General features: G+C 36.0%; 1 protein-coding gene and 1 long non-coding RNA gene across 2 annotated transcripts; both read left to right on the forward strand.

Annotated features, from left to right (window-relative positions):
* Window positions 1–12,217: 12,217 nt before the first annotated feature.
* Window positions 12,218–32,184, forward strand: LOC149787931 (uncharacterized). Its single transcript, XR_016424394.1, has 2 exons — window positions 12,218–12,287; window positions 30,054–32,184. It is a non-coding gene; the product is annotated as an uncharacterized LOC149787931 (long non-coding RNA).
* A 9,543-nt stretch (window positions 32,185–41,727) lies between these two features.
* On the forward strand, window positions 41,728–57,473 carry LOC149787932 (uncharacterized). Its single transcript, XM_089974192.1, has 4 exons — window positions 41,728–41,958; window positions 42,581–42,692; window positions 51,328–51,506; window positions 51,986–57,473. The coding sequence occupies exons 1-4, from the start codon at window positions 41,904–41,906 to the stop codon at window positions 52,102–52,104; spliced, it is 465 nt and encodes a 154-aa protein (XP_089830318.1). The 5' UTR covers window positions 41,728–41,903; the 3' UTR covers window positions 52,105–57,473.
* Window positions 57,474–72,089: the final 14,616 nt, after the last annotated feature.

A 72,089-nucleotide genomic window follows, 5' to 3' on the forward strand; every position in this document is an offset into this window, starting at 1 on the left:
TCACTCTCACAAGCATTCCCCTTTGCTTTGCAAGTACTGTCTCGCAGTAATGGATTTTCTGTTCTAACAGACTCAAAGCATGCTGGATTAGTGAAAAATTGTCCATGTCTGGTAAAGAACACAACACTTCTCTTCCATTTTGTAATCCCTGATAACACACGTACTAGGACCAACTTCAGTAATGCCCCAAGTCTGACTATCTTGTAGGGGTGAAACAATACACCTGTGCATATCAATATGATTCATGATACACAGCCTATAATATGATACATTATCGATACACATGTGACTTGATGGTCTTTCCATCTGCAGGTCTGTTAGTGATAGGTGATGCCCTTTTATGTGTGTAGACATACTGGTTGTATTTCCAGTATGTAGATTACAGATAGACAAATACTTTGCACATATTTATATGAAATTCACAATATAACAAAAGTACTTTCAAACAGACTGACTGTCTGTTAGTCATCAGTGATTTTTTATTCAATGTTGTAGGTGATTTAAAGCTGTTCCATTCAGTCAGTCTGGCAGGACTTGCTTTGGCCACCATGCCCTTTGTTTTGCATTATATGAATGCTTTAAAAACATCTTACTACCAATTTCACCTCTCACTTGAACTTGGAAGACATTATGATGTTATGTTCAAAGCAGAAGAAATAATGCAATTTCCTCATGCAATGAAAATCTCATCTAGAACAAGTCAGAATGTGGGAGTGAGGATGAATACCAACAAAACCTATCACATTGTACTTCCAGCAGATGTATAAACTGGCCTGACCACAGGCACTTGTTTATGTTCCTGAAGAAGGAAAACTATTGATAATGCCTCTTCCCATTCTATAAAAAATAAATATTGAAACATTTATACAATGTGGCAAAATCTGCCTCCTAGGCCCACTACTCTTTCTTGTTTTCATAATTGAAAATAGGCAACTGTATTTCATCTACAAACTTATATGAAGATGATACCATACAATCAAATTTTACACAGCTAAAATCAGAAAGTAAACACAGGCAAGGCTAAAGTATTAATGATTTATATCAAACAAAAGAAAGCAAAATTGGAAAATAACAATTGGAACTTTGTTGAATAAAATTTGCCTACAAATAGTTACGCACGACAAAATCTTTGGGGTGATAGTTGACAAAAATCTGCAATGGAATGAACTATTCAAGTCATATCATAAAGTCAATTCATGTATATGGTTAATTAGCAAAACAAGGCCATATCTATCAACCAAACATAGGTTAATATATTACAAATGCTATGTACAATCATTCCTAGACTACTGTAATGTTCTCTGTGTAAATACTACTGACAAGAATAATTTATAAATTATTCCACTTGCAAAAACAAAGCTTGCAGACTCATCTCAGAGAAAACTGAAAACATCCCAAATACAATAAATGATATTAAAATGTTAACAGAAACTGAATATTTTTGAGAAAGGCTAGATTTGTGCACAAAGTTTCAACAATATTGCCCCATTCTATCTTAATGAGCTATGTCAATGAAATTCATTTTTATTTGTTTCTTCAAAATTCGAGTATCAGTCATGTAGTTTGTGACAAGTGAGTTTAATGGGATCAGGTGAAGCTGAGTTAAATCTTTGCAGACAATACAGTTAAGAATCCTGTAAATTGATTGTCAGTGTTGAATGATAATTTTAATCAGAAGTGTAATTACATGTGTTTGTGCTTGGTGCTTTACCCAGCAATTGGATCCATCATATTAAAAGTTCTTAAATGATGTCTGGGATTTATTTTTTATGTTGGAAGACTATGATCTCAGGTCAATCCTCAAAAATCCTCCTAAAATCAACTTCTCTTGGGTGTCATGTACAGGTTTGTTCAGATTGGTATCTGAAGGCAAACTTTAATAATTTCTTTAATACCAAGTGCAAGCCTGCAGATGAGCAGGATTCTAGCTGACCAAAATTAGTAGATGAATATAGTTTTGACAAAGAAAACCGAGTGCCAAAGAGACTGAGATTTTTTCAAACTCTTTCATAAGTCTGAGTTATCTACTCCATGCCAGATTCATCAGTTTCAAATTTTAAAGACACTGGGGCTAGTTGATGGTAAAATTCTGTGCCTCTGTCCCAAAATGAATAGAGAGCAGGTACCAGATTCTGAATTGAAGGGCAATAAGGTAAAACATTTGAAGATATGCATTGATTTTCCCTGATTCTTCTGGTGAAATCACTTGGTACTGCTGCGCTGGTCTTGAAATACCTGATTTCAGATTAAATTTCAATTTTGCATTTATTATAGATTTAGCATTTTTGAATTCTTTGTCTTTGTCATTATCAATTTCTTCTCCAATGTCCTTCAAATATTTTTTGGCTGCATGAACATTTTCCCATGAATTCTTATGATATTCCTGCATCTGATCAGCTGGTATTTTTGTGACCCCTGGAGAATATGAATATTGGCAAGAATAATAATTTCAGTTGGGGACAATAAGAATTTTTGTTGCGAAGGATAAGAATTTCATCAGGACCTAAACACAGAAACTTCTTAAGTGGCCATTCAGCTCATCTGGTGTGACTGTTTTGATGTACAGCTCAAGTCCAATTCATTCAATCCACCAAGCTTTAAGAAAATAGGAAAATATTCATAGCCATGCAGTTCTTACACATAAAAAGACACATATCCTATTTCTGTACAAAATTCTAATATTTATTTTGAGTTTTATGGTAACATTAAGTGTAGTATCCTTCAGCATTTCAGGATTTTTTAATTTAGACAGAAGATTTATTTCTTGAAAAAAAAGTTGCAATCAATAAAGTAATGTTATTTCTTATTCTTTAAATGAATTTTGACTACATGTCTGAATAATAATTTCACTGTATATACACATTATAAGCAAGGAGTTGCTGGCACTTCAACTTTTTTGAAAGGAGGCACTCCTGGGCTACAACCTTTTTTGAAAGGACGCACTCCTGGGCTACAACTTTAAAAATCCCTGTGGAGAACATTGTTCATGTTTCAACCTTTACAAGATTTACATTTTTTAGCAGTTGCACATATGAATATACTAAATTTTGTTTTGATCCCTAATATCCCTATAAAGCCAGCCTGTATATAAAGGACAAATTGACTTATGCCCTTCCTGTCCGTTATATACAGTTTTCATTGGGCATGAATGTACTGCAGCTGCTTGCTTGATAAAGCATTAGTTTCATAATCCAAGGGTTGCAGGCTCAATACTTACCTAGGCCAGCCAGGATTGGCTGTCAATGTGTCTATTTGGGAAAGTCATTTAGCATGTATTTCCTGGGCAAAGTAAAGGCAGTAAAGTTTCTGATAGACTAAAATCAATTAAAACCACAAACTTTATTTAAAAAGATTATGAATCCTGCAACTACGCATCCTAGAAATAGCCCTGAAATGGATATGGGGGATGTAAAAAAAATATTCATGTTTTACATTTATTAGCCAGGCTCCTATACTTACGTATTGAGAAATACTGTACTTAATTAGCTGTAGTCTATATTTCATAATTCTACATACCAAGTCTTTAAGATGCTCATACTTTCACTTAATATTTCCAGGTATATCCTGCACCTTCCAAAACTTTTCATTATTGTAATGGTATTTATCTAAGGAAATGTGGCAAATCTTTTTCCAATTGCAGGCCTGCTTCAGAAAATTAACAAGCTAGCCCTCCCCCATCATTTTGTGAGAATTATTTATTTAAGTATAAACAATTTTTAAGAAAATGCAAATTTTGTCAGAAACTGTCTTCATCTTCCCTGCTTTCCTTTATCCAGGTCAACATGTCCATAGCAGTCATTCAAACCTGTCAAAATATATATAGGAAGCATACTAAAAACGGATATTAATGTTTCTTTAATGACATCAGTGGAAATTGCTTTAAAATTGCTTGGTAAAGTTCTTCCCATGATGATTGCCTCTAGTAATTTGTTGGGCATGGGTTGGGCTTCTGCTCCTCTACCCCAACAAGATTATTAAAAAAATCTTGTCACAACACAACACGTACAGAGGATGAATTATTGGACAAGAAATAATTATCTGCTTGTTTTGCATCCTTGTTTATCATCTAAGAGTTTTCTGAAACCTTACGATGGTTAATACCACAGCCAAAGACCTCCAAGCCTCATCTGCTATTTCATGCCTTGCAAGAGTTCCAATTTTAAAAGTCTCAAATTTAGCAGGATATTTTATATTTGAAAATAATGGAAATAATTTTGTGAAGTGAAATAAAATAACCACATGCATGCAAAAATTATATTTTATTTTTAGGTATTGATTTCCATAATTAGTGAGGTGTGCAAGTTACATCAATTTACTTTATTCAAACAAACATGTTTTGAAAAAGATATGCCTAAATCAAAAGTTTTATAACACCCATGAAAGAAATCATTGTTAAAAAATGTCTGCATCAGAAATATATATATGGTGCAAAATGTTATTTATGTAAGGAAATGTGGCAACATGACCATGAAAAGAATGAGAAGTGCAAAAGCTTGAGGGACTAATGTCAATCTTTGTTACTTGCCTGTGTGTGTTTGGGGATTTTTATTGCAGCTTTAACAAGTTTAGTCATATCACAATGATGTCTGCAGTGTGACAGTTTAGAGGGGTGGGGCCTCATGCCACAATTATTTAGCATCATGTCTCATTATCCAGACACATGCTGACTTGTTCTTACACTAACCTCTTAATGCTGATTGACAAGCGAGGCAGCTGCTAGAACCATTTTTGTTAAGTCTCTGGTATGACTCAGCAGGGGGTTTGAACCCACAACCTTCAGCATCAGAGGCAGACACTCTAACCACTTAGGCCACCTGAGTGGACTTTTTTTGTTGCTCATACAGCAGAACAAAGATCATTCATTTACTAACACTGCTTACAATTTTAAGGGGGTAACAGATTGTACTATACCTACCTAAATAATCTGTTCAGAAATTACTTTCATATTTTTCATACATGTTCAGAACTGAAAAAATGTTGCATAGGCCAGAGGAAAATGTTGTATGGACTATAAGTGGACAGTAGAATCATGTGACTTTTTCTTCTTCCTTACCAGAATGCATAGTCATAATCAGAGAAAATTACAATGTTTATGTTTGGAGACAGCTTGATGTTGAATGTCTACTCAAATTCACCTGTCCTACTCCAGAGATCAAGTGTGATGATCTAGGCCTGCATCACATGTACTTTGACAATTGTTCATGATAATAACAATACTGAGAAATCCATAGATACATCTGATAGCCAGTTTTGGCCTGCTGTTGCCAGGCATTTGCTAAAAAAATATTCCATTTTTCAAGCTGACTGTGCTCTTGTACATCATACCCAGATCACTTATAATTAAACGTCAGAACCAAATTCATAAATAAACATCACATGCACAATCCACAAATGTAGGTTTCATTAAATACTGCTAGTGATGTGAGTCAAACTGGAGTTTATTTAGCAACATGGTTGACTCATTTGCCTGGGTGAAGTTTCAAACAACATGATGGATGTAGTTCACCATCTTTGATAATCTCAAAATTCCATAATTTCTGGAGTTAAATCTCTTTGGACACATATATATAGCAATTCTTCCTGTTTATTTCTTGAATTTGGTTTAGAAATGTTAAAACTAGACACTGCAAAAATTAGATGCAGACAACACAGTGTTTACTGAAATGGACTGTTGTACAAAACAGACAAGGGCATTGAGCAGTCTGTGCTTGATAATGTCCCCCCAAAAAAAGATCAAGTTGGCAATTATTAATTGATGAATAAAATGATAAGCTTTTTGCATTTTTTAATATCCTTGGAATATGATGGAAACCAGGAATACCAAAATCAGATTAAGCTGAAGTATGTTTCTTTAATGAAATGAACACAAATATCTTAATTTGGGAGAAAGTGTTTAGAGATAGCTTTATTTAGTTTAAGATACTTATCTTCCCTTAAACCAATTTTGGAATTTCCTTCCAGGCAACTGAAATGTAGGTCAACAGAACTTGAAAACGTGTCCATTTGCTTGTGTCAGAATTTGAACCATTTAGGAAATATATATCAGAGTAAGTAAAGTCTGACTAAAAACAACTTTAATTTGTGGAAAAGTGTCAATACATAAGTGTGAAAGTTATTCTTGACAATTTTACTTCTCATTTCCATCTGGGGAACACACTACACAATGCCATTATTTGGGCAGTATGACAATGACCCAAAAACATTAATATCAGGGTAGACCTCTTGCATCCTAGGACTAGATTACCCTTGGCTAACCAAAGTGCTCTTAACCAGGCTTATGCATCTTGCTCAAGGACACAAGCCAGAAAATTGATTTTTAAGGACACAATAAGCTCCAAATAAGTGGATAAAACCAGATCACAGTCTGCAAGTTGCACATTGCTGCTGTTAACAGGGCTAGCCAAGGTTCCAATATATTAACCCTTTAATCTACTACCTTGGCAGATCTGGCAGATATTTTAGTGCTTTGTCCTAATGACATCTGTTGGATTTCATAAGTTGCCTCCCTTAGTATGTAATGCCCACTAAGCAGTAGCATGTAACAGGGGTGCAATTTGTACATTGGCTGAAAATGGCAAAGGCAATTGACTTCAAAAGGACACTTTTGTAAGTTAACATTGAACGTATGACAATGTATTCAGGAGTTGCCATGACATGTGTATTTGAGTGAAAGGTATTTGTACAAACATGGACCAGTAGCAGAAAATTGCATATTTATGAGTCCATTCAAGTTGTGTACTCCCTTTGTCTCAATCATGTTGGAACAGTATTCAAATTTGAACTTAATTTTGATTGGATGTGGTGGCCTGTGGCTGCATACAAAGAAATTCACTTGAAGCACAGATACATATGCTAATGATGATGGGGTGAATCTGAACTGCTACCCATTTAAAAAGAATGCAGAACAATAGGAATGTTTGCTATATTGATGCAGGTTTTCTTTCCATTTACATGTGTAAACTGTACAGGCATGGGCTACAACCATGGGCTACAACCATAGGCTGCATCCATGGATTCATCCCCCAGTTTACCTTGCCTACTTGCTTACATTTCACATCCCCACCATGATATTTCTGGATCAGCAATAGTCCAATAAATCAACCCCCCCAAATCTGTGTTTATACTGATGGATGATATGTGGGTCTGATGTCATCTGTTCATTAAAATGTGCAATTTGCAGCATGCTGATCTTACTGGAACACACCTGTCTACACTTTAGATACTTACCGATATTTGGTATCAGCAATATCTAGCACAAAATTCAAAATCGCCACATGATAGAGGGTTGTTCTATTCCATGTAGATTTACAAGTCACCAAACACATGATTTTCTCTGGAAATATAATGTACCAACATGTCAGACAATTCTGCTCATCAGGTAATTCTGCACAACAATACATCATTTCTGTAAACAGTGAAAATTTTGATTGAATATCCAGTTTGTGTCAAGAAAGAATGATTGTCCTTTTATTAAGGAAGTGATATTCATAAAGTATACAAAAATATCCCACATTTCTACCCTAATTGCATATGATAATGTGATTTGTAAATATCAACATGAAGACCCTGGACATAAAAAAGTTGTCGTTAAATTAAATGCTATGCAAATTTTGTTAATACGCAAATTAATTTCTGCAGTAGGAAAGCCTTATATACTGCCTACCATCCCAGTAAATGGCCCAACCCTCGAGGCAGTGTCTACCATCACAGTAAATGGCCCAACCCTTGAGGCAGTGTCTACCATCACAGTAAATGGCCCAACCCTTGAGGCAGTGTCTACCATCACAGTAAATAGCCCAACCCTTGAGGCAGTGGATAAGATCACAACATTGGCATCACATTGCAATGTACAATCCACATCAGTGATGAATGCAATGCCAGAATTGCTCAAGCAAGTGTGTCCTTTGGCAGACTACGTGCAAATGTGTGAGAGTGCAAAGGTCTCAGTCTACAAATAAAAGTTAAGGTCTACAAAGCCACTGTGTTGCTGACCTGCCGTATACTTGTATTTCCAATATTTATCAGTAGATATAAACAAACTTCAGACAATGTTTTAAACATTACTTTGATTTTTTAAACTCTTAATATGAAATGAATTCCTTGTTTTAAAGGTAAGACAAAGCACTGTTTCACCAGTTATACCATGAATCAGTGTTTCTCCAGTCACACAATGAATCAGTGTTTCTCCAGAATCATATAATGAATCAGTGTTTCTACAGTAATGCGTTGAATCAGTGTTTCATACAGTGAATCAGTGTTTCTGCAGAATTATACAGTAAATCAGTGTTTCTGCAAAGTTATACAATGAATCAGTGTTTCTCCCAAGTCATGCGATGAATCAGTGTTTCTCCAGTTATACAGTGAATCAGCATTTCTCCAGTCATACAATGAATCAGTATTTCTACAGTCATACAATGAATCAGTGTTTCTGCAGAGTTATACAATGAATCAGTGTTTCTCCAGTTATACAATGAATCTGCATTTCTCCAGTCATACAATGAATCAGTATTTCTACAGTCATACAATGAATCAGTGTTTCTGCAGAGTTATACAATGAATCAGTGTTTCTCCAGTTATACAATGAATCTTCATTTTTCCAGTCATACAGTGAATCAGTATTTCTACAGTCATACAATGAATCAGTATTTCTACAGTCATACAATGAATCAGTATTTCTACAGTCATACAATGAATCTGCATTTTTCCAGTCATACAATGAATCAGTGTTTCTACAGTCATACAATGAATCAGCATTTCTGCAGAGTTATACAATCAGTCAGTGTTTCTCCAGTCATACAAGGAAATGCAGATAGATATAAACCAATCTCTGATCAGTGTTTTAAACACTAACTAAAAAAATGCTTTACCCTTTATATGCATTGAATCCAGTGTTTTAATAGAAAGAGAAAGCAGCGTGTAACAGTAATATTCATGAATGATTTTAAATATGCTACTTATGTGCTAATTTGGTGTTTGGAATAAAAATGGGTTTAAATTGTGACATTTGAGTATAAAAAGGCAATACTAACTTGAGTTCTTCCTATTATTCTGTCATGTAATGAACTACACTAGTTAGGCACAAAGAATGCAGAGCATATTTCCAGTACCAGTGAAAACTGTATAGAATAAATTTTGGTAAATAGGCTTTGCTCCCCTGACCCCTTATAATGGCACTGCTCAGGACCCACAAACACAAAGGGGCCTGGGTGTCCCCCATTCACCCTGCCTATTTTCAGTCTTTTTCATCTTTGACCATTCTATTCCCTGATTTTTAAAGCTGAGTTAACTCCATTTAATTGGTTGTTGTTTCATTAAAGACAACCAGTTATGCTGGATACATATAAAAATCATGAAAACATATAAAAAAATTGTTAATCTGTGACATTTATTAATTATAAAATATGCATACCCATGTTTGTATTTATGATTCACCTCTAGTAAGTTTAAAAACTTTTGAGACTTGTCCTGTAACTTTCAAACTTTGTCAGTTTTATAGGTGTTCATGGTGCAGCAAACCAAACAAACTGACATCCTTTGTATTTAACAACTGACCATTGCAAATCATTCTTTATGCCATAGTCCACTTAGTTACAGAATACAACCTTTATAATGTGGCAGGAAGGATCTGAAAAAGGCTTTCCACTCCATGATTGTTGGGTTTCACTTCAAGTTTTCATAGTAAAACAATAACCATGTAAGCTATATAAATAAGTGCCTGAAGTTGTCAGGCATTAGTTTCATTGTACAGTCTTCAAAAAAGTTCAAAAGAAAGGTTTAAAACAATTACAAACTTTCTTGATCTTGTACATACAAGATTAGAATATTTCAATTCAACAGTGAAAACCTGGGTTCCTTAGCTTGGATTCTGGCCAAAGAAATAATCACACTTAAGGCGATATTCATAAACAATATATATGATGTTTTTGTTGAGAAAGCTGAAATGTCCTCTTGGCACACAGTTTAAAATAAATGTGGACTGGATGTGATGACATTTCTCTGAGCTAAATTCTAATTAAGGTTATACAGTGTAACCCTGCTATATCATGCTTCATTATAGTACTAATCTGGATATAACATAATTATGGTGTGGCTCTCAAAAATTTGTATATTTTTCCATTCATGAAAAAATAAATTTTCATCCTTCAAAGTATGCAAATTCATGTGTAAACAATTAATTAACATTTTGGGGGAAGAGATTCTGTATCAATTCAGATATAAAACAATTTAACAAAATAAAGAAGAGTTTGATTTAATAATTTTTCAAGAAGTAACGCATTCTTGATGAACAAAACAATTGTCTTATGATTCTATCTTCCTTGATAAGAAAAAATATTCAAAAGTTTCTATAATTTGTTAATATTCATTTCATTGGTAGTCAATCACTGCCCTTCTGTTACATCATATGCTCATCTATAAAGTATTACACATGTTCGCTACTAATCTTTGTATGAATTCTGTATGTGCATATTTTATTGTAGCAGTAGATTAATTGTCTAGTTTTTAATACCATTTGTTGTCTAAAGACATCTCTTCTTGTGAATGAGTGTGTGTGTGTGTGATTTGGATTTTTAACATAGCTTTAAAAAAATTTCAGTCACATTGCTACAATGTCTGCAGTGTGGCAGTTTATAGTGATGTTTAGCACTGGAGCATCATGCTGCAGACATGTAGCATGATGTCCAACCCATTCACATTATCCTGACACCAGGCTGACCATTCCTAACACTAACCTGTTAATGCTGAGCACCAAGCAAGGCAGCTGTTTGTACCATTTTTTTTATAAGTCTTTGGTATGACTTGGCCAGGGTTCTAACCCATGACCTCCTACTTCCGAGGTGGACACTCTAACCACTTAGGCCACCAGAGCAATCACTGTAAAAACTGTATACACAACTGTTGAAGGCCTCATGGAAGATAACAAACGTGTTCTTTAAATAAAGTCATCATTATCATTATTATTATTATTGTTATTATTATTATTATTATTATTATAATGAGGAAAGCTTGGGACTTTAACCCCATTCCATCAACAACAATAGGTAGTGTTGCTAAGGTTATGGGTGTTGTTTTGGGCCTGGTGACTTTCTAGACTGCATGCTAAAGTTAAAATTATGATATGGAATATTACAGGTATCATGGTATGTCCTATACACTCACCCACATCCGTATAGAATCATGTCTGGCTTACTGTTTGCATTGATGAAAAATTGAGGGGATTATTAACTGATGTCATGAACATGCATTAATGATCATGTTCAGTAAGAAGGAAACAAGAATGAAAGAGGTGTATTTTGTCAGACTAGGCCATGCTGGCATGACTGCTCTGTCATTCCTTCCTTCCTTCCTTCATTCCTTCATTTAGTCAGGCATTCACTCAAGTTAGTCAATCAGTTCATGTTATATTAGAATTTTCAAGCTTTATTTATTTTGTTTTTATTTTCTTTATTTATGTCTACATATTCTGAGAAATCTGTTTTGACCTCTCTGTATGTTTCATCAGGTGTATAGTACAAGTCACATGGGTCATGTATGCACATTTACTTATTTTAAATTAAATATAAATTGTTCTTTTAAAATTTAACACTATTTTTCTAAAACAAACATCTATTCAATCCTGATTATTGAATGCTCTGTACCCTAACTGCCACCATGTAACTTACAGATGAAAATTATTTATTGCTATGGACGTTTATAATGGTGGCCATGTACTAAATTTGAGTCAAAATAAGAGCATGTCGAGTGTAATTGTCACAATTGAGGGTAGTATGAACTTGTTTATCAATTTACATAGCTTTCATTGTGACATCACAGTGTGCGACATTCAATATGGATTGTACTGGATCACACCTTTTGGTTCATTACATCTAAAAATGTCTATGTATTTTAACATTGATTTTGCCATATGCACCTCTTGGGTATCTGAATAATGACCTTCCAAAGGAATATGGATGTATACAAATCCAAATGAAGTGAATACTTGCCACTTAACAGTATATATAATCAAATCCTAAAAAATGATACCCATCATTGAAATAGTTGGTGTTAAATGCCTTCCTGACCCATGTGACTTGTACTATATAACACAACTGCATATAACAATCGTTGAGTTACCTATGTATTTCCCCACTACAGTTTGTTTTCTGTATTGTGTGTTTTTCATGGTGTCTTTGAGCATTGTCATTCTGCACATGGACTAAAATAATCTTTTCTGTCTGCAGTGTCCCTTGGCTCCTACTGAACCTGAGCATAGTGATTGCCATTGGAGTCCAGAAATCCTAAGTTTGCAGGTATGACAGTACCATATGTTTTTCCATAGACATTAATGCTAATCTTTTGTGAAATAAGTACACTTTCTATTCTATCTCAGCATGCACATCACACACTGTCATAGAGAACAATGTTAGATTGTCAATTTTGCAATCACAGAACCAGGTACTCCACTGCATTCAAGAGAGATAACTCTTCTGGAAGTAAACAGGGGTAAGAGTTCATCACTCATAATCTTGCATGTTGCCAAGTGACTCATCTTTTTTTTAAAGCCTGACAGAAAACTACATAATTCACCAATCACAGCTAGTTTTGTGGTTTATTTCTAAATACAATGTTCCAACACATTAAGCTCCACCCACCTAGGGTTGTACAGTTGGTACCATTATACCTATAGCCAAACTCAATATTTTCAATAGTCTGTGATGTACCTTGGAAATGTTCAAGTAACAAGTACTTAATCTCGCTTGTCAAAAACAAATTTGTAGCACCAAGCTAAATCTGACAGTAATGTGTATGTAAATTTCATTGAACCACATTCAACTGCTGTTTCCATATTTGTACTTTACTTCCAAACTCCCTTTTAGGAAATTTTTTTATTGTTTGTTGGCTTTTTGTTCATATCAGCATTTATTGAACTTCACATTGGTGATATGGGATAAATCACATTATATCATATGATGTAATAACTAGGTCAAAGGTCAGTGTACTGATTAGTATGTACCTCTCCTACTCCAAAATGGAGAATTCATCTAAAATAAAGGCCTATAAATTGGTTTGGTAGACACAGAACATATCAGAGACATGTGGACATGACCCAATTTAATTATAAATTATAAGCTTTCATCACTTTACACTGACTGCAGATACATGACGTTACTAACCACCAGCCCAAAGTCACTCTATACATCCTCTTTGTAACAAAAATAGAAAATTTCCTCCTTTGTGTTAAGTGAATAAATATTTATTCAATAAGCCAATCAATCCCTAAAGACAGTGATCACAGTTTCTAAGTAGTTATGTTGGATTTGGAGTGAAATTCGGGGAATAAAATGCAGAAAAATGCCATAGAGAAACAACAAGCAAAGCTAGTCAAATGGAGTTAAACTCATTTAAAAAGCGTGCATTTAAAAGGGAGATGCAGCTTATGATCAGCAAAACAAAACAGACAAAAGCCACAATGAGAAAGTCTGATGACCTTGTCTTAGACAAAATATGTGAAGGTTATAGGTCAAAGGGCAGTCTGAAGGCAATTGTACTATAACATTCCTTAAAAGGACCAAAACTTCAGGTGGAATAGTGTGCATTCCCATCTGAAATAATATAGATGCATATATTCTGTATTTGTCCTGCACATGACATTAATAACAAAGATCTTAAATTAAAGTTAGGTTGAAAAATATGCAATCCACTGAAAAATCACAATATCAATTTTCAAACATTTTAAACTTTACCATAAAAAAAATTATTAAACCACCTGTTCTTATATTTGCATCATGACTGAGGGCTAATATAATATTTCCCACAAAATTTTGTCTTTATTGTCATAAACAAGCACTGAAAATGAAGTTTTGTTTTTGAAATGTCATATATGGTGTAAGGGAGATAACTAAATGATAGACATATGGTGTAATATTTTTATTTCTTCTAATATATTATCCATGAAATATAAATTATCCTAAAATGAAATTATTGATAAAGTGAGAACCTAAAATATAAGCTTCTGTATGAAGTGGAGACCTTAAGAGTATTTGAATTTTGTTCTGTGAGATGAGGATGCTGGAGCACAGCCTTCTATAAACATGCAACTAAAATCCCATGCTATTTTGGATTCTTACGATGGAATGCAAAGTTTGAAGAACAGTGTGTACTTGAATGGAAGGAATGGGCAATATGTGACTAATGTGGTTATCACTCAGAAATGTTTGACCATATATGGATATTCCAAAAGAACAGTTGGACAGAAATAAATAGAATTAATTGAAATTTAATAGAAGGAGTTATGAAAGTGTCAATAGGAAATGCTGTCCTAAAGAAACTGCTCTTGTCTAATGGTATTTCTGCTATTTCTACAACAGGGAAACATAAAAGAATGTACCTATTTAAATAAACTCCATGAAGACTTTCAATGTAATAACGTGCATAAAAAGGGACAATTATTGCAGGACAGTGAAAAGAATATTGGGAAGGAATACCATAAATTTAATAAATTACCGAAAATTGCTCATACCAGAATATCCTAACTGATACACAATGATCTAGAGCAACTGAACCACCTGCATTGATCAACCTTACAGTGTTTTCTATCTTGGTTATTGCATGCCTTATAAGAAAAAGATATCATCATCATCATCATCATCATCATCATCATCATCATCATCATCATCATCCCCTTAACCCAAGAGGTCATTGGGGCACCACAGATGGCTTTACACCAGTTCTCTCCATCTTTCCCTGTTCTATACTGTCCTTTGGGAATCTCCAAATCCCATGCCTGTCCACTCCTTTATGTTGTCTTCCCACCTTTTATTCTGTCTGCCTCTTCTTCTAAACCCTCGCACTCGCCTGGCAAGATTTGTTTTTGCCAGACACAATAAACTTAAGACATGACCGTATCACTTCCGTTTGTGCTTTTTTTACAGTGGTCAAGAGGTCTTTATAGGATCCATCGGCTCGTTGGATCATGTTGTTGACTTCTTTGTTGGTTATGTTGTATGAGATGCCCAAAATCTTGCGGTAGCATATCATTTTGAAGGTTTGAATCCTTCTTTGTACATCTGATGTGAGCGTCCATGTTTCACAAGCATACATAAAGATGGATATGAGAATCGAGCACATCAGCCTGATTTTAGAACCAAAAGCAATGTTGGTATCTTTCCATAATCATCTCAACCTTGTTATTGCTGCTGTTGTCTGGGCAATCATGTAAAGTGTTTTTTTCTGGTTAGGAGCCCTTGTCTGTGATAACTGATCCCCAAGTACTTGAAGCTTGTGACTCTGTCCAGCTTTTGTACACTAACCTTTATTTCTGCACTAATGCCATTGGTGTTGTTTGTCATCATTTTTATTATTTTGCACTAATCTCCATACTGTATGCTGTGGAGGTTATGTCGAGGCACTCAACCAAGTTAGCCAGTTCTTTTTCCTCTCCTGCTAAACCGTCAATATCATCTATGAAGCAAAGCCTGATGATTGTTCTTCCTCCGATGCTGACAGTGCCCTTGTGGTCATGCAAGGCATCCTTTATGATCCTCTCCAGGAAAATGTTGAAGAATGTAGGTGACAGTATACATTCCTGTCTGACTCCAACTGTTGTTCAAAACCAATCTCCTCTGCTGCCAATGATGAGGAAAACACTGATGACTTTGTTATAGAGGTGCTCAACACCCTGCACCAGGTTGTACTTCCTCATAGTTACCTATAAGACTGCATGCCATACCTTATCAAAGGACTTTTTGAAATCTATAAAAACATGGTATAGATTCTGCTGATGCTTAAAGTATTTCTTGCAAAGGAGTCTAAAATTGAAGATTTGTTCTGTGGTGCTCCTGCTCAGAAGCCTGCCTGCTCTTCAGCAATAATTTTCTCTGCTTGAGGCTTTAATCTGTTGAGAATTATCTTCAGCATGACTTTGCTAGGGTGACTGATCAGACTGATAGTTCTGCAGTTTTGATGTAGCTCTAGGTTTCATTTCTTGGTCAGCACAATGACCAAGGAATGAGTTCGTATGGTGGGCCATTCTCCAGTCTGCAATATCTTGTTGCAGATTGTTGTCAGGACTGTGACTATCTCTTCTCCTATTGATTGAATGAGCTTTGCTGGTATGTTGTCAACGCCAGCTGACTTTCATTTCTTTAGTGACCGAACTGCAATTTCTACTTCTTCATGAAAAATGGGGTTATCATCAATTTCTTCTGCCTGAGGTCAATTTAGTACTGCTAGATCTCCTTGGGTCTTATGAGTGTACAATTCTAAGCAGTATAAGCAGTATTCTTTCCATGGCTTGAGGATCTTTTGATCTTCTGTGGGGCATTTTCCTGATTTGTCTTGGATGATGGTCACAGTTTTCCCTTGCTTGTGGGTTGTGAGATCTTTCACCAGTTGATATGCCATTTTGCTATCATTTCTACTCAGACTGTCTTCGATTTTGCAGCATTGTCTTTTGCCCTTTTCATGCTTGTACTGATCATGTCATTTGTCTCTCTGTATTTTCTGGCGCCTTCATTATCTCTTTTTCCTTTTTCAGTTATCTTCTTTTGTCGCATAATTCAAGGACATCTGTTGCTACCCAAGGCTTCTTTGTTCGATGATATTTGCCAATGATCTTGCTAGCTGTGCGAGTCACATCTGTGTTTAATGTGGTTGTTAAGGATCAGTAGCATACTTGTCACCTCTGCCCTGGTGTGCAGCGGAAGGCGCGGTCATTGTTGACCGATCCGGTGTGGAAGAATTGTTAGTTGTCTTCATGTGGTGTGTCAACAGCATGTTACAGCCTGGTGAAGCCCATCCCTCTCCAGACTGGATGACCACGGTTGAAATCCACTGATATAGTGTGGCACGCCCTGGCCCTGAGCACAATGTCGTTGAGCTCATCTTGGAGCCATTCCGCCCTGGTCGTTGACTTCATCGAGGAAGACTTCCATCCAGTGATGATGTGCTATCATCACAATATTTAACCCATAGTTGGGACGCTCATGGGGGTGAGAGCGTCTTATTCAATCCCGTATGGATCCATGGGCCTCTACCACTGCCTATAAGAACAAGATAGTTACTTGTTAAACACAACTGAGCATCATTTGCAGGTAAATTAGTCAATATTAGACCAAATTCATCGATGATATGTATACATAAGATTTTGTTGTAAGCAACTTGTCTTCTAGGAAGCACCTGACTTCAATGACATGATCCAGTGCCTCTTTTAAACTTCCCACTCTCACATAGGGTGGATTAATCAATCTTCTTAATTTCATTACTTCCTCCTCTAGTATTCCTTCTATCAGGTCCTTGGCTACTTTGAGGCTCATCATATAGTTCAGGCTGCCTGGAAATCTCCCTTCCTTATTTAACGTTTCCACCAGGTATGTCCCATCCATTATCCAGAAATAGCTGTCTCTCAATTTATTGACTAAATCCGACACTGCTGTCATCTTCTTCTTTTTGTTATTCCGTAGAATGTCGCGAAAGACTTTATATCTGTCAAGCATGGACGTGAAGGAAAACATCCCTTACATTCACTACACATATTATCTACTATCCATACAGAGGTGAGGACTAAAAAACAAATAACCACAAATATACTATCCACACATGCGAAGAAGCAAAATCAAACCCAAAATCTACTCTCCACACACAGGAAGGAGCAACAAAAAAAAAACAAAACAAAATATACTATCCACACACGGGAAGGAGCAAATTAAAACACAAAATCTACTATCCACACACGCGGAGAAGCAAAATCAAACCCAAAATCTACTATCCACACACGGGAAGTAGCAATTTCAAATACAAATATACTATCCACACATGGGAAGAAGAAAAATCAAAACCTAATTATACTATCCACACAGAAGGAAAGTTAAACAACGACACACTCTACTATCCACACAAACATACGTGAGCGCTTACAAGCCCTAATAATCAACTATCCACACAAACGTACGCTGGCTCATACACAAATACACACACACACACACACACACACACACACACACACACACACACACACACACACACGCACACACACACAATCACATTAGTAAAGGAGTGAGTGTTTATATTCACACTACTCCACATTCACACAAATTGGCAACTTGAATAGTGTCTTTTTTCTAGAGCTTTGGTTATAACTCCAAATGCATCTGGATAATGGTTGCCTCTTCCGGGTCTGGCACCACAGACACATCTACGACTCCAATCCCCTTCCCAATTGATTCGCGTGGTTGGGAGCGCTGAGGAAGGATGAATGGCTTCACTATCCCAGTCTTCACTTTGAGGGATAGTGAAAACTTCCCTCTCTCTCCTTCTATGCCACACGCGTGGACGCTGTGGCCTCCTTATTTCTTCTTCCCAGTTTTCAGTGTGGCCAACCACTGGTCTTTGTATTGATGGAAGAGGCTGTGGCTGTGGTTGACGCTGTTGTGGTGCTTTTACTGTCTGCGGAGGTGCCCTCACCACACGTTTCACCTCACAACGTTGCCTCAGCATGAGATGTGGTAGGATTCCTCTTTTCGTTTCCTCTTCTTATTTCTTCTTCTTTTCCTTCTCCTCTTCCTCTTCTATCTTGGCTTTCTCTGATATTGCCTCCATAGCCAGCTCATCCAATAATCTCCTGGTATTCCAGACGCATCTGGAGTTCCATTAATTTAGTAATTCTGCGACTCATTTTTTCAATGTTGTTGAATCAATGATGGGTAGCCAGACTGACGAGCGTGTCCTTTAAATTGGACAATTTAAAATGTTTGACAAGCTACGGAACAAAGGGCTTATAGTCACATAATGTGATTATACACGCACTTCTACTATTTTTTCTAACTGACTAACATATAATTGACAATTGAATTATTATTTCTTTTCTAGAGTATTGGATAGCCCTGAAAAGAACTGTTTTTTTTTTTGTGGACGAGGAGCTATGGCAATCTTTTATGATGTAAGATCGCAGCCTCGTCTGGCGACAGGCTTTCCCACAGGATAGGGTCTGCTTCTTCGGAAAGAGAAGGAGAACTCTTTGGTGTCGACACGGCAGCCAACAAAACCTCTGTCAGGTTCCTGCTGCTGATGCTCTCTGTTCTCTCTGCTGTTTCTGAAGTCTGTACTTCTCCGTCCATTCTTCATTTTCCCTGTTAATTTCCTCTCTGAAGAGTTCTTCTATCAGGTCTTCAGTTACTTTCAACATTAGGGGCCCCGAGTGGCCGAGTGGTCTAAAGCGCTCTCCGTTACGGATCACTGCCATTTCACCTCTGTCTGCGTGGGTTCGAGTCTAGGATTCAGCCAATGTGGGTATGTGAGAAAGCTTGCCAGTAGCTTCTTGTGGGTCGGTGGTTCTTTCCGGTGTTTTCCCGGGTTCTTCCTCCACCATTAATACTGGATGCCATGCATAGCCTATCTTGTGCTGAGAAATGGCGTTAAACCCCACAACAACAACAACAACAACTTTCAACATTCTGACATTCTCTATCCCTTCAGGCTTCGCTATCAGGCTTTGCCTGACACGATGCAGATTGATGTAAGCTTCGTTCAACTTGGCAAATCTTAAGCACATCTTCAGAGAAGTATGAGTCAACAATGGATGATCAGACTGGAGACTATCCCGCTTATATGGTTCAAGCGCAGACGCGATCAAAAACATCCCTACACGGTTTAGAGTCGGAACACTCAAATAGTTTGATTTGAGGGATAGAGAGAAGTCAAAGATCATGGTTCATGATACAAATGGCAAACAAACGACAGATTGATTTTTTCAAAACACAACATTTTTTATCAAAATAACTAACAACCAACAATTAACAAATTATTAAATTAACAATTCAATCAATAACAAACATTCCCCCCAATAAACATCTATTTTAAACAAGGTTGACCACGTTGTGAACTGAAGTTAGACTTCCACTGTTGGAAGTCATTGGGCCATTGATGTACACAACGTTTGCTAGCTAAAGACGAAATATAACCATAATGGTCACAGACCCAGTTATCTACTTTCTCATCATTTCTAGAGGAGTGACGATCAAAATAAGTCACTAAATGTTCTAAAGAATATTCAAGACTGCATTGATGCAGAAATATACAAAATATTGTCCACACACCGTGGAATATATGCCTTGTAATTTCACATCATTGAATCGTGTTTTCTGAGCATTTCTTATCATAAAGCCAATTATATCGTCTTCCAAAGGGGCAATCCATAGGAATCGAAATACTCCACACATCTTTCTTTAGGAAAGTAGACGTCTACCCATTGGGTTCCTGGGACATGACCGTCGTCCGTGTTGATGACATAAGCTTGATGGTCTTGAGGTTTGCGATGAGGTAGTTCATCTTTAGTACATATGACAGGATTTCAAGAAGCAGTGCACGAACTGTGGTTCAAAAAGTTATAAAGTTCCCAGGTATCCATTTTTGTGTTGTTTTATCTTCAAAGGTAATGATAAGTGATCGATTCAAACCTTGACTTTTTCCCTGAAAATCTCTGACAAGTAAACGGCTATTAGCTCCGTCTTCGTACCCTGGGCCAAGAGAGTTTCCATGCGCCTGATCTCCAGAGTCGTTAACGGAGGACAGGAATGTTCACGCAGGCCTTTATACCACTGATGAAACACGGCTTTTCCGAGATGAGACTCCAAGCTTTGTCCAGATATTCGTCCAATTTTTCTTCTTGACTCAGCATCATACATTATCGTGTTGAATTTGATTGGGATGATAGTTTTGACACCCATAGTAATCTTTCTTGATCAATTCCGTAGTTGTTTCTGCCAAGTGTTTGGCAAAGCAGGTGACTAAATGCAGTTCTTGTTCTGGCCATCTGTACTTTATCACTATGTCCTTTTCGTCTTTGTCTTGGGGTTACTTCCACGGTCTCCTCACATTCCATGTCCAAAGATTCTACTCATTGTAAAGAGGGATATCAGTCTTCCATGGCTTCTAATAGTCTAGAAGGACTTCTCTCAAACTGTTGGTTTATATGATATTACCGAATTCTGCATACAGGATGACGTTCACCGTCTGGGGTAGAGCTTCTGTAAACTGAAGTTCCACACGCAGTTGACCAGATTGTATAGGGTGGAAATGTCCCTTGTCACTGCCTTGGTCTGGAGTGAAATCAAAAGCCCACAAAGTATAACTTCCTGTATAGTCATCGTACGAAATGCCGTGACTGGTGTTGGTCCCTAACTGTCCCGTGGCTTCATACAGGAACAAGTACGACCTCAAGTGTTTCTTCTGTGTAAAGTTAGGCTCGAAAGGTCTGGTACACAAGGTCTTGCCATATCGACTGACTTCAATTTTGGACACTCTGTAGTGCTTAAACTGGAATTGATTTTGATCGTCGGCTCCATTGAGTGCTGAATTGCTCACGATGCCAACGATTAAACGTTTGGGTAACTGTCCTTGGAACAGATGATCTTCGATCTTGGATCGGAGTCCAAAGGCAATGGTGAAAGTTTTCACTTCCACGCGTCGTATCGCATGCTTGGCGGTCGTTCTGCTCAAAGTGTGACTGATGTCGTTTCCCACTTTAGGAAAGACTTCCACAAGATGCACGTAGAGCATGGCTTCCTGGATGATGGTTTTGTATTCGTTAGCATGGGCCATCAAATGGAATGCGGTACTGCTACGATTCAGTCTCAGTCGGATATCCACAGCGTTCAGCAAATACTTCTCGTGAAACCACACGTCCAAATGCAAACGATCCTTCATTTCTAAACTTCGTCCTTGCAGGATTTTTTTATCTACGGTCGTTAAAGCCTACATTGTGACGATCGTCATCTGCTATCAGGGATGTGTCGTTAAACGTGTTCTCACCTGCTGTGTCAGCTTTCCATATCACGCAAGCATCCAGATGAGTGTTCTTGGTCTCTTTTCCGTACGTCAGAAGATTTTCCAGGTACGCTCGGTAAGGGTAAGTATTAATGCTGCTGCTGACCAGTTTGTTATTCAAGTACAAATCCACTTCACTGTACAAGGGATGCATGAAATTGGTGATGAGAGCTACCCAAGCATCGGTTCCTGGAGCAGTGTCGTCCGTTTTGATCACTTTGACTTTCAGGTACAAGTAACGGCTATTCAGATTGATGTAATCTTCGAGTTGCCCTTTGATTTCAAACTCGATGTGAGCTGAATCCGTCAAAGAGGAAGCAGGATGAAACTCGACCCATTGGGACTCTTGCATTGTCATCATGTTGGGTGGCATGTCAAACAGATCCAGTTCCGACTTGGAACAGGCACAAGACTATCGGTGCATCATTTTTTTTGTTTGTATGATTTAATAATCAAAAATGATAAGTCTCGAGCAGTTCTTTACTTTGTCTTTCTAGCTTTAGAAGTGTGAAGGTTTCAGAAGGGGTATTTTCTTCGTCGTCTCTTTCTGCCTTGTCCTTGCTGTGGCTTCAGGGAAGCGGGAATGCCTGACTCGGTAGCATTCAATGAGTTTATAGGAGTTTCTCGTCGGGCGTAAATGTCTTCGCCTGTTTGAAGCAAAAAAAATTTCCTGCTCTCAAGGAAGCTTGTTTAGGGTTTTGTTTGTTGATGATGACATTTTGGAGAAATTCTTTGCAGTGTGTCAATGCGGCATATTTCAAGGCATGCAATCCCGTGTCTCTATCGGTTGCAACACCTGAGTCACCGAACGAAAGGCCGACTTCAACATATCTCCTAAACCGTGTCCTCTCTGTCGAGCGACGCCTCTGTACACTGGATACACGACTTACAATTCGTTGGAGAATTGTTCTCGAAAATGGAGTTTCACCATGACTTTACCTTTGGAGAATGGAATATTTTGTCCCAGATCTCATTTTATAGTAATGTTAACAGTGTCGAAATACGACTTACTGACGGGTAAATAGTGAGGATGTACAAATTCACGGTGTACATGATACCTTCCTGGTCATTGGCTGTAATACTACCGACTTTGAAAATAATGACACGCAGTAACGGCACGGAGGTGTGTCCCACCACGTTATACTCTACCACATCGGAGTACACAACGATCCAATTGAGTCCTTCGTTCATTCTACCGGGTTTCCAAAAGCCCTGTAAAATCCATATTGATTGATCTTGGGACTAAATTTCTGTCTTACCATCTGTGGATGTCCACCCAAAATCTCAAACAAAAAACCATTAAACCTGAGGGACAATGTGTCGGTATCCTGAAATTTGATCATTAGGCGACAAGCCACTTTATGATACTCAATCGTAACACTTCTTTTGCCTCTGTTCGGGGCTTTTCCAAACGCTAAGACGAACCTGTCCGCAAGTGTGTCCACCAAATGTTCACCACTAAAATAATAAGCTGAAGGAATTTTCAACGTGTAGATACTGAAGGATGGACTACTTGATGACTTGATGTCCCATGAAAACCCGATTTTATTTATTTCTTCTTGCAATTAGGCATTCAGGATTTCGATCTGGAAAATATTTTGCCAACACTTCACTTTCCTTGGGGACAGCCACCGACGAGGACGTACCAAACAGGCGATCAGAAATGAGCACTTCGTTGTCAGAAACGAGCACTTCTTGGGGGGGGGGGGGAGGGTAAGGTGATGTGTAAAATATTTCCACATGCGTTCATTCAAAGTGCGTTGAAAATTTTCCACGATGCTGGCTTTGATTTCGGAATTCTCGGTGGTGAAAAAATGGATGTCACGTTTAATTAATTGTTTTTGGAAAGCTTTGTTTAGAAATTCGGTGCCTTTGTCAGTTTCCCATCGACGAGGGTGACGACCGCTTTGTTTCAACACCCGTTGGAGGGCTCGCACTAACTGCTCGATTTGGAAGTCAATGGCACGACCCAGGCAAATTTGGAAAAGACGTCGATGACACAAAATAAATATTTGTAACTACGATTGTAAGTGGCCAAATGAGACATCGGCTAAATCTGCTTGCCATTGATGATCGATGCCTTCCACTTGGGTGCGACTTCTGGAAAACTTTCGTCGAATGGGTTTGTGTAAAGTGTAGGTAGCTTGTTCTTGTAACAATCGTTGCACTTGAGGTAAACGGATCGTTGTAAATGTTCGCTAACACCTTCTCCATTTTTTGTTAATAAGTCACCCACTCTTTGCTGATACTACTTTGGACGGGGCGAACGGGTGGTTTGGAAACGGATTTACTTGTCTGATGGGCCACGGGAGTAGAAGTCGAAGCTAGTGGTGGAGATGATAATATAATGACTTTAGTCTTCTTTTCTTTTCTTCCATTCTAGTTTCCCTTCTTTCTTTTTCACTTCTGTCGAAGGATTAGTGGCCATCATCTTTTTAACCCAAGCTTTCATTTATTTTCGTTGGGGTGTGGGGGAAGGTGTCAACAAGGACGCTGCAATCTTACTAGGAATGGGAGCTGCTGACGTGTTTGAAAGACGCTGACTTTTTGTTTTAGTTTGAAAAATGCATCCACGTAGTTTGCGAAAATGCCTTTCTGAGTCTCGTCGCTTTTGTGGTATTTTTGTGTCTTGAGAAAGTGGTAAATGTCTGAGTACCGTGACCGTTTGACTTTCACTATTCTCTCTTAGACCTTGTTACTTCTCTGCTTCTTCTTCCTGCCGTTTCCTTCTTGCCTCTTTTTCCTGCTGTTGTTGTTGAAGGAGAAAAGCTTGTTCTGCTTCCTTCTGCTGCTGTACCCCAATACATCGTCTTCTTGGGTTCGATCATGACTGAAAACTGTGTCGCATGGATTGATTGTGCACAGACGCCAGCGCCACTGTATAAGGAATGTGACGTGAAAGACTGACTCCGTGTTGTGACTGAATTTTGTAACGCGTGTTTGGATTGGTGAATTAACTCGATCAGTTTCAATCCTCCCTTCCCCTATAAATGACCACAGTTCACCGCATTCCCTTCACCTGTTCTCGTCACAAGATGTGGACCAACGTAGAATCCTCTGCTCTCGTATCGTCAATGCTGTTCCGTACGGACTTACTCATGTATGTGAAATCATCATGGACAATTATCAGGATCACGGATACAAGCGTTTGGAAAAGAAGAATTTATGTAGAGAGACGATGCTGTTTGAAGAGGGTTCTGATTTACGGACCAGAAGTCAGACAACGTTTGAGGAAAAGAAGTCTTATGCGATGCCCTCTATGTTAACAGAATAATGTTCACATAAACCCAAATGTCCTTTTCAGGGCCACTCATATCCATCGAAAAGAATCGCTTTTTTGAGTTAAATTTTTTTTGGGTCTGTTATATATTGTATGTTGTCTATTGTATGTGTTATCTCTGTCTCAGTCCCGCCCAACGATATTCCCATGTTAAATTCCCCTTTGCCCCAAACATACCCAGGGCGTATTTCCTTCTTTGGTTTCCTTTGACCTATAAATCTTTGCACTAAACAAACCCAGTGTGGTTTTCTTTCTTTGTTTTCATATGCTCTATAGATCGTTGCCCGAAACGTACCCATGGTGTTTTTCCTTCTTTGTTCTCATTTGCCCTATAGTGTCCTACTTCACCTACTTTCGTGCCCTTTTGACAGTACCATTTTGAACTTGTTTTCTGATACAATTTTATTAGATAAAAACTTATGATTATCATATTTATTGATCAAATTGCTTGAAACTTTTCATCAGTATCTCAGACACATTTATTTTATCACATAATAATGCTTATTCTGTTTAGGTTAAAATTTCGTTGGTTTATATTTTAAAGATTAAATTAGTATAAAAAGTTTATTACTAAGGATTGACACATGAAATTTTCAAAGAGTTGTGTGTATTGACTGTAAAAATAGAACACTATAAATAAGTTTTATAAATTTAATTGAAAAAATTTACTAAATTGTTTTGGGTACAAAATGTTATTTACCCGCCCCCCTTCCCCCCCCACATATATAGAATCAGTTGAAGATGATACTCATTATTATTAGCAGTAACGTTTTCCTACACCATGTGCAAGTACAAATTGGGGATTTTTTCAGAACCTGTCAGAGAAAATATCTTCAATTTTTGTGCCAGCACATAATAGTAATTGTACACTATGTACAGGAACTGTAAGATCAAATAAGTTATGTGGTTTATAGGGACCCTGAGGCATACATAGTGTGTTACGAATGTGTGGTCGTAAACTAAGCAAAAGAAAGAAGCAAAACTTAACAATTTAATTATCAATGGTACGAAATGAAAATTCAAAAGGAACTTAGAGTATTATTAATTGAATCCAAAATAATCCTAAAAAGGTTCTGTTAAAGTCCAAAAGAATGAAGTGCTCCTTATACATTTTAGATCCCGAAATGCACTGGTCAGCCAGGAATGGCGACGTTGTTAAAATGGCGTTGTCCAGAACTCCTTTGTATAATTCAAAATAGTTCCAAAAGAATATTATAGTTTAATGAGCATTTTCTATTTCCTCTAAATAATAATAATAATAATAATAATAATAATAATAAAGACTTTATTTAGAGACGGTAACTCATTTAGTTACAGAACTAATCTATATTGAGGCCTTCTATATGTTATGTACAATATATACAGTATATACAACATGATGCGAAGACTCTGGCTTGACACTAAATAATTAAGTAATTTTAAAATTCAAAGTATCAAGCCTGGAACAGATGCACAGGCATCAGTGAAAACATAAATATATACAAAACATAAAATATCATCCCGCATTGAAAAATTCAGCTATGAAAAAGATGCAAAATTACAGAAAAGCAGGCGGTATTTTTTGTACTAGAACTGTTCAATTTTCTAAAGATAATCCAAACAGATGTTTTTCCCTCTCAAATAATTTCTAAATGCAACATAAAATATGACTGCAGGATTGATGTTACAACAAGGACTCAAAAAATAAGAATAAGAAAATTGTCCAGCGAATCGTATACGGGCAAAATGCAAACACTCTGCTACATACTTGAAAATCACATGGGAATTAAATTAATTCTTTTAAGATACCTCCTGCCTGAACTGTCCAATTAGAAACTGTCCGAAATTCATAAACATACTTACTAATAACTGTATTATCAGTAACTGTCAACAAATACGCAAACATCTATAGTCACTACAAGAAAGACAAGGTGCTTTCCCCCAACCCTTCCCCACAGCAAAACAACATAAACACCCCCACAAAAGACAACGAATAGGAAGTTTGTGGACTTTACAGTGATGAGTTAAATAATATTCCCATTAAATAACTGTGTACGTTAAAGTCTAAGCTTTGTTCATTCATGAAGGACAAAGATAAAAAGAAAGTAAGTAAAGAAGTAAAGAAATATGTAGTCAATTAATTTAAATGTTTAGACGTAACAAACGTTTCTAAATATTTAAGCTGAATAAAAATTATCCGGAAATAAAAATACGCAGAAAATACAATAATTGTATGCATAACATCAAAACCAGCTGAGCTGCAAAACGTATCCATCATGAAAAACGTTCATTTGCTTGACAATATGAACACTTGGTTTACTTTAATCTTCATTTGTTAATTTTGAATAGTTGTCCCTTTCAGTGTCTGTTGTACTACCCCCACCCACCCCAACAATCGGAAAAATGTGTTTGCGGTGATAAATGATTGAGCTGCACATTAGTCCCCATCTGTTTAGCCGTAATGAAATGGCGAGCGTAGAAGCTAAAGTCTTGGACGGACCACAGGGGCTCGTATCGTTGCTTAAAATTGACCTGTCATACATAAACTATATAATAACTTCACAGAAAGTTCCTGCAAGGACAACTGATCATTGCCTTGTAAAGAAAGAAAATAGTTAAACAGAAACTGCACATCCCACACAAATGAGTACTTTGGAAATGAAGGCTTTGCAATGAACACCCCTCTCATAAATCTCCTACGTTAAACATTTTGCTTCGAATGGATTGAGAAGTTAAGAATAGTTAATGAAGGAATTGCAGATCTAGTTGTATTTACAGAACTATACCCTAAAACTCTACGAATTCAGTTAAAACTCTATAACGACAGTCACATGTGGGCCAAGTGGTATAATCTTTTATTTGAAAATACCATCCACTTTTGGAGATGACTCCAATACTGTTTTTAAGTTGATGTTCTCCATGAATTGATGACGATAGATGTAGCCCTGCTCTGATAATCCTTGATTTTTTATTGCTCTCATAATAAGCGAAAAACACCCATCTTCAATTTGTGGAGGTTTGTCGTCGTTACGGATCGTGTGCAAGGTGCATAATCTCTTGTGGACGTGGCAGCAGAAAGCTAGGACCTTCTTTTTTTTTTTTTTTTTGCAGTACAGCTCCCAACAGACTGAGTGGTGGAAAGGAATAATAACAATTACAATTTCATTTTAAGGAAAAAGCATCAACTGCTATAGCTTCTGGGTCAAGTTTCTATGAAACACGATACCCATGCTAAATAAATCATGTTCCAACTCACCCCATTATACAATAATCAGATACAGATTGTGTATAAACTTGAATTTGTATTTGTAAAGCATATCTGTGTGTGATATATTTTGTGTGTAACTTGTATTCATTAAGACTAGTTATGTATTAACTAATGTATAGGGTGTAGATTGAGAATTAAACATTTCTAAAACGCTTTCATTTTTTTCTTTCACTGGCCGCTCCTAATTCAGGAGTTGATTTGTATTTTATAATTACTATTTCATCTTTTTCTCGGGATGTAATTTGATTCCAGCTAGCTACTCATAACTTCGTTAAATGTGCAAGGTACAAAGCAACACACACACACACACACACACATACACACACACACACACACACGCACACACACACGTTTTCGTTTAGTTATCTCTGTGTAATTAATCTTTTTCTGAATTTCTGAACCTCTGACAGGGTATTCACGTTTGAAGTTGTTTTGCTGTTAAACGCATCAGCTTTTGTGATGAGCGTTTTAATTTCTTGATGATTATGTTGAATTTGAACATTCGGCTCTGACTCGTACTGTTCCAGTTTAGATTATATAGTACTCTAGTATTCAGAATATTTTTTTTCCACGTCAGTTCCTTAAGAATGGGTTTGTTCAGTTGTTTGTAAATATTCTTGAATGTTAGGTATTTAATTTGATTTTACTAATACAGTTTGATTTACTTGTATAGACAATATTGAATTACTGTTTTATCGGGGCTTGAGCTTCTAAATATATGTTTCTGCTCTTCTAAATCTATTTTGCTGAGATAGTATTAGCCCCTTCAGTACCTCTCTGTTCAATAGTTATCACCGTTACTTTATATCTTAAAATTTTTTACTCTGCAAAATATTATACATTTTGAGAATTAACACGCATTTGTACAAACTGATTGGTAGCTGAATCGGTCAGTGTATTAGGATCACCTAGATCTACAAGAAGCTGTATTTAGGTGTAACTTAGTTTGATCGTTTCTAACAGCTTTCTCCTCCATTTCTGTCGAGCTCGCTGAAACACCTAAGTATGTTGGATGTGTCAGAGATATTCATGTTTTGACTTCGTTATTTATATAAAATAAAACAAAGGTTACAGGAGTGCTGATAAGTTCAGTCTTCTTTTGATGCTGATATTCAATCTGTTTCTGGTATTCTTTGTAGTTGTATTACAATATTTCTAATGAATTCTAAGATAATATATTTTATTACATGAACGATAAGACTGTGCTAAATTTGTTATGATGGTTTTCAACTCCGACATCTGGACTAATACACGTCAGTGTTACAATTTCCAGTTATTACCTCTGGGACTTTATTCGTGTACATGTTGGGGATGTAAAACCGTCAAGAATTGTTAAGTCAGCTTTGACATTTTTGAAATAAAAGATTATTTTTAGTTCATCCGAAAAATAATAATACCCCAAAACAAAATGTATCGTCTGTAATGAAATTGATATATTACCATTTCTAATGTCAAGTGAGTTGCCTTTATGGATGTCTTTCTCAGGAAGCAGTCTCCTGTTGTATATCTATCCACTTGCGCAGAACAAGATTTAACCAGTCAAGTGCTGAAGTTCGTCTTTTCAATATGTGTACTTAATTGTAACTGTTATAGACCTTCTGTTCACTGTAAATTTCTCCTTGATGGCACTTTCTTGCAACGCATCCACAATCTCTGTTTCCTTCATTTTCATCCCTTCATCCCAACATCTTGTTTCATTTCCAATAAATGATATATATTTTTCCCCAGAACAGATATGCACCGTCAGCTGAATCGGGCATGCGCTTTTCCGAAATGAAACACAGTGAGTATGAGATCAACGATTCAAGTGAGGGGCATAAGTCACGAACTGAACACTACCTACAGAGCCACATGCATCTCCAAGAAATTGAAAACGAGGAAAAATAACTGACTCCTTTTCACGAGGAAACTATGCCAAAATCCGCTCACGTGAAAGACGACGCGAGATCGAACATGACCACAATGACTAAAGTAAGAGTGGCACTGAATGAAGCAAAATATACTATTTAGGGTTTCCAGTGTGGATATGGTAAGCAAATAACTCAGTTTGATGGTTATTGTCAAAACGAAAATCTAAGTTTCAATCATGCCATAAACAAACTCTATATATTTTGTTTAAACAAAACTTTCAGTATTGGATGTAATTAGTTTTAAAAACCATGAGATTAAAGGATAAAAAATTAGACACAATATCAAACGTACCTCGGGTGGAATAGCTCTGCTTGTGAGAAAGTCAATTGAAAAACGCATAGAAGAATCTATCGAACAGATCTGAATACATATTTTTGTTTTATTTTTGCTTAAAGTTTCGAAAAAATATCTCAAAATCAAAGGTGATATCATATTCGGAATTGCTTATTTACCTACCGAGGATTCTGAATACACTTCAAAAAATGATTTTGATTGCACATGAGTTACTGATCAAACTTCAAGAAAATCAGCATGTCTTCTTGTTATGCCATTAGAACAGCTGGACTTCACACAAAGATCATTTGATTCAAGTATCTACCAATACTGACAACACTGATAATCTTCATCAAGTCCTGTATAATTACCTTAAAGATGTACAGTGTGTCAACAATAATGATATCACAATGGAAAGACATACCTGTGATACAAAGAGGCCTAATAACTATAGCAATCGAATGTTAGATCTTTGTAGAAATTGCAATATGTATATATCTAACTCAAGAATAGGATATTACAGAGGAATACGAAAAAGTAAAAGTAAAGGTGTAAATGTAATGGACTATTTATTTACCAGTTTAGAAGCTTTTAATTGAATCAAATAATTTTGTTTTGAAGATTTTTGTCCAATACTCTCTGATATTTATGATGTAGTAACTTTCACGGTACACACTAAGTGAAAATGTACTTATTTGAGTCAAAATGTGTCAAACACAGTTGTGAAGATCCGATAAGATGTATGTTCATAGCAAGCATTAGTAGAGACTCCGTGGAAGCTGTAATTAACAACCTCAATTACCTGATAGAAACTGAGAATATCGATACACAAACGGTAAATGAGATTTTTGACGAAATTTAAACACTTCTTTCAAATAGTGCTAATAAAACAATTGCAAATAGGATCACGAAACAAATATACCATAATAAAGTACATAGTAAACCATTTCTGGGAAAGAATAATAGCTAGCTAGCCTTAAATATCATACTGCTTAAAAATCACTCAGAAAACGTAAACCATTGTTGTTTACTTTTGTGATTTTTTTCTGAGGCTTTCGCCAGGATATGGAGAGTTGACTTATGGAGGAAACTTATTATCACTTGTCTAAATGGGAAAATACTCAAGGTGATAAAAAATTTGCATGTGGATGTAAAGTCTTGTATATTCCAAAATGGAAAAATCAGGGCTATTTACTTGTTATTAAGGAGTTAGACAAGACGGAACGTTTGTCCCGTATTATTTGTCCTGTAATTAAATGACAGTGAGAATCACTTTTTGAGCTCGAATTTTAATGGTATTACAGTTGATTTACTGGATGGATATATAATGAGTTATTGCTAACTATTTGTTTTACTCTATGCAGACGATACCTTTGTATTGTCAGACAACCCAAAAGATATGCAAAATAACCCTGACGTATTCTTTAATTACAGCCAAAATATAAACGTATCATTAACACAAGCAAAACGGAAATTATGATTTTTGGCAAACGTAGAAACATGAAAAATGTGAAGTTCAAATTAGGACATCTGGAACTTGAAATTGTCAGAAATTACAAGTATTTAGAGCTGACCCTATCGGAGAATGGTAGATATTTGTTAGGAATTGTAAGAACTTAATTAGTGAAGCCAGGAAACCTATGTATCTTCATAAGAAAAGAACATTAAATCTGAACTTGCCTGTTGACCTTTTGATATAACAACAATCTCAGTTCTGAAATACACGGCTAAGATCTGGGTTTTTTGAAAGATATGAAGGAATGTGTTCATTTAGATTTTCTGCAATTGTGTTAAAAGAAATTAATCTCCAAGTATATGCTTTATGGTAAACTTGGTTGAACCCTGCTACACTTGCAAATAAAAAGGAGAATGTTTAGCTATTGGGAAAATTTCATTAAAGGTATATAAACAAAACTATGTTATCTATTATGCATCTGATTTTATTGAAGGATTATGTTAATATTCTAGGCAGAAACAGATTGCTGAGAACATTCAAAGCATCCTAACGGAAACTGGGTTTCAGTTTCTTTGGGTTAATGGAAAAATTCCCAAATGTATGCTAGCTAGATTTAATATTTAAGGAAAGACTTCATGATCAGTTTAAACAACATGGAAATCGTCCATAACTAACTCGACAAAACCTGATGCATGTAGAATCTTTAAAAAGGAATTACAATTAGAACACTGTTTGTTAAAAGACCTATCCACAATACATAAGTCAGTGTGAACTCCTTTGCTTTATAAAAGTCCATCAAATATCAGATGGTCTATTCAAAATTTAGTAAAAATGGAGTAATGAAATAGAAATGTATCCACTATTCATAGTAGGCGTTAGAGCTATTTAAATCTTAAACAGCTTCTTCAAAAGTATAATGTGTACAACTGTGTGGGAAGACTTAGATGTTACATAGTAAAAGGTTCTTATGCTTGTTTCACTCGATATTTGCCTGTAGGTAGAAGCTATAGTATCTATTGTATTACTCGAATAGAGTTAAATATCTCTCTCTCTCTCTCTCTCTCTCTCTCTCTCTCTCTCTCTCTCTCTCCACACACACACCTATAACATAACAAAACATATATAATGATATGATTACAAACACAAACCCAAGAAATTATAAAACATAAAAAACATGCTGAAAATATTTAAGGTAGGAAACATTATTAGGTTTTTAAGTTTGATCTTGAAGTCGAGATAAGTGAGTTTTAAGAGATCTCTTGAATGTGATCACCGTGTCTTTGTGTCTACGTTCAGTGGGCAGTTCATTCCACGTTGCTGGACACTGATATGCAAAAGAACGCTGTCCATATGACTTTCTTTTCATAGTGGGAATAATGAGTATACGATTGTCAGAAGAGGAGCGTAAGTATCTTGCTGGTGTGTACACAGGGGTGAGGTCGGATAGGTATGTTGGACTAGAGTCGAATGGATAGCCAGTGTAGGGTACAGAGCAGAGGGAGGTGTGCTCTAATCACGGTAATCTAAGTATGATCCGAGGAGCTGTGTTTTGAACTTTTTGAAGTTTCTGGAGTAGATATTGAGATGAACCAGACATAAATGAGTTACAATAGTCCAGTCTTGAAAGTACTAATGAACACACAAGTGTTTTAGTGGCATCAGCTGAAATATATTTGCGAATGGAGCTGATGCGTCTCAGCTCAAGATATGCAGCCTTGCATATGTTCATGACATGTTGGTGCAATGTGAGAGTACTATCCAGAGTAACACCAAGGTTTTGTACTGATTGTGTGAATTTAACGTTGGTGTTGTTGATATTTATTGTTTGAGGTAAAGGATGTGAATGAGAAAGTCTCTGTGTTGTGATCAGAATGGCCTCAGTTTTATCATCATTCATCTGCAGCTTGTTACATGTCATCCATGATTTTACATCATAAATGCACCTCTCTACACCTTGGATGGTAGCATCAACTTCAGTTGGGTGGCTAGATTTGCATATTTGGGTGTCCTCAGCTTACAATTGGTGAGACACTGGATGATGATCTATGACACTTGAGAGCGGCTGAGTGTATAGAATGAAGAGAACAGGTCCAAGAACTGACCCCTGTGAAACAACACAACATAGATTAACTGGGTAGGAGTGTATTCCGTTTGCGGACACAATTTGTGTCCTGTTGACCAAGTAGGACTTGCACCACAGTAAGGCTGTATCATGAATGCCAAATACATGCTGGAGACGGTAAAGTAATTTATCATGGTCTATTGTGTCAAATGCTGGAGACAAATCAAGGAGGGTGAGGACTGTAATCTTTCTGCTATCCAAAGCAGAGAGAATGTCATTAACTATTTTTAGAAGAGTAGTTTCAGTACTGTGGCAAGGGCGATATACAGAGTGTACACGGCTAAAAAGACTGTTTGAATTCAGACGAGGTGCACTTTGCGATAAAGCAACGGTTTAGTCCAGTTTTACTTTTGAAAGTCATATATTTCTTAAAACAAACTCTTATATTTGTTTATATCTAAGTCGTAACTTGTACACCCTTTTTTATTCTTTCAAAAATAATTTAACAGCGTCTTATACAGTGAAAACATACCAACTTAAACTTCTCGGGTATTTGACGATTACTCAATAAAGCTGCTTTCATTCTGCAAGATACAAAGGGCGCTTTCTACACATTGGCTTAGCTACTCATTTGACAAACGCAGGCATGTCTGATGCCCATATCAGAGAATTACATTGTATATATTTCTATTTCAGATTTGTAAAGATATTGTTGGAATAAATTTCATATTTTTGAATGCTATAACAAAAGGTAAACTTTAGAATCTTGTTGTGCAGCTTACAATGCTCACAATATAATATATGTATACCATTTTGCCATTCACTGCTGGTATTTTCGACTTCATTTCCGCCTAATTTTGAGATCAATGTAAATTCACAGACTGTGCATATTATCATCCTCGAATGCGCTATTTTTGCCACATCTGTTCATATTTAGAAGCCTGTTTTCTTTCAGAAGTTAAAGGTCTTCACGCTATTTATCTTATCTATCAAATCTTCTCCAGTAATCTCTGATGGAGGGTGTTCTCCATTCTTCCCCAGTAGTCTTCGATGGAGGTGCTATCCACTCCGATGGTGATGTCATTTATTTGTTGGTAAAATGATTTCAGCTGGTTTAACCTGCTTCACCATTTTCCATATCCTTTCCATTTAACAAGTACATACTTTTTACTTTCCGTTTATTGGTCTTGAAGATTATTTAAAAATTGCATATATATTTTTGTCGTATAAAGATAAATCTTGATCGTCAGCTAACATCATCAGTATCCGCTTCCTTTAAAGCGTCTATAAACAACTAGATGAAGTAAAATATCTTACCTTATTTCTCACTAAAGTTAGTAAAGTATGTTTGTTTTTCAACAATTTTTATGTACTTTGAAATTCAGACTCTTCAGCTATTTTAAGTTTAAGTCTACCAAGGTATATTTTGAAAGGCAATCGAATTGTTTAGTCAGTGCTCTTGCTTTGTTTTCTTTCTCGCTTGTTTCGACCAAAGTCATATCCATTGACCAGCGATGAGTGTCATTGTAACCATCAATTACATTCTGGACAAAGCCTACCCATTTGCTGGTTTTATTTTTAATAAAATACTTTCCATATTCCAGTCTTTAGACATCTGTTAACCTTTTCTGCTACTGATACACCTTTGTTTGAGTACGGCGAGAAATATTGAATGATGTCATTTTCCAGCAAAGCCCTGACTTTTCTCTTGTCAAACTATTTTATTTTCCTTTATCCCTTGTTCAGTTTATATTTTTTGAAAATTCATATAACTGCATTGTGCATGTTATCTTCATCTGCGTTTTCTTCTTCCTCGACCCAAGCATGTTGTCATGAAAAACAAATAACGCTTTGTATCCACTGTCCTCTTTTTTATATTCTTGCATATCAATAATGATATCTACGAAGCTTCATATCAGCTATGAATTATTTTCTCCCTTGCTTGTTTAATATGTAGACTGTTCATTTAACATATTCATTTATCTCTGTGCATATTATGTAGTAAAATGGTACTAACAGTTGCCTCGCTAAGCGCTCAGCATTAAGAGGTTAGTGTTAGGACTGGTCGGCCTGGTGTCAGGATAATGTGGCTGGGTGGGACATCATGCTACATGTCTGCGGCATGATGTCCCAGTGCTAAACATCGCTATAAAATGCCACACTGCAGACATCGTAGCAATATAACTGAAAAATTGTTAAAGCTACGTTAAAAATCCAAAACACACACACACACACACACACACACACACACATATTTTGTTCGGTCAGCCGCTATCGTTATTGTATTACGAATGCGATCAAGACTCAATGACTGTTATAGCGAATATCGTGCAACACCTCCCCCCCCCACACACATACAACACAGCAACTTAAAAACAATACCCTAGTCTTACTGCGGAAATGATTATCAGCGTTTTATGTCTGTATTATTATATACCTATTCGAGTCGGTTAGTGTGGTTCGCTAGTGCTCTAGAATAGATGGTAATTTACTTACTAGAATTTTAATTTCTTGGCATTTTTCGATGTATTTATTTATTCAACTACTCAAAGAAAACACCGTTCTATTTTAAACATTACTGTGTTCAATAACTGTCAGTTTGCTTATTACGAGCGTTTGCTTTTCACGTATCGTTGTTTATATTATCTACCAATGTGCAGGAAACTCATCATTACTTTTCAAAACGTTTTAGAATTGTGTTCTTAAGACATGGGGATACGCTAGTAGTATGTGGTGAAAGGAAAGTTGGTTATTGATAACTAATACAGTACCTGGATTTAATGCTTACATTTGTTGCTCGTCTACCAATCCCTTAAGTGATTTATAATTAGTGACCACCAATTATAATAAGTATTCATCTTCCCCGCGTCGTAGTCTTACCCTATTATGTTCGATAGACATAAGTAGATATAAATTCAATACAAATTTTCAGCTCACTTCTTCAGTCCATTTTCAAGTTATCTATGTTTTAAATCCACAGTAGTCTATAGCGCTCAATATTACAGATTGCTGCCATTGCTCCTCTGTCTGTGTGGGTTCGAGTCTCGTGCTTGGCCAACATGGATATGTGAGAAAGCTGCTAGCATTTTCCCGTGGGTCTGTGGTTCTTATGGGTTTTTCCCCCTGGTTCTTCCTCCACCAGTTATGCTGGCCGCTATGTATGGCCTATCTTGCGCTAAGAACTGGCTTTAAACCCAAAACAAATCAACATCGTGGTTTAGATCGTCAGTGAAACCCCAGCCCATGAATATTTGTTAAAGAGGTATACGAATAGTAGTAATAGGAAAACTTTCCTCGCTTGAAAAATTCATCGCAGTTATTACATACTTTCAATGACCGAACATCCTTATTCAGCGCCTTGAGAATCCAAGATGTTTAAGATTACCAGACCTCATTGTTTAAGAAGGAAAGAGTCGTTATGCAAATAAGTTACCGCCAGTGCCAAGTGGTCTCTGGGCAAAATGTATGACCAGCTAGTGTAGGACAATATCGCATAGCTCAGTCCTTTATCCTATATACGTAGTTGGTGTGTGACTATTATTACGAATCTATAGTCTTCAAAAAAGTAATAGAAATGAGTGAGAAGCAACAAGCTTTGTAAAATTCAACAAATAATTTATTTCCCTTAAACACAAAGTAAAAATGTTAGAAAAATAACTTACGGTATTGCTAATTAAATCCCTAAAATTGATAGACACAAATCTTAATAATTAATGTTCTGAATAACGGAAATCCAACGCTGATCAATGTTCAAGTTAGTCTCGCATTATTTTGCGCAAACGTTTTATGATGAACATTTAATATTTAAAATAAGCTTTGACAAATAGTTACTAATATTAATATTTTACTTCGTATAGTTACTTTTTTATCATAATATGTCATAGTTTACTCGATTAGGAGATTTCGTGTTCTAACACTAGTCACGGGCAATAATTGATTACGCTGGCCATTGAAACTGCCTAAGCGACTTTGGTGTCTAGTCAAGCATGCTGTAAAAAATTCGGCTTGTCAGAGATTGATTTGATGCAAGTGTCCGATTTCAGTGCGAGTTGGTAACAACTTTTAATGACATCACTGTCGAAATGTAGTCACAGGTGTGTTTAGAAGTCGATTTATCTAAAAGCTCAATCGATGTACTTGAAGGTAATAACCACGTACGAGCTCTGTTTGGTCATTTATCATCTACATCAGACATAGGCAACTTACTCGAGGGCGCCGGCAGGACAAGTGATTTTTTAAACCACATCTTGCGATGTAATTTAACATATAAAATCTGGTCGCGTTCCTTATTTTTCCAACCGTGATTTACATGGTAATTGGAGGGGGCAGATATATACTTGCCCTCTGGCAAATAATTATCAAAATAAATATTCTCGGATCATTCAGACGTGAAAAGGAACATATAATTACAAAATCACTTTCATTTTCCAAATGAACTTTCGTTATTGTTGATGCACATACATGTACACTTCATAAGATGACATTATTCAATAAATCAGATTGTTTACATATCGACGAAGACGACGTTGATGATGACGGTTATTTTCATGGTAAAACGTATCCCCCGTTTAATTCTGCTTTGTTTACATTTATCTAGGGTCACTCTGAGAATTGACCAGCGTGTTAAATTGTATGGAGTGAATTACGATAGCTGACCAGTAATTATTTACAGTTAGATGACTGTTTAGTTAGAATCATAGTCAATGATCGTTTTGCATTAAAGGGAAGCTGGTATCAGCTGACGATGGCCAGACTCACTTTTGGTGTTACGTTCCAGACCGATACACTGATTTATTTTTTATGTGACAAGTGAGCAAAACAAAATAAACCTGTTAGTTGCCATACTTTTTAATATATGCTTAAAGGCAAGAAAACTCTGTATATGGAAATTGTAGACACCAAAAGTATCATTACACCACAAATTGATGAAAATCGTGGCTTGTATGATTTGGCGTGTCATATTACATACTAATCGTCGTAGGATATTTCGTGTTTGCACATCAGAATAGAAGACGCAGCCAATAAAGAAATAAAATGAGAGAAACCATTAAAATTACTGCATATATTAATCTATCTACAGATATAAAGTATAAACATTGTACAAAATACAAAGTTCAGTACCATCATCTGCTGGCATTACGTTTAAGTCTTGATTATTAGTTTACATTAGGACATAATTTTTTAGAAAAATTAATAAAATTACAATTTTCTCTAAATTGTATTAAAAGTAATTTTTGATTAAATTATATTGAAAATAATTTTCTAATAAAATATACTGAGATTAAATATATTTAGTTCGGTATTACAATTATACACTATTTAATAAAGATTGCTCTTGTATGAGCAAAAGGCAAAACTCCCTATAAATTTCCCTTGTATCATAAGTCAGCAAAAACCTACACTCGGTAAGTTGTGAGATAGACGAACTAGGCAAATTCCAAAGATTCCTTCTAGAAGGGTAAATGAGCTGATCTGGCAAAACTGTCTACCTAATGACGTACATAGAGCCAGACGATAGTCTGTAAGGACCGATGGAGCCTCGCTTTGAGATTCTGGCGCACATAAGAACGAGATGTATGTCCATTTTTGGTCATGTCCTAAGAAACTGGTATAAATATCTTCGATCCGCGGACACGCCAGTCCATCCGTCAGAAACTCAAAGATGCTTGTGTCGTTACAGGTAAAATTATCGTCTATGTACAATTATTTAAAAATAATACAAGGATTTTTAATGTTAAGAAGTTAATTTAACATTAGTACGTTGCAACATTGGATTATTTTAATATCTCTTTACTATTCTTTAATATAATGTATTGGAAAGTTTAATTGCTTGAAGACTTATATTGACTTGTGATCATATTATTGATTATAGTTTAAAAAAAACTACTTTCGCTACCAACTTCATACTCAGTAATAGTTAATTTATTAATAAAATACTCTTTAAATAATATAGTTTAATAGGTTGACATTTTAGATTAAATTCAGTAAAATATATTTCTATTAAATGATTGCGGTATTAGTCTGAAATATTGAATTTTAGATTCTTTAGCTATCGTGAATTTATTCAATATTTAATTATCTGTATTATATTCTTAAAGGCAGAAATTATACAAATGTATGATGTTGGTAAGTGAAAGAATATCGTAGTTTTATATGTATCTCTTAGATCTGTAATTTAAGTTTATGTAGATTGATACTGGAATGTAATTTTATATGTTGAGTATTTCAATAAATTCAGTCCATTCGTCAGAAACTCAAAGAGGCTTGTGTCGATATAGCATCCCAAAGTACCTTCGCAACGCCATATTCCCCAGATGTAGCCATATCTTCGTTGTCAAAGTAACACTTCTTTCAAGAGAGCGTGAGCTTCTTCTTCCTTCCCCCCCCCCCTCTCTCTCTCTCTCTCTCTCGGGTCATGGGAACAGCTTGACTAAGAGTTTATGAGATGAACAGTCTCGTAAAACATATATTGCTCTTGGAAAACACAGTTCAAATTTGTACAGTGCACACCTGGTGTTTGTGGTTGTCAATACACAATAATACAGAAGTCTGATCTTCGATACAGGTATCAGACCACTAAATTATTTTACATCCAGGGAACAAATGAATTTTTCGGGAAACAAAATTTTGTCACGTAAATCCGTTTTACCTAGTGCAGACCAAGAGGGGCCCTTGTTTACCATCTTGTTGCTCTGAGACAACAACAAAAAAGGACGATAAACATGCTTTCCAAGCATCAAAAAATTGCTCAAACACTAATGAATGAAAGCATGGGAAATTAATTATTTGTCCGATTCCTTACCCTGGGTTGTCTATGCGCAGTTGCTGTGTGATTGCTATCACCAGCTTACCTATAAAAAAGCTATCATATTCAATTATATGTTCATATCATTCAGACCAGGGGTCTCAAACACGCGGCCCGCTAAACCGTATACTGTGGCCCGAAAAATGATTGGCGTAACAAGTTATCATGAGAGATCACAAAGGTGGTGCGGCCCTTGCGTCATCTAAAATACCCCTCATTCGACCCTCAGGTGGTTTGAGTTTGAGACCCCTGCTTTAGACTCAGTTTTTCTGCATAAAAGTGGCGTTAGATAGTTAATCTAGACGTGATTGACGAGCACTGATGATATGACTATATGCTTTAACCGTTACAACGTGTTTTACAGTTGATAGGTTGGTAGACCTGTCACTTTCCGTTAATGTTTTTGAAATTTAGTCTTTTCCGCGTGACCAGCATTGCTAATCGATACCGCTGACGGAAAATGTTTTTAAAAGAAACAAGTGGGGCGAGGCGGTGCGATAAACAAATATAATGTGTCAAACTTGCAAAACTAATGTTGACAGATTAATACATACATATTGCCTGAAAACACTATTGCGTTGTATAGATACATATATTTTGCCTGAAAACCATGTATAAATTAACACATCTTGCCTGAAAAGAGTTTTGCGATGAATAAATACATATATCTTGCCTGAAAAAAAGCCCAAAATATTTATGTTACTCTTTTATCATTTGGCTATAAATATGTTAGACTTGGCAATATCTCAAAGAAATATCCCAAAATAAAAATGTTAAGATTCCCCAAATGAACAGTCAAACACCTGTGTCATCCTTTGCCCCACCTTGTGTGCATAGTCCAGGGCACAAATCGTATGTAGGCTATTGTAGTTATTACACAACAGCAGACAAAGGACAAGATACCAGCAGACCTTACATGTAGATTCTGAAGCCTATTTATGTAGTGTGCGGGATTTTACGACGGGAAGCGAGTTTAACTGTAATCAGATACAGTGTGGCAAGAGACTGTTCAAGCGAGGCAACTGAAAGTATTGAGCCAAGACAGTATAGACGAAGTATCAGTCAGCTAAAATGAAACACTGGTGTCAGTTTTTGTATCTTTTGCTTGTATTTGGACAAGTTTACGGTGAGTAAGATACTAATTTTCATCAGAAAATAATCTAGCAGAATAGGTGTTTTTACATTATATCATAGAGTAGGCAGATTAGGTGTTTTTGCATTTTATAAAACAGACAGAATAGGTGTTTTTTTTTAAACATTATATCATAAAGTAGGTAGATTAGATGTTTTTGCATTTATCATAAAGCAGACAGAATAGGTGTTTTTACGTAAGATTAAAGCGACTTAAGAAGACGAGTCAATATATTAAATGATAAGCACGCAGTTACAGCGTGACACGATAGAGCCACGCTTTCATGATGTAAAAAGCACATTCGACATTTATTGAACTTCAATTTTATTTTATATTCGTTCAAGCTTTCTCTGCATGTGGTGTAAGAGTAACGTATATATTCCATAATATTTCTTTTATTAAAAAAACAGAAAGAATGAAAAAAAAACCTGTTGGAAATTAAATGATAGCTTTCCATATGGAATTAGAGAAATCCGTTTATAATCTGAATTAAACATTGCAAAACTCTGGGATATCTCTTTATAACGTATAATGTAAAAATATGTATGTATGTGTCAGCGTGCGTATGTATGTATGTATGTATGTATGTAATGTGCTATATTTTTACTTGTTGCAGTGGAAGGATTTTATTTCTGTACCTTTACTGACAAGATTCATCAATTCCCGTATGAGAAAATCAGAACAATACAATGTGTCACATCGTGCTGTACGAAGGACTGTTGCCCAGCGTAAGTCATTCATACATTACTGATCTTTTTCGTGCCCCCAACTGTAGGGATATATAGAGTTTAAAAATCAGGCTCTTTGTGTTAAGAAGTGCCCATCTTTTGTTTTACATACTTGTCCAATTGTCATTAAATTGATGTGTAGATGAATGCATATCAGCTTATGCACAATTGAGTCTTTCATGATTACGAAGCACATGTCAATTTACAAGATTAATGATAATCGATACTGCTTTGTTAGATCAACATATAAAGTTCAACACCCATGCTGGTTAGGTGTTTTCTATATAATGTTCAACACCCATGCTGGTTAGGTTTTTCTATATAAAGTTCAACACCCATGCTGGTTAGGTTTTTCTATAAAGAATAAATTACATGCTGAATATGTAATTAGTTTGCATCGAGAGAGAGAGAGAGAGAGAGAGAGAGAGAGAGAGAGATGATGTTTACTCCATGGACGTTACAGGTTTCAATATGCCCCTGTGCTAGACATCACTATAAACTGTCACACTGCAGACATCGTAGTGATACGACTGAAATTTTTTAAAACCAGGTTAAAAATCCAAATCACACACACACACACACACACACACACACACACACACACAGACAGACAGACACACACAGAGCGATCAGTCGGATTATATTGATTAAACGTTAATCTAAGTACGATATTTTGTCATTTAAATAATGGTACCGGCCTGCCATAGTACTACCGGTTTGTCGTTAAATTGCAGCAACATTTTATTGTTAGACATGAAGTAGTGACTTCACACGTGGGGCATTACTGAACAATCCTACTTGTAACGAATTACGTAGCCAATTTATTACCCTTTGTTCATCATATTTTACTATTTTAGATAAATGTAGGAACTTATTTAAAAATGAACAATAGATGACTCTTCTTATTTGAATGCTTGCTTCTTAGAGGCAGTGTATTTAACAGGATATTCATATCGTTGGATTTTTCTACGAACTGCATGTTTGCGGATTTGTAACTGGACATGCAGTTTTGTGGATAACGTCTTTCTTTTTAAAATTTCCTTTTAGCTGTATGTACGTTTTCTCTGTCCGTTAAATTGAAAATGTCAAACCGGAAGCTGATTATAAACTCAAACTACCTGTACACGAAAGAGAAGAGGAGAGAGAAAAATGCTAGCTTCTGGTTATGAAAAGGGTAATCAACTGCAGTGAATAATAAGATTTTGGGACTTTTGTCGATTGATTTTTTTTTAAAAATTGATTCTTTTATGTATTGTTTGGCCACGTTCATATTAAAAAGAGAAAAGCATAAATAAGTTTATTCACATGTCTTTTACTTTCATTTCAACGTGTTGCTTTACCTGACATTAGTATATAGGTTTGCGTCCATACTCATGTTTTTAAAATGTTATTAAATGACGTCGGTAACAGTATAAGCTTGTAAGTGGTATATACCCATTTTTAACGCCTGAACAGGTATATAATGGGTAGACGGGTAGGGAATGTAAGATATTTCATCCCCATGCTTCACCGTTACTTAATAAGACCATCATAGTTCTGTTCAGGACATAATAAGTATTTTTTTTCTATAGTATCTCTTTATAGCAGTTCTCGAGATTTTATGCGCTTTTGTATAAGTGTATATACATTTTCTACTTTCTCTAGAAGGGAGTAATTCTGTTAGCTATCACCAACAATTACCCATCCCAAACTTCGTATAAGTATCGATCTGGATGAATAATTTAGTCTTTAGCTTAAACATATTTTACTGATATAAATGTTGACTAATAGGGTGGGGCTACAAGTTCTCACAATGTACAATTAGCCCTTCCCATACAATGGATTAAACGTTTACATGGATAGCGGCACTGAAGAAATACGGTTTCATGCAGTTATATATAAACAATCATAGTTCATGCAGAGAGAGAGAGAGAGAGAGAGAGAGAGAGAGAGAGAGAGAGAATGCAATTGATCTATTGATTATAAAAATGAATCAAATGATAAATTCCTGATTGCATCGTGGCAGATCTCAGACGAAAAATACACCACCAAGCAGAATACATGAAACAATGAGTAACTAGAAATGAAAACTGCATGAAGAACGGTGCGTCTTTATTTCCAAATTTTGACAGTAATGAAGTGAATGGAGAAATCAAACGAATATTCTTTAATTATACAAAGCAGCGTGTGTTAGTAAGGTAAACGAATATTAACATTTTAGATGATACATTTAACATTAACATTTAGATGATACATTTAGTATTAACATTTAGATGATACGTTTAACATTAACATTTAGATGATACGTTTAACATTAACATTTAGATGATACGTTTAACATTAACATTTAGATGATACGTTTAACATTAACATTTAGATGATACGTTTAACATTAACATTTAGATGATACGTTTAACATTAACATTTAGATGATACATTTAGTATTAACATTTAGGTGGTACGTTTAACATTAACATTTAGATGATACGTTTAACATTAACATTTAGATGATACGTTTAACATTAACATTTAGATGATACATTTAGTACTAACATTTAGGTGGTACGTTTAACATTAACATTTAGATGATACGTTTAACATTAACATTTAGATGATACGTTTAACATGAACATTAGGTGGTACATTTAATATTAACATTTAGATGATACGTTTAACATTAACATTTAGATGATACGTTTAACATTAACATTTAGGTGGTACATTTAATATTAACATTTAGGTGGTACGTTTAACATTAACATTTAGATGATACGTTTAACATTAACATTTAGATGATACGTTTAACATTAACATTTAGATGATACGTTCAACATTTACATTTAGGTAATATATATTTAATATTAACATTTAGATGATACGTTTAACATTAACATTTGGATGATACGTTTAACATTTAACATTTAGATGATACATTTGACATCAACATTTAGATGGTACGTTTAAAATTAACATTTAGATTATACATATCACAATATATCGACAGTCACTGGTATATAGAAGCGATTTAATACTTTGAACCAACTTCCTTCGTTTTACACTTCCACCTTTGCAAATCGATTGGTAATGATATGCATTTTCTATCTCTCTACCACATGAATGTTTCATCTTTCATAATTTCAAGATTATAATTGTTTGTCTCACAAGCAAGTGTTTTTTATTAAAAAAATTGAAGTTCAGCAAAATAAGGAGAGGCGCCATATTAAAATGTATGATTGTAACCTAGCTTGTGAAATTTTGAAGTCTTCTTCTATATGTCGGTGGGCCAACCAGTTTCTTCTTAAATCTTATGACAAAATATACTTCTAGTAAGACCAGTCACAAATCTCATTGTTTCTAAATATAGTTTATTTTAGCTCTATTTGTCATCCCTTATGGAGTGGCCTGTTGTCCGTCCTTCCATTGGCTTAATTTTGTTATCGGTGCGCCGCATAAACTTGTTGGAGGTTTATTTTTGTAACTCACACGCAAACATCCATCCCAATATGAGATATTCAAGATGGACGCTCTGGTGGTGAAATCATTTTTCTTCTTGTTATATCGACGTAGCTTTTTCACCAGCAGATTTTATATAATGTTTACATGTGCCTAAATTAAATAGATGCAGTCTTTCATCCAATATGGCCGCTCGGTGGCCATCTTGAAAATATTGTTATTGGTGAAAAATATAAGATGGCTTTAATATTAAACAGTTAATAAGAAGCAACGGTCCTACCTATCTTGGATTCCTGGGAATTTTTTTCGGTTTGTAGGGCGTCAATTGATTCTAAGACCTGTTGTCTTATGTAAGAGTCTTCAACATAACAGGTAACATAAAGAACATCGGCATATTCAAGTAAAGGTTGGATGTATTCGGAATATATCTTTAAGAATGTTTAGAGGCCACATTAATATTTACGCATTTCCAAAGCGTTTACTATTTTCGAAGTCGACTGAAATGTGGGAGCAATATTTGGTTCTATGGCCTAGACTACAAAAAAGTACAACTAAAGTTTGTGGACCTATAGCCAACAAAAGATAGAACTTCGTTTTTGAGTTTTAGTTCAGGAAGATCTGGCTCTAACTTACATGAACTTACCCGAATTTAGTTGGACCAATCAACCAGCAACAGTCTTGACCAGTCGTTGATTGTTAGTAAAATTGTCTACAATACATCCTTTTGTTAATCTGCCTGGATTAAGAAGAGATGAAAGAAAGCGAAAGAAAAGCTGAATAGACAACCAATGTAGGGAAGTCGAGAAAAGCCTGAATCAAAATAGCAGTGAAAAGGCATACCAGCAGGTGAAAGACCCGAGAACAGAGAGACATGGAGAGAAAGCACGATGCAGGACAAGGCCGGCAAGAGTCTAACGAAAGATAAATAGATCCTTAACAGATGGACTGAATATTGTTCAGTGTTTTACAAGCAGGAGACTTCTGGAGACCAAGCTGTTCTAAACTTTCCACTGACAGCAACAAAAGTTGACCACTTGATCCTCAGGGAAGAAATATAGGCTGCAGTAAAGGCACCAAAGAAAGGGAAGTCAGCTTGGGTAGACAATATACCGGCAGAACTTGTTCTAGCAGGAGGAACCTCCACAATAGATGTCCTCACAACAATATGCAACAAAATCTGGCAAATAGGAAAATGGCCCACCGCATGGACCGACTGGGTCATCACTCTTCCTAAGAAAGGTAGTTGACCTATGCCACTTGTCAATCAGTTAGTGAGCGTAAATTAGACACACCTCCGGGCATAGATTTCGTCCACCATTTTTCTCCGACAAGCTGCTTGTGGCAGCAATGAATTGATCATGATAAGTATTTACAAATTTTGCAATGATTTGATGATTTCTCGACCGATAAGAGTGAAAAGAAGTCAGCAAGAGCCTTGTCCTACTGACAGTCGATATCCAGATCGTCTAAATGGAGAAATTAGATTTATTCCTTTCCCGAAACATAGACACAACTTAGATGGATAAAGATTCTTTGTTTGGTCGCGTGTAAGATCAGCTGAATATGTAAACAATTGACGGCAATTACAACATGTTTGTTTGCATAAAAGAATGTAGAAAAAACATGTCTTGTCGATGGCTTGTAGAGAAGACAAAACAAAACCAAATTGGAAATGAAAAATATATGTAAATAATAAACGTTCCTAGAATATGGGTGGAGAACGTTTTAACTTTCAGACTTGGATGTATAATACCTTTCTTGTATAGGAAGCACTGAACTCCGGACTGTAAGTTTTAGAGTTTGAAAATTTACACTTTAATGTTGGCTTGTCCCAAAAATAAAGATTTATCGTCTCGATCTTTCAGACTCTTGAGTAATTCTTTTCTTTCTCATTGGCTGAAGGAGGGGTGTGGATACAAAAATGTAATAATAAAAAATTACAAAAACATTGGTTTCAGATCATTATCGTCCGATATAATAATCATGCATTTACATGTTTACAACAACCTACAACATTGATCAAACGTCCCTCTGACGAACAAAGTAGAACTTTAAAATTATTATGTACACCAGTATACTCCTAAACAGTAATTATTTACGATTTTATAATTAATTTTTAATTCATTTACTTCAAAGGTGGCATAAACATAAGCCATATAAATTTAATAAGGATAAGATAATACATTAGCATCTTTTGGAGCTTTTTAATTAATTTTTATCATTTACTGAAATAAAACGCTTAGGTTATTACTATACGAGCATGAACTACAAATATAAATATTGTCTACTGAAGTATAATTTATGCAATTTTCTAATTTAAAATTAAAAAAATAATAAAAATCATTTTTAATAAAGATATCACTTAAACTGAACCATATTTCTTTGCCAACTTCTGGATATTTCTCAGAGGTTAACAGGAGGTCATGTCATATGGTTTGGTAGGCGGAGTGATCTATAATCTCGCGTAAGGTCAATCTGCAGCTGTGCCAGAACTACCGAAAAATCAGCCTCATCAGTCGCCCAAACAAGGTTATGCCTAACATCATCATCAACAGCATGAAACCCCAAGCAGAGATATCATTGCTAAATAACAGACAGGTTTCAGAACAGGACGTAGCATTATTTTATAGAACATGATGTAGAATCCTCTGTGATAAGCATGTGCAGCATCGACAGGACCAATATCACGTCTTCTTTGACTTCAAGAAGGCTTTCGGCAGGGTGTGTATGCAGCCTCGTGGGTCACCATGCGATTATACAGCAGAAGATTGGTTTAGAACCACAGTCGGAGTCAGACAGGTATGCCTTATCTCACCCACTCTCTAAACATCTACCTGGAAAGGATCATATCCGATAATTTGTAAGACCATGAGGGCATTGCCAGTGTTGGAGGCTGAACAATCGCCAATCTGATCTTTGTGGATGATATCGATGGCTTAGCAGGAGATGAATAACAATTGGAAACCAAGCATTGCTAATATATGGGATTGAGATCAGCACTGGAAAGGTCAAGCTAATGACAAACAAGCCGAGTTGCATGCAAAAGGAAATGAGAGTGAATGGATATAAGCTAGGGCACAATGACAAGCTTCAAGTATCAAGGTGCTATAACCTATGACGAAGGTTCAAAACATGAGGTTCTTTCCAGTATTGCGCAGACAACAACCGCACTGGCTAGGTTGATGCCTGCTTGGAAGAACAGCAACATTACATTTGGGTCCAAGATCAAAGTTATGCATTCCCTCGTCATATCTATATTCCAGTACACATGTGAGACATGGACTCTGACAGCAGAACTAGAGAGAAGAATCCATGCCTTAGAGAGGAGATGCTATCGAATGATCCTGAAACTCATCCTTAGATCACGTCTTTAATGAGGAGGTACCCATTAGAAACCAAGATACAACTGGACCATATTCAAATCTGCTCACCGCCGTAAAACAACACAAACTAAGATGGTATGGTCACGTCTCAGGCTCGTCTCATGCTTATCTGACCTGTCAAAGACATTCCTGCAGGACACATTGGGAGGAAAGAAAAAACAACAAGGTTGACAGAAGAAGAGACGGGAAGATAACCTTAAAGGGAAGGACAGGCATGGACTTTGCAGTATTCCCAATTGCAGTGAAGAACAGGGCAAAAATGGAAAGAGATTGTCGCAAAGTCATCAGGGGCTCCTCTACAATGCAGAGACGGACGAAATTGATGACAAAATGCAATACATATTTCAATTTCTCTTGTTAGCTTTGATATTGCAACTACTACTGTTACGACTACTACCATTTATTCTTCTAGCATTGCCCAAAAAAGACCATGAAATTCTTGGCGAGTATTCTCTTTACTGGTTGGACCGCGCCGGTGGCCTAGTGGTTAGAGTGTCAGCCTCGGATGCGGGTTCGAACCCCGGCCGAGTCATACAAAAAACTCTCATAATTGGTACTAAGAGCTGCCTCGATTGGCGCTCAGCATTAAGAGGTTAGTGTTAGGACTGGTTGGCCTGGTGTCAGGATAATATGACTGGGTGGGCCATCATGCTACATGTCTGCGGCATTATGCCCCAGTACTAGCCATCACTATAAACTGTCACACTGCAGACATCGTAGCGATATGACTAAAAGACTGTTAAAGCTATGTTAAAAATCTAAATCACTCACTCACTCACTTTACTGATTGGCTGGGTTTGTATGAACATTTGCTTTAATCCGCGTTCTGGAACTTTTAGTTTTTGCTAATACTATCAACATTTTAGCGGCCATTGTTTGAATCGACTGCCCAAAGGAAATTGGGGAAAAACTTCTTTCAGAATATGGTGAATTTACCCCACAGGGGCTCGTTATTCCATATATTGCCTATCATGCGTAGAAATCATGCGTAGACAAATTGGAGTTAAAACTCCAAACAAGAACAATAACAACTACAAATAAAATTAAGGGTATTGGTCAATAGAGAGCGTGAATGAGAGGAGGGATGGGCGGTAATTATGTCTCATAATTATGTCGGGTAAATGGAACCCATCACCTTGCCTGCACACACGATCCCAAATTCCCTCACGACTTAGCACACATCATGTAAACATGATGTTACTCAATCGGTGTTATATGCACTCGTGTGCAGCAGACAGACTCGCATGGCGATGCAATGATTCATTATCATGTATCTACAGTCATTCCGGATTCCTGTGAAAGAAATCAAGGTATATATAATTATTTATTGAGAATTATAAATCTACACCAGACAGAACGGAAAGTGCTATCCCTGGATTCTATAGAAGAATGCTTGATAATAGTAGGCAGAATTTATATTTAATACAAATAATAATATCATACATGTTAGAGAACTTTTAATACGTACTCAACGGAGATTTACTCGTGGACCTGGGTTCGAATCTCCGTAGAGTACGAATTAAAAATTATCTAACCTGTATGATAGTATTGTTTGTATTAAATATTAAATTCTGCCTATATATATGAGAGAGAGAGAGAGAGAGAGAGAGAGAGAGAGAGAGAGAGAGAAACGTTGTGATGTTCATTTGTGGATATTATCACATTATTGATGTTCATTCTCAAGTTAAACTAAAATCCTTTTATTATCTATGTTGTAAGATTAGAAACAAGATTAAAATCGACGAAACAAAAACCACACGTGTGAACAATGGAACATTCAAAAACCAGTGGTGTGACAACCTTTTCTCTCTTTATTACAGAAGCGAAATAGAGACATGGATATGGGTGGCATCCGCTGCTGGATCCGTAGTTCTTCTCGCAGTCATCGTTATGGTCTGTGCTTACTGCAGGAAGAATGAAACAGACAACCCCTTTTTAGCTTTCCTAAAGAAACGTGCACCGTTCTCAGAGAGTGTTACAGAAATACAGCTACACAATGGTATACTAGCTTACATACCCACTTTGCAATTTTAACATATCATCTAGTCCCAGGACGCTTGTGCGAAACATATCCCCTTAATTACGATGAAGATTTCGCGACTAGTATATTAGTAGTGTAGAAAATTTCATTACACAAACTAAGAAATTACAAATCAGGCTGTTAAACTGTGTACAGATCCATTTACAATTTACGATGGTTTAGATGCAAACTCCGTGCAAACTCAGTTCTTTTCCCTCATGAACAAGACCAATATGAATGCATCACATCCAGTAGATTCTGCCATTTTAGGCTCTAAAGTATGCCGAAAATTACACCTATCTGAGAGCCTTTGCTTGTACTCTTAAGAGAATGATGTTTTGATTGAGAACCGTATGAGATTGTTTTGCAAAATAATCGGCACGTCAAAGAAGGAAATGGAAGTGCAATTTAGTTCTTTGTTTTTCTCTAGATAAGATGCAAATACTTTTACATTTCAGACGATTTTGCATCTCACGCTTCTATACCAGTAGCTCTGGCCAGTATCTCACAGACAAGTTCCAGCAGCAGTAGCAGAAATATTTATTCTTACAACCAGAATGGGGACCACGTGGTATGACACTTGCTTGCATGAGATCTCTCAGACGACATAAAAGCAGCACGTATGTCTCATGTGTATAGAGGCAACGGAGAACGGAGCTGAAATGTTCTGATTATGAAATAAGAGGCTTTGAACATGCACATTTTTTTTTCTTTTTCAAAAGGTTGTACCATGGCTTAGATATTCTAGGTTTCTGATCCTCCTCTGGTGCCATAAATTTCAATAGTTTAGAGGTAATACGGAAGTTTACATATGACACTATGCACCATTTTGGAATATCTCAACAGTCGAGGCTGTGAAAGACTTGAGACTTGTTACTTATATTATAAATAATATTCAAATGATGAGTGACACTTATTTTATTCCATTTGTTTACACATTCATATTTTATTCTTCAATGTAAAAGGATGGTTCAATACTAACATTACAGTATGGCTGCCCACACATTAATAGTCATGTCTTCAATGCAAGGGGATTGTGTCATACTAGTATTAGACTATGGCAGCATACACATTAATAGTTATGTTTTCAATGCAGACAATTGTTTCATACTGGTATTAGACTATGACAGCCTACACATTAATAGTTATGTCTTCAATACAAGGGGATTGTGTCATACTAGTATTAGACTATGGCAGCATACACATTAATAATTATGTCTTCAGTGCAAGGGGATTGTTTAATACCAGTATTAAAGTAAGGCAGCATGAAACGCGTTTCTTATTCAAATTAAAGTCTTAAACATAAAGTACGTCATAATGATAAAGTCTGAGTATTTTTCTCCATCCAAAGATTAACTATCTCCTGATACCCATCCCCAAGCATTTATAGACACGTGATTCCTGATTTACTTGGACACAAAGTGATTACAATGGCGGTATTCTATTTCAGTTCATGGACGCGCATTTTAAATCAATTATTTGACATTAATAAACTGTACAATTTCTTATTTTATATAGTTAAAAACAGCGTGTTCTATGGTATTTGATAATGGATTCTGCAAGAAATGAATGCATTGTTATTGGTTTCCTTCAGCAATTACTTCAGGATCTCCATTCTGCTAGCAAAGATACAGAGACACATGGATATCAGATGTGATGAAAAACCGCTTATTTAAAAAATGTCAGGGCAAGAGACTTTTCATCGAGAAACGTGAACCAAAAAACCAGTTCAGTCCAATCTTCACCGAAAGTGAACTGTATCTAATTTGCAAGTAAATACACTTGTTTCAGTTTTTGTCAGCATGTCTTTAGATATTCTCAGATTACCATTTCCGCTATAGGTACGCAAAAGCGACCGACATTCCAAAATGGCTTGAAAATCTGCAACCTCCTAGCGAATATAGAAGTCTCAGACTGCAGCTATGTCATATAATCGGTTTAGGGAACAGGGATATGTACGTGTGTCTGTGTGTGTATGTCTGTGTGTGAATAGCGCTTGCGTATATATATGCCAAATAAATCGAATACATCATTATATATGTTGAACTGTATTCAGTCCCAACTATTTCCTATTTACCTTGTTCTGATATCTGTATATTTCCTTATAAGGCAATCATGTTTTGTAAATATTTATTTATTTTACTTTGTTATTCTTAATTTTACGAACTGACATCAGTATATTTTTGTTGTAATGATATTAGTTCATTTTTTTACCATTTCTCCTCAGTATGAAAGTGCTATTGGCAGTATGTAAAATCCATCCATTAGTAAGGAGTAGTGAAACCTTAAGGCATTCTCGTACAAGGAAATGTTAAGGCTAGCAGGTTGTATGCTAGCCAGGTCGGATGCCACGTTGTATCCATGATAAAAGTACTTAGCTCCCATTTACTTGTTATGATATGGTCAATTATGTGTTGAAAATAAATAAACAAATAAATAAATAAATAAATAAATAAATAAATCCGTACAAGAAACATATTTGTGATGGCCATATATATTCCATAATATATAGATTTAAAAGTTCTCTCGTTCTTCTGATCCCACTTCCAGAGTTATCATCATAACAGCTACTTTTCGCATGTTTTTCGGTTTGAAATAGTCAAGGCCTTTGTAAAATATCTATGTCAGATAGCTTAGACTCTGGATTAAGTTCTATGTTGTCCCAACGATCTGGTATAACCATAGAGAAAAAAAGCACTGTTTTCAGTGTCCCTCTCCCCCCACGCGCACGCAGATAAATATATTTAATTACGCAGTTTTGATTTAATATGCCTAGATACATCGGAATTTCAATATTCAGCTGGCATGTAGTTTTAAAAAGACCTAGATTTTTTCACCCATGTGTCAGAAAAAATCTAGCTGGTTTGTTAACTTTCCTTTTCTTATCTCAGTCTGCATGTCTCACCCGGGTCGTCTTATTCATAGTGTTCACGCGCTACGAACTTCTTTTCAAGGGAAGAAACCCATGTTGTCTTCTGCTGTGTCTGGCGGAATTGTTTTAAATCAAACAACAGCAATAGCGATTTAAGAAAAGGAAAAAATTCACGCATCAAGCAACGTAAGATCTCTTCAACATTGGTAACCCATCACACAAAACATTTTGACAAACAGACAGACCCCCTGCCCCACACACGCACACAGACGTCTTGCAATTTTGAAGAACTGATGAATAAAAGTTTATCATTAATCCCAAAACTGCTAACGTCATCGGTGTTGATCGCATGAATACATGTAAACCGTCTGAATCCTAGCTCTTGTACTCTACCACACCATGGACTTTATTAAACACTTTATGGTTAAACAATATATTGCACTTTAGGGTAGGGGGAGGGGGTGAAGAACACAAAAACATCAAGTGGGGAGATATCTCTTTAAATCGTGATTGCGAACTAATTTAGATTATTTCGAGCTAATGACAGGCAGGCGAAAATAAGGGCTGGGAAATATGTAAGAAAAGCAAGCAATGAAATACCGAGAATGTATGTTAATCCCACATTTCCAGATAAGTGTCTGTATCTTTACAAGTTATAAGAACAAACATCCCAGAGATTTTTGTGACATGACCATCAATTATACATTGCCCATGAAAATCATGTGTACACACCCGGTCCAAATCAACAATAGAATTTTACGGCTTGAGTAAATTAATTTAAAAAAGACAGTGAAAACAACTTGGCCAAGTTGACTTCTAAACAAATTTTTAAAACTCCAGTTCACGAAAATATTAATTTCAGAAACTAGCAGAAAACGCTGTTCCAGACACAGGACATAACAGTCGGAACTGGACATAAAATTCAAACTCTAGCAGCAAGAAATGGGTTATGTCAATCCTGCTTTCTTCAAACTTTGTCAAAACTACGATCCGTCCAGTTGAATCAAACATAATTATGTATTTACAAATGGAAACGCTGCCACTTACCAGTTAGTGTGGTTCTTTCATCAGTCAACATGCTGTTCTATAAGAGTTCTCCGCAGTGTGTCATTACACTAGTGATAACAACAATTACCGTATTTCCAGTACAGAAAATATACATTTCCAAGAAAAGCAAAAGGTAGAAAACTTCTCACATTGTTATCAGCTGATTATTGTGTTTGAAGGTCATAAATACCTGGTGGTAATTTTGCAACCAATATCCTTTCCAACACCTGTATGTCACATATCACATACTATTTCACCTATTCCAAAGAAAATGTGAGTTACATATAATAGTAACACAGGTCATAAACGTCTCAATGAATAGTCCAACATATATAAATCATAGTAGTCATTATACACTTTGTTAGAGATGTGTACCCAATATTGTGTCCTTTGATACCACATACATTTTCACAAACTGATGAATTTTTTAAAACATAAACCTTACAAAATATTAATTATTTTTATTTGATATGACATTAATTGATTAATCGCATCAATACTGTAATTGTTATGTATATTTAATTTAATTGTTTGTTTGTTAGGTTTTATTTTTTTTAAAAACTTCATTACATTACATTCTGTTGTAATTTAACATTGCATACTGGACTTGAACTTGACTAAAATAATTCCATTTCTGCTTGACATGATTTACTTTTTAAATTTCATTTTATGTAAACAGCCAATACATAACTAAATTATCTTTGTATGGACTTGATATCATAATCATTATTAATATAAATAAATATGTTTATTTGGCTCAAAGTTTTGGAGTTTCCTAAATGAATTATACATAATCCATGTTATTGTTTTGTAAACATCAGGATCATTCTAGAAGGTTATTTTCATTAGGTAATGTTTCTTTTGTTTTAAATAGAAAGTGCTAATTGTGACCTGAGGTCAAGTAGAAAACTATGTAATCTTGTGATTGTGAGAACTTGGTCATTCGTGCTTTACATCTAGCACTTTCAAGTTGTATTATGTTGTGTCCAATTGGGTTGAGATTTTATTTTCTTCAAATTATTGAATTCAAGTGATTATTTTCTCTGGAAATACAAAAGTGCTCTGATAAAATTCTTGGATAAAACATTTGATGGAAGTTATACTGGATTCAAACCTAGAGTTCTATTACAGTGATTCACAAAATGATTGTTGACACATCAACACTCTATAAGCTATAAATTACACGTCATAGCCTTCAGTTTTTGGATTTCTTTGGGACTTGTACTGCGTTTTATTCAGGACTTTAAATTATTAGGACTGGTGTCTGTAGTTCTTGAATTATTTTGGGATTTAATTCGCAATACTGTAAGTTCTTTTTGTTCTCATTTTCACGTTGTGTTCATGTGGAATACATTACCTTTGTTAAATTTCACAACGCTTGGTGTTTTTCACTCTTTCTTGTTACTTATTTTAAGACTATAGACTCGCAACAGTAATACTATCAGATGATTTTATACTTCTATTTTCTCATGGGTAGAACTTTGTGCTTAGGGTCGACAGGTCACTCCACTGTCCTCGGTAACATATTCGTATTATTGCGCGGTGTTTACAAACAATGTCACGTAGCTAGAGACTCTCATGATGCAATACTTACAACGTATAACAATAATAACCGCCTTTTTTCTTCTTTTATCAGAGCGGCAGATATAGATAGATTCTACCAAAACGATTTTCTAGATTTTCATAGAACAGTACAAAACAACTTTGTCTATTTCTTTATAGCCCGAAAAAAATTTCACTAAGAAGGCAGAGGATTGTCACATGGTATGTAAGTACTGCTTACCAAAGTATCCAGTGTTCTGTTTTGCAATGATGGTCTGCATACTATTTGTGTTAAATAATGTCGTATAAAAAGAGTAAAACATGCTTCATTCGGAGTCATTCTATCTCTCATGTAATCGAGTTCGTACAGAATACTTTTATCTACGGACGTGAAGAGTATTTGGCTCAACACATTTTCAATTTGCAAAGGTCATTACTTTTATATTTTTTTTACACTAAACCTAATTTATAAAGTAATAAATAAAAACCGATGTGTATATGTATGTAATGTCTTGTCGTTATTGAAGAAGTGGATTTGAGCACATCAGCGTTAATGAGAAATTAACAGAACAATTATTATTCTCTCTATTTTGAGTGCGTACGTATATACTGTAACAGTTCTTCATATTGTAACACCGCTTAATATAAAGACTTGAAATATTGCAATGTTAATAATATGATGTCCCACCCAGTCACATTATCCTGACACCTGGTTGACAACATCTTAAGCTAACCTGTTAATGCTGAACGCCCTGCGAGGCAGCTGTTAGTACCATTTTTATAAGTCTTTGGTATGACTCGGCCGGAGATCGAACCCACGACCTCCCGCATCCGATGCGTACGCTCTAGCCACTAGGCCACCGGAGCGGTGTCATCCTGACGAAACAAGTACAGAATAATCTTACCATTGATGAGAGAACCAGGTTCTAACAGCTTGATAAAATTTCCACATGAGACAATTGATTTATCGGCATAACACTTTTTGCAGAAAGTGAGTCTGCAACCCAGGTAAGGTTACTAAAATAATCTGAATTTTCTGTATGAACTAGAGAAAATATTATCCTATTTCTATTTTTGAAATACGTGCTGTACTTTTTATTTTCAAGTATAACCGTCATATGCTTACCTCGGTAAAGAATTAACGTAGTATCCTCTACTGTAATATCGTCCATTATTTTTCATATTTCACACAGAATTGTTTTTGATCATCACATGAAATTTTACTATTGTTATGTCTTAAATTCAAACAAAATTAACTGAATATCGTTTTTCGTATTTTACAACTCTTTTCGGTATTGTATCAACAAGCAAATCTTCTTTGACTCTCAGTTCCTGTATCAGATCTAACATAATAAACTTCTCACCACGCAGATGAGCTCGAAGTTGATTAAGAATATTGTTATAAGTCGCTACTGCTATTTTACATGAAGCATATTTATTCTCGTTTTTTGGCCCAATCTTTTTATTCACCGCTGATAACATAATACTTGTCTCAGGGACATTGCCGCCCCTCCCCCCCCAAAAATCACTCCACTAGTTGTTACTATCAAATGAATATAATTCAGCGCGCTTATTTTGCTATACATTTTCTAGCTTGTCTGACACATGAAAGTTTTTTAAAATGGTAATGTTTATAGTATTGGATAAGCTCGTCTCTATCTTGGTATTTGAGACCTGATGAAATATGGAATCTATTATTTCCTTTCTCGTAATTATGAAACTCTTTCGGTAATTATTTCAGTTGCCGTAGTAAAAATATTTTCAGCTGAAGCTTTGTAGACTAGAGGTACTAAAACAATTTATTGACAGGATCTGCAAGACACTCTCTGTGCTTATCATACACTTCAGATGATATATCATCATATCTGATATCTGTTAAATCTGAGGATGAAAATGGAGGGTTAAAATGTGTTGGTATTTGAATAATATCATTGACTTTATCACAATAAATATCGTCTGTTTCGTCGAGATAACTAACAACATAAGATAACTGTCCCAGCTTAAAATTTTTAAGTACCAGATGCTGCCTAAGAATTGCATATGCTGCTGCAAAACTCAAAAGACCGCGAATATCTGCTTGCTGTGTATCTATGGTGGGTAGGTTTAGGTGCACAGCAACCATCTCTTTGATATTTCTGTATTTTGTTTCTTTCAGTAACATTCCAGCTTCTTTTCTATAGTTTTTCAACGCAACTGTTTAGAACCATTATGTATTTCATTAGTTTTATCAATTATAGGTTTCACAGTTGTAATATCGTCAAGCTTTTGATAAAATATATCTCGTTCGACATCATCATATAACCCAATCATATTCTCAATTTCTAATACTGCGTTTTAAACACCATTAATGTGATGTACGTCATACCTTCCTTTATTGCCGGTTAGAGAGTCTATCAAAACAAGATAAACTATTGTTAGCAGGTTAGTGTCAGTACTGTTATCTACTATTTCCAACAGCGTTTTTAGTCGAAATACAAGACGTTTAGCAAATGTGTCCTTGAGCTTACGATGTTTTAAGAAACTTGTGCTTCCTTGTTTCAGCTAGTCTGTCAAGCTCGTCGTAAATCTTCTTTATTTGCTCGTGCTCAGGTTTCTTGCCACCATGAAATTTTCTTTTGAAACGGTCAGATTTATCGATTGTCAAGACGTTTTCTTTATTTAGCTCAAGCAGTGTATTTTTCAAAAATGTTTCACCTTTAACCGCCGTTCCTCGCACTCGCTTACAGGACAGCATTTCCTAAATATATCAAAGTCTCTGACTGCGTATCTCAGATGAGGGCCTCTCATTCCTGAAACTCTGGCAAATTTGTCACTGTTCTCATTTAAACCGGGTGACTCTAAAGTAAATTTTTTCATTCGAGCAGTTGTATTTATCGCCTCCTCCACACTCTCTGGGTCTAACAAATCAACATTAGCTATTTCAATCTCCCTGTTAGGGTTTAGTATAGCGCTGTAAAACTCTTTTGCGACTTTGATTGATGGAGGATCAATAGACATTACATATTGCAATTACATTAAGTCACAGCGTACTAGCACACCAGACCTATATTAGGTAATCGAGTGTGTATATCTGAAGCATAGACAAACATGGGTACGGATCCATGGCTCTGAAAACACAAATCTAGAAATAAAATTATTTGTTTTTGGTTAATTCAGGATGAGTTGTAAGTTGCTGAGAAGGAGTATATATATATATATATATATATATATATATATATATATATATATATATATATATATATATATCCGACATTAGCATTTATTTGACCTCGTAATTGAAATAACCGCGGGATATTGTATTTTGATCCAGAAATTACTTGTTTCTCTGTCTGTGATCCATTTCAACCCGCCATATATAAGGCTGTTAAACGCAAACACATAACTAAAACTCCAACGATTATTTATAGCATCAGCAAGAGTTGAAATTCGACCGACACAATACTTAACTCGTTTTGTACTACACCAATCGATTGCGATCTGGTAACACCATTCACATAAAATTTCTTTGCAATGTTATCACTGACGTAATGTTTATTTGTTAACTCTGATACCGCTGATGGAATTGCCGTTGTTGATATCTTATTCGATCCCATGTCCAGTTTTCCCACCATATTATCACCGGTAATCAAATTAAGTTTTATAGAACAAATGCGAGAGAACCAATATCAGAAGAAGATTACAACAATTTTTTGATAGATCATATTCCTAGAAAACAACATAACGTTTATCAAATTCGAAAATGGCCAGTGGATAAATACATCGATTTTATTGAAATTCTGAAAGATATTCGAGATGCTGGATTACAAGCTGAAGAAAATATTGGCGGAGCAGAAGATGAAGCACAACGTTTAGATTCGTACAAAAAAATGTGCGCTAGATTTATTGCATATGTTATCTCGTACACTGCTGACTAGTACAGAACTAAAACATTTCCGTAGAAATGGACATTTTAGCAGATAGTTAAGGATATTGCTAAAAGCGTGATAAACGTCTTCCAGAGGAAAAACCTGAAATTACAGGTAAATGTGTCAAGATCTATAAATCGACCGCTGAGACTGATTCTAAGAAAGCTGGAAATTCAAGCACATAATTCGTCAACGAAATTGTTGAAACTTGAGATAATCTCAGAACAAACGATTAGTTAACATCCGACGAATATTATATTTTACACAGCTATCTAATTCGCGGAGATTGGATTAGCTGACCGCAAAGAACAAACTGGCAGCAGTTCAGTGTTAGATATCAGATAAAATAAGAATGTTATCAACTACATTATTGCTTGATTCATCGTAGAGTGCATCGGACAGTGCAAACTTCTCTGTTATTTATAATCCACCAATCGAACTTGACAGCGATAAACAATACGAAATAGGACTAGTATCAGCTACTGATGGGCACGCTATGTCAAATTAAGAATTAAGGTGAATGATGATTTCACATTTCGATTGATGCAGAATTTTTCAACTATATTACTGCTTGATTTATTACAGATTATGGCGGACAGTGCAAACTTCTCTGTTATTTATAATCCACCTTTCAAGCTGGACTCAGGAACGCAAACGTCCCCGACGCAATATGAAATAGGTTTTGTTTCAGCTACAGCTTGGCACGCTATGACAAATATCAGAACTAATTTGAATAACGATTTTACATTTCAATTGATCCAGCCAGCTGGTCGAGCTTGGTTTTCTGCCAAGATATCACAATGCGCTTATAATGTTACAGATCTAAATAAAGCAATAAAGTTATTAATTACAACTAAAGTTGAATCTGCATCAGACAGTTTTGAACTCATTCCAAACTATGTATACTGCGTGCCAGAATCACTTTGAAAAACAATTTTATTTTTGATTTCTCAACCACAAACAGTATCGGGCCGTTGTTAGGATTTGCTCGAAAACAATAGGGTTCTGAATCGCCAGGTTTCTGAATTTCATACGATGGCGAATCGCTCGTTAATATGACAGAGGTAAATTCGATTTTAATAAACTGCTGTATTGCCAGCAAATCGTATACAGCACGTGGTAGTCAAGGTCAAATTATTTACTCTTTTTCTACTGGCGCACCTCTTGGGTCGCTAATGCATACAAATCCAAGACAAATAATCTATTTTCGTTTCAGTGCTGAAAATGAAATATCTTCTATCATGATGCCACTGATCAATCCGGCCGGCAGCTAAATCTCAGTAACGGAATAGTAACATATTATCTGCACCTGAAGTTAGTGAGCTCTGCTCACCACAGCTAGCTGACTAGAGCTCTGTAACAGATCAGTCAATTTTATCAAGACAGTTTTGTATAAGAAAATGAAACAACGAAAATGTTATCACAGAACTATCGTAGGAGATTTCTTTGGAAATATTTTTTTTTCTAAATTAATTGAAAATGTAAAAAAGCGCCTATTGCGTTAGATGCATCATAAACGTTTGCCACAGGAGCTTCTTCTTCAGCAGTTTCGGCTGTTGGACAGAAGATTGCTGATTAAATCAAGGGAGTACCACCGATATCGTAAGCAACAGGGATATAAAACAAGCGATTTCTGAAATATCACCAACATCAGAAACTACCAAGGCGCGATAAAAACGTCGAAAAACTGCTACTGCGCCAGGCGAAGAAATTATTAGAAAATTAATAATTAAAACACGTTCTCGGAGTGCTAGCATTCGACCAGATATTGCGGCGTTCTAATATTTGTCTAACAATAAAATGTAAAGAATGCCTGTCAAAAAACCATGACCTGTCCAAGGAAATACAAACAGATGACTCAACAACATCATTCGAATATGTTGAACATCGTGATGAAAATTCAGATGAACCTGACAAAACTCATTCGAACATTTATTACAAATGAAGAGGTCGTGTGTTTGCTACCACACAATGATGTACCTGAAGTACGAGGACCTGTAAGAACAGCAGCTGGTGGAGATGTACCTGCTGATACACAAGTGACCCATGTTAATAACAGCTGCAGTTTATTTACATGCGCCATATATCAAGTAGCTAATCAAACAGTAGAAGTTGAACATATGCACCTACCAATTGCAATAACTAATCTTAACATGGTTTCGTTCAGCGACGACTTCTCGTGATCTGTTGCAACAAATAGGATGTGGTTAAAATATACTGGAACTGGCACTGCAGCAATAGCTGATTTAGTGAGAATTGCTACATCAGCAGTTGCTGCTACATCACCAGATGCTGGTGCTGACGACGCTGGGACTCGTTCTAATATTAACACATTTTAGCCCCACTTCATGCTCTTTGTAATGCGATTGGAATTAACCAACCAGCCGCTGCTGCTGACACAGCTGCGATGCTAGCTAAAGCTCAATCTATTCCAGCGATTAGTATTCAACCTTACAACGAATGTTATGTTAAACGATGATGCTGCTGCTTAGCATAATATTCAGATTTTGTAGAGACTACAATTATGTATTTCGAAGTATAACACATACATTTATTCTTGACCGGGCTGTTAAAAACGTTTGTTTGATGAAAGCTGCTGCTACTGCTGCTGATTGTCAATTTGTGATTTCACGATTGGCGTTGTGGATGCCACATTTAGTTACATCAATAGATATATAACTAGAACTAGAGACCATGTTTATCAAACCGCAATACCGAATTCGATCAATAACATATGGCGGATAACAAAATCAACAGGTGAACAGTTACCAAGGCATGTATTTGTTGTGTTTCAACGACAGGATAGACGTGGAAATCAGTTTCGAAACAATTCTGTATTTGATAGTCCAGATGTGAAAAAAATATTTGTCAGAATAAATTATAAGCAGCATCCAAAACGAGCGATCGAATGTAATTTTGCAGCTAATGGTGCAACATTAGATGCTTGAGACATATCTCGTGTGTATTTGTACCTTATGGAAGCTTTTCAAAAATATCAAGATACTGACAGTGGATCTCATATTTCAATCGAAGAGATTTAGAACACATTATCTGATATTTCACTTTGTTATCATTAAGCACAGCGTACGAGCTATCAGGTAAAATTGTGACTTTGAAGTCTTTGGTCACTTCGACAGGCTCCAGCTGCTCCAGATAATGTGTATCATGCCTGCGCGCTAATTGTATCTTACACATTCTTAACGATAGGTTCTACCAAGGACAGGATGATAGTCCAAGTTTAAATGCCAAGTGTGAAGTGCTTTGCACTTGAGGTATAACATTATCAAACAAGCGGAGGAGTGTATTGATATGTTGGCTAGACTGACTACGATGTGTTTTGTCCTCAGCATTGAAATGCTCTGCACTTTTCACTTGCGTTACAATTTTATAAAACAAGCGGTAGAGTGTATTAACCCTCTAACAAGTGAAGTGAATTTATTGCCGGGACAGGTTAAACAAATTAACACAAGCTATTATTAAACGACAGGGTGTTTCGCTGAAGATAGATTTCGGAACCCCGAGTGCTGCCGTTTTGCAAGCAAAACTAATGTTAACACAGCGACAAAGCAATAAATGTGGACTACAAAAGCCTTTTTGTTTAAATTTAGCAGCAGCGCAAGTTACTGCAATGTCCAGATCGCAAGCGATTCACAGTGGTTTCCTAGGACCTGCACTTTTGGAAAATCGGTGCTACCCAAATTACTCCCAGAGCTAGGCACGTTGGGGATAGCTACTGACTCTTGTGCTATACCTGGGACCACAATGAAGTTCGTGTCTGGTGATGGAATCCAACAGTTAGTATAAAATCCAAAGCATTTTACCTTTGTCTATCGATTACAAAAAAAGATGCCTTAAACACGAAGCTTACAGAATCGCAAAATAGCAAAGACACGTAAAACAACTATACAAAAGACGAACCGGAAAGAAGTTCAAGGTGGATTCATAGGTCCGTTACTAGCAGGAATAGCGGGAGGTCTGCTACCCAGTCTTCTGAGAATAAGACGTGAGAGATTATTAATGCTAATCGGTACCAGCAGGTCGATAGCTCTGAGGTTCAGCCACAAAGAAAACTTTGAGATCTTAGATAAACTGAAAGATGTCAGCGGATTTCAAGGAGTATTTTCTAAAGATGAGTTATCACTTCAACCTGGAGGGAGAAGTTGTGTTATTAATATCCAAAACAAATTGGAACAAGAAAATAAACTAAAATCCATAATCGCAAGTGACATACAGGAAACCTACCGTGGTTTCATTAAAATATGCACAGACGGGTCCAAAACAGCAGAGCCACCCAGAACGGCAGCTACAATATTAATACCTGAATATAACATCCAAATGGGAACCAGTCTAGCGGACCATTGGTCAATATACACTACTGAATTCTGGGCAATTATTGAATCACTTTATTGTATCAAAAACAATAGGCTGATAAAGTCGCTAAAGGTAAGTTAGGAGACCCCAACCTAGCCACACTTAGACATTGCATCAAAGAAGCTCAATGCTTCGTAAAAACATATATCAATCAAAAATGGCAGGAACACTGGAATTCCACCCCTAAAGACAGGAGACTTCACTCCATCCTAACAACAGTTAACAGTTCCATTAAATCACCCAAACGTAACAGTGTTGACCCAAAAAATAATTAACCGAATAATGACATGTAAAACAAAATTAGCAGGCAGTTTTGGTAAATACATAGGCCCCAAACCTGTTACATAAACTCCTACCATTGTCACACCGTAGAAAACCTGCAACATCTATTCAAAGATTGCACTAAACTCCAACTAGCAAGGACCTATTTCTAAAAAGCAGAAAATGCAATTGGATCCCCTTATACATTTCCAGCAATCCTAGACTTGAAAAACCCTAACATACAATTAACATCATATAATATATTAAAGTTCCTAGAAAACACATAAAACTTAAAACTAGGATATAATCAGCCCAAAACAACTTTGTCAGGCACTTAACAAAAGACGGGCGACTTTGACCTGTCCAACGAGACCTGAGTATTCAGCAATGAAAAACGTCTTCAATCAACAAATAATTAAAAACATCTCCTCTACTAAACTTATCTTCCATACAAAAACCGATTATTTAATTAAAAACCTAAATACAACCATAACTAGCCGTCAGGCTAACAAACCTAAAATTAGGGGGAAAACCAATAATATTAGTTCAAATAGCCTTGACATGTCACAGCAACCTGAGTAATCGGCAAGGATATCTGTGCTATTAAAATAGAGTTAGACTGAAATAAAATAACAACATGTACTCATCTGAATTCAAACAGTATTTTGTGCCATGTACAATCTGCATATCGCCCTTGCCACAGTACGGAAACTAGTTTTCTAAAAGTAGTTAATGACATTCTCTTTGTTTTGGATAGCGGCAAGATTACAGTCCTCACACTCCTTGATTTGTCTGCAGCATTTGACACAATATACCGTGATATATTGCTTCACAGTCTCCAGCATGTATTTGTCATTTATGATACAGTCTTACTGTGGTTCAAGTCCTACTTGGTCAACAGGACACAAATTGTATCTGCAAATGGAATACACTCCAGCCCATTTGATATATGTTGTGGTGTTCCACAGGGGTCTGTTCTTGGGCCTGTTCTCTTCATTATATACACTCAGTCGCTCTCAAGTGTCATAGATCATCATACAGTGTCTCATCAACTGTATGCTGATGACACCCAAATATACAAATCTAGCCACCCAACTGAAGTTGATGCTACCATCCAAGGTGTAGAGAGGTGCATTTCTGATGTGAAATCATAGAAGACCTGTAACAAGCTGCAGATGAATGATGATAAAACTGAGGCCATTCTGATCACAACACAAAGACTTTCTCAGCAACATGATTTACCTCAAACAATAAATATCAGTAACATCAACATTAAATTCACAAAGTCAGTATGAAACCTAGGCGCTACTCTGTACAGTACTCTCACATTGCACCAACATGTCATGAACATATGCAAGGCTGTTTATCTTGAGCTGAGACGCATCAGATAAATTCGCAAATATATTTCCGTGGATGCCACTAAACACTTGCATGTTCATTAGTACTTTCAAGATTGGACTATTGTAACTCAATTCTGCCTGGTTCATCTCAATATCTACTTCAGAAACTTCAAAAAGTTCAAAACGCAGCTGGTCATACTAGATTACCAGGATCAGAGCACATCTCCCGCTGCTCTGTACCCTACACTGGCTATCCTTTCGATTAAAAAATCAAACACAAAATTTGTTCTCTGTGCTACGTGTCACTGTCGGACTCTAGTTCAACATACCTATCCGACCTCACCCATGTGTACACACCAGTAAGATATTTACGCTCCTCTTCTGACAATCGTATACTCATTATTCCTATTACGAAAACAAAGTCATGTGGACAGCGTTCTTTTGCATACCAGGGCCCAGCAACGTGGAATGAATTGCCCACTGAACTTAGACACAAAGACACAGTGATCCCATTCAATAGTGTTCTTAAAACTCACTTATTTTGACTGCAACAGCAAACTTAAAGACCTTATATATTTTCAGCATGTTGTTTATGTTTTTAAATTTCATGGTGTTTGACTTTTGTAAAAATATCATTAAATATCTTTTATGTTATAGGTGTTGTCTAGCATTGTAAAGCCCTAAGAGCTTCTAAAGATTAGGCGCTATACAAAGTCCTCATTATTATGTTTATTTTTATTGTTATTATTATAAATAAAACAAAATAAATTCAACTATTATAACTAGTAAACAGGCTAATGAACTTAAGAAACAGGGAATAAATAAGATCAAATATCTTTGACATGTCATGGGGACCCGATTATTCGGCAAAGATATCTATCTTAAAAAAAAACAGACATAGCCTGGAAATTAAATAACTACATATTAATAACTTCATTAATAAGACATAAGAAGAAGAAAAAAATAAACCGAACAAACCTAAAACCCACACATACAGGAAAAATAAAATGCAAAAACCGTTAATTTGTTTTAAAAAATTAAACGAAATATATTTTAAATTTACATTTACATTTAAATTTGATTATTTTGTAAAAAAATAAAAAGAATCACTTCCTCTACTTGCATGCTCTACTAACCTTGAACAGCACAAACTTTCTTTCCAAATTTCAAAAATTCAGAACACAGATCTCAAAATTCCAGCATAGCGGAACCTTAGATCAACCTGGAAAAAACGGACAACAGCCTGCCTTCCCGCACTTTTCATCCCTTGCCACGGACAGACACCAATTATCAGCGCGCAATGCTGGCATAAATGTCTCCTAATAATCATATGAATGAGTGAGCACAATTCCCACTCATCCCATCAAGCGAAACAGATTTTTAATTCTTAAATATGAGAGTGTGTTGGGTCCATTTCCACTCATGTCACCCCTCCATTCAGGCCGTTAGGGACCTATATGGACTCACGGACTGAGCCGAAATTAACAGTGCTCCTTGAGCACATAAATGCCTGGGGTGAGGCTCTAATTCCTTCTCCCAGGATCAATTAACAGGTCGCTGTGCGATCATTAAACTAAAGTACATGCACATACGTGCGTAAACCTCTATAATTCAACTAGAGAAATAGATAGATAGGCTAAATGCTGAGGCAGGATAGAACATAGCATTGGTCCGTCACTCCAACTTTGGTTATGAAGCAAGAAAGTGCCGATGTCTCATTTAAATTTCCTGTGACTGGGCCTCTATTTCTCTGCCCATGACCCTTTTCTGGAACGGCAGCCTAATCTGCTTCCTGTAGATTGCATTTGGTACATTTCACTGTTAAAAAGCACATAGTCCTTTTTTTGTTGCTTATATTCATCTGTAGTCTGGATCGCTTGCAATTTCCATCTCTGTCAATCAGGATGCGTAATGTTACCAATAAAATATTTACTTTTTATTGTTTATAATTAAATTTCACTTTGTGTAGTCAACACCGATTGCATCATGTGACCCAACGAAGAACATTTCTATGTCGTTTTCTCTTCTTTTCAGATAGAAGCTTGAATGGCATTTGATTTGGGCGATAGAAAAATAGTGATTCTTCATATATCTCAAATCTTGGACGCTTTATTACTGGAGATGCAGGACCAGACTGCATGCTAGATCCTGGTTGGTCACTCTTGGTTACCCTTAGACCATAGTTCCATGGTTCACTATACTGTGTAAACTCTTGTAGACGACTAGCTTGTTTCAGTTCTTCTCGCAGCCATTCTTCTTGATAAGTGGCTGATGATGATTGATGTTGCAGTAGTGACCTCGTGGTTATCAATAGCAGCAGAGAGGGTGAATAGATCACTTGCTTTAAAGTCCATTTATCAACTTAAAACCTCAAACGAAAAAAATGAAAACCAAAAGTCAAAACCAATAACGTCAAACCGAAGCCTTTAACCAAGACCGAGAGTTTCTCTACTTGGGTTAGTTTATTTTGTTATTTGATTTTTGTGGTTCGTGTTTTTCAAAATTTTGTTTACCCACCGTGACACTCATTTGTGGTCGCACCCTCTCTGCTGCTATTACTGTGTCAGCAATTAAATCATCATTATATCAATAATAGAATCTTACACTAGTAGATTAGCTAGAGAAAGATTAGAAGCAATCAGAAGATATATTCCTGTTCGTGATAATTTCAAGCAAAAACTGCAAGAACGTCAAGAAGCACAAGTTGAATATGCAGAAGATAAAGAACAACTTGTAAAACCTGTTACAAAGTTTACTGGAAGAGCTGCAGACGCTACTGGTGATATTCTTCCAACGTTAAAACAAACGGCTGAGCAAACTAAACAGATAGCAAGAAGAACGATAACCGGAGAGATTTTGTACGCAACAAAGCATAAACCTAAAGGAGCGTCATTTGAAATTATTGATAATAACGCGTTTGCGTGGACTAATGCGGTAACAATATTTCCACCAAATACAATTGTTAAATTTTACCAAGGAGCTATATTTGATTTTATTAACTAAATAAGTAATAAGGATCCTGAACCGGTATGGTTATTTCAGAGTTCCGATGATGGAAACTATAATCAGTTTGTATTACCTAATGAAGCTATTTATCGCACGTAATGTATCCACGAAGAAATGAAAGATACTGTGTCAAAATAAACCCTTGACGATGTAATGAATGAAAAGTTGGTCAGTAATTGTTTTACGATTCCATCAATCGGGGCTCATTTCGCTTGAGAGAAAAATTCATGGAAACCAACTCGGTCTCATTTTCTCAATGATTTAATTAGAGTTGTGTCGAATACGGACACGGTGGATTAATGAATACCAGATACGATTATAAGGATGTTATGCTGGTTGATATAGTTGCATGTTATCCCGCAAATTTTCTTGGAATGGGAGAGTGTTTTAAGTATTTTGAGCGATTTGGAAATACAACACACTAGATGACTAGAGAATCGATAAATGGACAATTACCAGATTTTGACCTGACTGGATTTGCTTGTATCGAGTCATTTAAGTCTGCCGAAGATCTTCATTCGATTTGTTATGTTTGGTTTGACAAACATTTTTCAGAAAAAAATGTGAGCCCCAACAGCATTATTACGATATACGCTCGATGTAAAAATACTGATATCGTTGATTGTAAGTGAAGTAATTATATCATCTAGTTCTGATGATGAAAATCCTGAAAGGACTGATTTTGAGATTACAATTGCAAAGTATCTTGGCAGAATAATAATCGGTAAATTCACCCAAGGAGGATCACATGATCATAAACCACACTGTACAAGTTTAATCATAGATGACGCTGAACTCGATTTTATAATTGTTGATACAACGAATAGAAACACATTTATAAGTCGAAGTAATGTTAATTTATCAGACGGAACTAAATTAGGTACAATTGTGAGTTATATTGATGTTTAGTCACTGCAGTGTACTCATTTAAGATCGTCAATGCTCGCGTATGTTTCCATAAATCTATTATGGATAATAAATAGAGTTTCTGACTTTTCTGTCAGAGTCGCTACGGATTAATTTTATATTAATAAAAGAAAAGTACAGGACTGCTAGAACCACTACATATCGCCAGTTATGCATCATGGGGCAAATGGAGAATAAAACAAGAAAATATACTTAAATTTTTTGAATCCGCTGACGTTGAAATTTAGGATATTTATTACCTAAAATATCAAATATTAAAATTGTCATATTCCCCAATCGGTATATGATCCTATGACCAGAAATAAAACTGTTTATCTATGGGCATGGAGGTTCTGGTATAAAAAAAAACTCGTGTTATTGAATTATTTCGGAATTTTGATATAGTTATATTAACACTACACACAGACTCGCAAGAGAAATGAAAGAAAGAAATATTAAAATCATGCACTTATCATAAATTCTTTCGATGAAAGGGAGATAAATGGACTTATGAATGACTGGGCGAGAAATATATTCCAATTATTATTGTTTGGAATGAAAGATGCACAGTTTATTTGAAATGTTAAAAATATTTATTGATTGGTTTTTGACAAAAAATACTGCTGTAGTAATGTGTGGCGATCATGGTCAGAACTTACGTTTTGTTGGATTGTCCCCACATAAATGGCTGAAAAAACTTGTGGATTATTATGAAGAAATAACTGATGATCATAGAGCACTTGATCCAGAATTAAAAGAGATTAAGAAATTAATCAGACTATAACCGAACGAAATTCAGTGTCAAATAATGCGTGCAGTAATTTCAGAAACTCCTATAAACATTTTTTGGAATTTATGGAGACCAAATGATTTGATAGTGGCAAATAGAAATATAGTTCATGATACACTTCAAAAACAAGTATTTTGTTACATAAAAAAATATATCAAATCTACCCGTACCATTGTACCAGCAGATACGCGACGACAAAATATTGAAGTTGATATACCAGGATCGTCAGAGAAACAAAATCTTGTATTAAATGATATTGTTTTAGTTCATGTCAGTGTGGTTGAGAGCGCTTGACTATGGACAAAACTCCATGGGTGCTAGGATACACAGTCACAATTCATTCATCACAAGGATTAATGATCTCTGATACAAATGTTTGGATCGTCGATGATCGTATAGAATGGTCAAAGTTAGTTTATCTCGCACTGTTCGAGTCAGGACAATATCTCAGCTGCGGAGGGTTATCATAGATTTCACAGAAAATAATAATCGAATTCAGGAAACTTACGATTATATAGTAAG

This window comes from Sinohyriopsis cumingii, chromosome 11, assembly GCF_028554795.1.
Source record: "Sinohyriopsis cumingii isolate HCF-2022 chromosome 11, ASM2855479v2, whole genome shotgun sequence".
Taxonomy (NCBI): domain Eukaryota; kingdom Metazoa; phylum Mollusca; class Bivalvia; order Unionida; family Unionidae; genus Sinohyriopsis; species Sinohyriopsis cumingii.

Excerpts from the sequence above, each read along its gene's own strand:
- LOC149787932 (XM_089974192.1), top strand. The coding sequence starts at position 41,904 with ATGAAACACTGGTGTCAGTTTTTGTATCTTTTGCTTGTATTTGGACAA. Across the intron at positions 41,959-42,580 it reads TGTATTTGGACAAGTTTACG|TGGAAGGATTTTATTTCTGT; the intron begins GTGAGTAAGATA and ends TACTTGTTGCAG. Across the intron at positions 42,693-51,327 it reads ACGAAGGACTGTTGCCCAGC|AAGCGAAATAGAGACATGGA; the intron begins GTAAGTCATTCA and ends TCTTTATTACAG.